The sequence below is a fragment of the Macaca mulatta genome, chromosome 4, assembly GCF_049350105.2.
Source record: "Macaca mulatta isolate MMU2019108-1 chromosome 4, T2T-MMU8v2.0, whole genome shotgun sequence".
Lineage (NCBI taxonomy): Eukaryota > Metazoa > Chordata > Mammalia > Primates > Cercopithecidae > Macaca > Macaca mulatta.
Window position 1 is genome coordinate 172,943,518 of NC_133409.1, and position 72,089 is coordinate 173,015,606.

Consider the following 72,089-nt stretch of genomic DNA (forward strand, 5'->3'; position numbering starts at 1 on the left):
CCAAATTATAGTACGGAAAGAAACACATTCTGTAATCTGGGTTTATTAAATTTCCTATCATCCTCCTTTTATGTTTCTTTCAACAGACATTTTATCATCCCAGGGGATCTGAAACATTTTCCCATGTAAATAGGCATCTAAACCACCAAATTTTCCAGTCTTGTTTCTTCTCATGTAGGTTCTTTATTGATTGTTTTCCCTTTTCACTTTATACAATTGTAAATAAAATAAACTACTAGTTAAACTTTAAATCACGGAATCAATTGTATTCTATTCATTAGCTGATAAACTTCTAATATATTTACAGCATTAGAACTTTCTTTTTGGTCTCATAACACTTTTAACATCAGGCCATATGCTTTGTTAATGATAGAGTTTTTGTTTGGGTTTGTTTCCGATAGAATTTTCCCTAGTAAATCCATGTCTAGTAATTGTCTTTAAAGTGCTGTTTAGTACACTGAATTTCTCTTGTTATTTCTATTGGGTTAACAGGTAGTCAGACATGTTTTCATTTGTTGCCATATTAAAGATCCATTACAAATTAATAATGAAAGTAGCATCAAATTTCCCCCCAATATTTTCTCAATCTTCCACTGATTTAACACTATTCTGCACATAACACCAATTCCATTAAAAAACTCTTCCACTCCAAAGTAAACAATATTCTATTAATAGCAAGGATGTTAGGGCTGTGGCTTGTGGCCTTAGGCTTCCATTATATTATTCAATCTCTCTGTGCCTCATCCTGTATTAGTGAGGGGACATTGGGCAAGATATTGTAACCCTTTCTTTGCTGCCTTTGACAATGAGGAAGAGGGTTGTTCATAGAGATGCAAGATGAAGATGATGTAAGATGAAGAGACGAAGTGATGGAAAAAGTACTAAACCCTTGAACTGAATTACACGATGACACATATTCCAGTTCCGCCAGAGGGGTTGAGTCTGTTTCTCAAGCGCTTCATTCGGATTTAACGATCTTCTCCTCAATCACTTTAACTCATCACTTTTGCCTAGAGATTCCCAACCGCCCGCACGCACGTTAGAATCACCTGTGGTGCTTTGTTAAATCCCTGATACATTAGTCACTTGTAAAGTTCCTCATGTGATTCCACTGTGCAGCCAGGGTTAAGAACCAGTGCCATGCCCAGTCATGTGCAGATTAAAATTCTTGTTCTTAACTCCTTTTCTTCCTTTTGAGGAACATCATGATTTTTGGAGAAATGCTTTGGGTTCAGCAATCAACTTAAAAAGGATGCTTGTGGACATGCCAGTGATTCTTCTATCCCAAGGGCACTCATACCCTGAGATGGTAAAACCTCATCTGGGGAAAAGACAATAGGAAAACTAACTTATATCCAGTGAAAGGATGTAAGTGGCTCTCCTTGTGCAGTCAGCTAACCGGCTGCCTGGATCTTTCTCTCCTTTTTGTAGCCGGGTAGATAACAGCTGGCAGACATGGGGTCTGTGTGTGCCAGTTGCTGTCCCCCCCCTCTAGGCCTGCGGGGTGGCGCCCTGGGCTGCCCTTCAGCAGCAAGTCCAACTGCCTTCAGAGAGGAATTAATGGAGAGTCCTCAGGTCCTGGAACTCAAGTCCATCTGTCTTGTGTTCTGGGATTCCATGGGCCCCTCTGGTTTGTGAAAATACCTGGTCCAGGTCACCCCTGGTGAGAAGCAGGGAAGCTGAGGGAAGGCAGATGGTCTGGTGCCTCTCCTACTTTTTGGAGCAAGATATTCCAGTGTGAGAAGAAGTTTATTAGGGAATCTCTCATACAGCTCAGAAAGTGAAATGCTGTATAGAAGATCAGTTTTGTACTAGCTCCTTGCCCCCCCCCCCTTTTTTTTGTTTTTTTTACAATGCCTTTTTCTTCTTTTTCTCTCTCTTCTTCAAGTTCATTGCTTCTTTCCTGGTGGAAAATACTACTCTTAAAAAAAAAAAAAAAAAAAAGCAAAAGAAAGACAGAAAAGAAAAAAAAATCAATGAAAGACCCAATACTAAAAATCATCACTGTCAATAGTTTTTCTTCCAGTCTTTTAATATGCATATTGTTTGTTTTTTATCATACTGAACATCCAACTTTTTCCTATATTTTCTTGTAATACCACGAAATAAACATTCGCCCATATTATTGATAACTTTTCAGAAACATTTTCTTCAATAAATAATATCCCATGAAATGAATGTAACACACTTACTGTTTCCCTTTTAGAGTTAGCATGTTTCCAAATTTTTATGTTTATAAGTAATACAGTAAATAAAACATTTAAAAATATAGGTAATAAAAAGTGTAAATGGAATAATAGCCTTAATATACAGAGATAGAGATCTTACATAATCAATATGTGAAACACCAATTTTGAGAAAAGGACATGAATGAGCAATTATACAAAAAATAAATATTGAGTGACCACTAGATATATGATACATGTTTATATCTATTAATGAACAAAAAGTGACAAATAAGATGGCAACAAGAGGCTTTTAAAAAACTATTAAATTAGCAAATATTTTCAATAATGATATTGGTAGGGTAGAGGTTGTCAGACACCCTTAACAAGAAAATAAATTGATAAAACATTTTCTGAACAACACTTTGAAAATATATCACCTTTTGGCAGGAACCGCCATCTTCCACTAATTTGCCAAGATGACGAACACAAAGGGAAAGAGGAGGGGCAACCAATGTATGTTCTCTAGGCCTTTTAGAAAACATGGAGTTGTTCCTTTGGCCACGTATATGCGAATCTATAAGAAAGATGACACTGTAGGCATCAAGGGAATGGGTACTATTCAAAAAGGAATGCCCCCAAATGTTACCGTGGCTAAACTGGAAGAGCTACAATGTTCCCCAGCATGCTGTTGACTTTGTTGTAAACAAACAAGGGCAAGATTCTTGCCAAGAGAATTAATGTGCGTATTGAGCACATTAAACTCTCTAAGAGCAGAGCTAGCTTCCTGAAACGCGGGAAGGAAAATGTTCAGAAAAAGAAAGAAGCCAAAGAGAATGGTGCCTGGGTTCAACTGAAGCGCCAGCCTGCTCCACCCAAAGAAGCACACTTTATGAGAGTCTGGGGGAAGGAGCCTGAGCTGCTGGAGCCTCTTCCCTATGAATTCATGGCATCATAGGTGTTAACAAAATAAAAGACCTCTGGGCTGTAAAAAAAAAAAAAAAAAAAAAGGAAAAGAAAAATAGAAAATATGTCAAATATGCTCTTGCACACATGTTTATAGCAGCACAATTCACAACTGCAAAAATATGGAACCAGTCCAAATGCCCATCAGTCAATGAGTGGATAAAGAAAATGTGGTATACGTATACCTTGGAATACTACTCAGCCATAAAAAGGAACAAAAGAATGGCATTTGCAGCAACCTGGATGGAATTAGAGACCATTATTCTAAGTGAAGGAACTCAGGAATGGAAAGCCAAACATAGTATGTGGGAGCTGAGCTATGAGGACGCAAAGGCATAAGACTGCTAAGATAGACTTTGGGGACTCAGTGGGAAGGGTGGGGGTGGTGAGGGATAAAAGACTACACATTGGGTACTGTGTACACTGCTTGGGTAATGGGTGCACCAAAATCTCAGAAATCACCACTAAAGAGCTTATTCATGTAACCAAACACCGCCTGTTCCCCTAAAACCCACTGAAATAAATAAATTTAAAAAAAAAAAAACAAAAAAAGAGATAAAAAAGAATAACAGCAAAGTAATGTCAAAAAATATGTTAAGTATCCTTAAAAATTGTATACTTTTTAAGAAAGGCATTTGTCCTCAAAAACAAAGTTCTGTTTTCAGAAATGAAAAGTTGATACAAAGATTTATGTATAAAGCTGTTTAATGCATTGAATATAGTAATTAAAAGTAGAGGCTAATCAACTCATCTTATACCTCTATAACATCTATATCAAGTGGAACACAAGTAATTGTAGAAGAGGACGGAAAATTCTCAAAATATTTTTTTGAATAAATGTAGCATGAGATGGAATTGTGTAATCGGATTTGACAAATGCTTATCAAAATGACTAAAAGGAACTAACTACTAGTTATCTCTGGTTATTATGAACGAATTTAAATTTTGTTATGTTTACATGTCTTTTTAAAGTTCTCTACAATGAAAATATTATACAATGAGAGAGGGAATATAAGTGAGTAGTTGAGAATTAGCTCCTGATGCCAATTCTGGCCCCATCACTTACTATTTAACCTGAGGCAAGTTATTGAGCCTCTCCGTGCCTTGGTTTCCTCATCTGTAAAATTGGATAACAATAGTACAAACCTCAATAGGGTTTTTATGATAGTAAATGATTCAATCACATAAATCTTTAGGACAGTTTCAGGGACAGTGTAAGTGCTCAAAAGTGTTAACTGTTCTTAATTTTTTAGAAATCACAAAAAAATTTTAAATTATGCAATCTGCCTCTTCCTCAAAGAACACTTTAGTAAACATGCGTGCATAGAACTCCCCCTTCCCAATTTTAAGTTTTTTTCCTTGGGATAAATTCTCAGAAATAAAATTCCTAAATCCTTGATGATTTTTGCTGAAATTCTTTCCAAAGCTGCTATAAGACATTTTCATGCCAAAAATATGTGACATCACCTGTTTTAGAAAACTCTTACTAAGTTATTATTTAAAAAATGAGTATGTGATGAAGGAAAATGGCTAATATTTTAAATTTAAATTTCTTCGATAATTTTTGAGATTAATAATTGTTATGCTTACTATTGCTAAACTTTCTTTTTTGTAAAATCGTTCCTATCCTTAACTTACTTACTTATTGATATATTAGTGTTTTTCTTATTGACATGTATAAACTCCTCATATGGTAGAAATATTAAGCAACTTTCTGACATAGCAGCTCTGAAGATTTTTTTCATTTGTGGAATTATTACTATTTTTTGGTTTGATATAAAGAAATTTAAATATCTTATTGTCAAATCTATCCCAATTTTGCTTGGCAAATGTTCGGATTGATTTTAAATTTAACAACTTCAGCTGAGAAGATTTTTGACATAATTCTATGTTATTATATTAGCCCTTAAAAGCTTTTCAGCGATCGCTATAGGGAATGATATTTTTTAATTTTGGAAGAGAACTTTTGCTCACTAAGGTGACTGGCCAGGAAGCATGAGTGAGTTTGGTTCATTAATCAGTCTGAAAGATTTCTAAAAATTCTGCGTCATCAGGCAGAATCTCCAAGGTGGTAGCTTACACCCTTATCCCCTTCAAAGTACAAAAACGTAGGTTCCTCTCACTAATCACTAGGTAAATGTCCCCAGGGTAGGCAAACTATGACTGAGGCCACATTGACCTCTACCTTGTCAGATTAGGCTAGAAACCACGTGGCATACCTCCCTTATAGTGGTTTGATCAAATGGTCAAGTCCCACAGCACGAAACTGTGGCATGTGATGTTTACATGATCCTAGGAAGAAAATGGACCAGCCGACCGTTTCAGGCGGAAACCTGTTGACAAGAGCTTAAGTAAGTCTCCGTGTACATCAAGTACTTTGGAGACGCCAAAGGTGTAACTTTCAAGGGCAAAGACCTCAGGACAAAGCAACTTGAAGAAGCCAGGGACTAAAGACGGGACATTTGGTTCAAAACTTGAAGTGGCTCCCCGCCCCGCCCCAAGAGTGCATGACAGGTCAGTTTGTGTTTTGATTCCTCAGTTTCTCCATGCTTCTTCCTCTTGTTGCCATGTCCTTCCAGAAATATCCTGAATTCTCAAAGCTAAGTGATAGTGAGTGTATGTTAGAAAGCCGTCCTTGCATAAATAATAGGTTATTTATAACAGCAAAAGGTCACTTAGTTCATCAGTATCTAAAGAAGTGGCCACTCGTCTGGACATTTTATTATAAATGAAGGCACTTCCCTTGAATGTTGACCCTCTGCCTTGCTTTGTAGTGGGCTACCTCATCTATGTTACCTCTTGTCTTTCTTTTCTTTTTTTTTTTTTTTTTGAGACAGAGTCTCGCTCTGTCCCTCAGGCTGGAGTGCAGTGGCGCGATCTCCACCCACTGCAAGCTCCGCCTCCCGGGTTCAGGCCATTCTCCTGCCTCAGCCTCCCGAGTAGCTGGGACTACAGGTGCCCGCTACCACGCTCGGCTCATTTTTTGTATTTTTTAGTAGAGACGGGGTTTCACCTTGTTAGCCAGGATGGTCTCAATCTCCTGACCTCGTGATCCGCCCGCCTTGGCCTCCCAAAGTGCTGGGATTACCGGCGTGAGCCACCGTGCTCAGCTGTCACCTCTTTTCTAACTATTGTTCACTAAACTGTACGAGCAAACTTAATCTCTTCTTAGGCATATTATATGATAATGACAATACATTACACAAAAATGGTCTAAAATATTTTTCTTTTTGTCTTCAAATATTCTCCCCTGATACACTCATGAATCTCTTTGACAGCACTATTGTGGGATAACATTGACACTCAGGCCATCAGAAATGAATGGAAGCTGACAACATGCTTTAACCTAAATTGTAAAGACTGTTGTCTGGCTATTCAAGTCAAAAACAGAGTTTACATAACCACCTAGCATGGTTTCTGGTTATGTAAAATGTGACTGAGTATCTGAATCCTGGATCAAAAGCTTCCTCCACATGAATGGTTCAGTTAGGAGGGGGAAGAAAACCCAAGATTGAACTTTGCCAGTGAAAGCATGGATCATTTCACATTTTGCTTTGTGAAAGAGCAGAAAGTAAAGACAAATGAGGAATATGCACGGGGCACATCAGAACACCAGGTCAGTGGAAAAAATAAGCCTGGAAAATGTGGGGGAGAGAAGCGAATGACTCAAAGGAAAGTCACGAGGACCTGGCAAGCTTTCAAGAGAAGTTGAATAACAGGGGAAGAGAGATGCTTGACTTGGGGATGAACAACTCGAAAAAGCTGTACGTTTAGTTCCTCATGGGTTTCTTGAGCATTTTCTAGGAGCTATGCACCTTGTAGGCCCAAAGTACTGGGCACGGGGGACATACAAAGAAATATGTGTTTTCATCCTTGACTTCGCAGAGCTACTGCAGGTTTGAGCACAAAGCCTTCATGGGGGATAAATAAACATAAGCAGGGCGGGGGTTCTGATTGAAAACTATAAATGCTCAACATGCAGGACAGTGAATACCTACACTATGGGCTATCAGGGATAGGAGAGATAGACATTCACCTGGAATCTGAGATGGGCATTGAAATAATGGGGGCAATTTGCACAGATAAAAGACACAATGTCCCAGGAGGGAGTGAGCCCAGGCATAGGTTTAAAGATGGGGACAAGCTTAGCAAGTGTGGGTGCACGGCCAGGAGACCTGCCTGGCAGGGATGAAGGGTGTGCATTGTGACCAGACTGAAGATCATGTGGGGTGATAGAATGAAGAGTGTGGCCGTGAAACAATGGGTAGCAGAAACCAAAGTCACAGTTGTAGTGACACTAGATGCACCCTAAGGGTACAATGTCAAATGATGAAAATTGAGCTGAAAAGTGGCATAAAAACAGGTCCTTGTAGTTTTAAGAATCAGTGGGCACCAATCATTAAAAAGTCAGGAAACAACAGGTTCTGGAGAGGATGTGGAGAAATAGGAACACTTTTACACTGTTGGTGGGACTGTAAACTGGTTCAACCATTGTGGAAAACAGTATGGCAATTCCTCAAGGATCTAGAACTAGAAATACCATATGACCCAGCCATTCCATTACTGGGTATATACCCAAAGGTTTATAAATCATGCTGCTATAAAGACACATGCACACGTATGTTTATTGCAGCACTATTCACAATAGCAAAGACTTGGAATCAACCCAAATGTCCATTAGTGACAGACTGGATTAAGAAAACATGGCACATATACACCATGGAATACTATGCAGCTATAAAAAGGATGAGTTCGTGTCCTCTGTAGGGACATGGATGCAGCTGGAAACCATCATTCTGAGCAAACTATCGCAAGAACAGAAAACCAAACACCACATATTCTCACTCATAGGTGGGAATTGAACAATCAGATCACTTGGACATGGGAAGGGGAACATCACACACCGGAGCCTATTATGGGGAGGGGGGAGGGGGGAGGGATGGCATTGGGAGTTATACCTCATGTAAATGACGAGTTGATGGGTGCTGACGAGTTGATGGGTGCAGCACACCAACATGGCACATGTATACATATGTAACAAACCTGCACGTTGTGCACATGTACCCTAGAACTTAAAGTATAATAGTAATAATAAAAAAAAGAATCAGTGGGCACTGAATGCATCATGTGATCAACAGCAAATCATTAACTTATTTGGGCCTCAATGTTCTCACCTGTAAAATGGGGCTAGTAACTTCTATCATACGGTTGTTCAATTAATAAAACTGGGTTAATATATAAATGTGCTTATAAAATGTAATGCAAATTTAAATTATTAGGGCAGGGCTGTGGTGAAATGTAAAAGTATGGGCTTTGAAGTCAGATAACCCTAGGTAAAAATTCTTGCTCCTCCACTTACTTTTTGTCCTTGGGCAAATTATTTAACCCCCTGAAACCTCAGATTTATCCATTTAAAATTGAGGGTAATACTATAATATCTATTCACAGAATGGTGGGTGATTAGAGGAAACATTTAGAAAGTGTCTAGCATAAAATGACTCCTTAGCAGAGGTAACTCTTGTTATAATTTAGCCCTTGCTAGAGGGAACCTGCCTACTTATTAAGAAAGATTAGTCCCCTGGCTTTGCATGAATGGAGGGAAATTGAAGAGAGGTTGGATAAATTGTTTCAGACGGTGGAGTTTCAGTGGGGAGTGAGTCAGGTTAGTACGTGTCCCTAAAACAACTGGGTGAAGAGAGCTGAGGCCAGCTGGGGAGGCCAGAGCACAGATGACTCTACGGTCTCTATGTTGAAACAGGGTGGGCTGGCAATTTAATTAGAAAAGGGAGTAAGAATTTGAGGACTTGTCTTGAAGTAGCTTTCATGTAGAAATCATGTTGACTTGACTTGGATGTATATTTATTTGAGGGGCAGCTTGGAAGGCGACAACGATGAAAATTCTAAATTCTCCAAGAGATACCCTCGGTCCTGACACCTTTCCAGAGTGGAAATGGACACATAATACATTTCAGTTATTGGGAATATGCTGTTTACCAGTATCAAAGTACAGTTAACCCTTGAAAAACATGAGTGTGAACTTGCGAGGGTCCACTGATGCATGGGTTTTCTTCTGCCTCTGCCACTCCCGAGACAGCAAGACCAACCCCTCCTCTGCCTCCTCCTCCTCAGCCTACTCAATGTGAAGATGACGAGGAAGGTGATCTACTTCCGCTTCATGAATAGTAAACACATTTTCTCTGATGATTTTTAAATCATTTTTTCCTTGAGTTTACTTTACTGTAAGAATACAGCATATAATACATATAATATATATAATATGGTTTAATCACCTATTTATGTTATTGGTAAGGCTTTTAGTCAGCTGTCATCTATTAGTTGTTAGGTTTTGGGGGAGTTATGTGTGGATTTTCAACTCTGTCGGGGGATTGGTCCTCCTAGTCTCCCCATTGTTCAAGGGTCAACTGTAATATGTGTATATGCTAAAAAATCATGGTATCAGTGGTGACAATGTAAATGGTATCTAAGAGCTTGAGACTCCTAAGATCTCAGTTCAGTAGCCTTCTGCTCCTTTGCTTCCTTTCTTTTTTTTTTTTTTTGGAGACAGGGTCTTGCTCTGTCATCCAGGCTGGAGTGTAGTGGAGGTGCAGTCTTTAACTCCTGGGCTCAAGTGATCCTCCTGCTTCAATTTCTCAAGTATCTGGGACCACAGATGTGCCTCATCATGCTCAGCTAATTTTTAAATTTTTTATAGAGACAGAGTCTCACTACGTTGCCCAGGCTGGTCTCAAACTCCTAGCCTCAAGTGATCCGCCTGCCTTGGCCTTCCAAAGTGTTGTGACTACAGGCGTGAGTCACAGTGCTCAGCCTGCTCTGTTCGTTTATTCCTTCTTCCCTTAAGGTGATCAATTAAAATATTACTGGTTTCTGTTCCTTCCGCTGGTAGTTTTTTCAGACTCCTGCTAGTTAAATGTTAGATCTCCTGAATGACTTTTCTAGTCTCCTATCTTATTTATCTTACCGTGTATATTCTGGGAGAGTTCCTCAACTTTATTTTAGAAACCTGACTGTTCTTTCCAATCTAAGCAATTATACTTTTAATTCCTCAAAATTTATTTCTTGTTCTCTGATTGTTCCTTTTTCATAGCTTCTTATCATTATTTTCCAGATGTAATAGTATCTTTGATCTCTCTTTATAAGAAATGGATTCTTTAAAAGTGTCTCTTCTGCTTTCACAATTTTCTGTTTCCTCTGGGTTAGTTATTTTGCTGAGTTATCTTGATCTTTTGTTGTTGTTGTTGCTGTGTTCTTTTTCTAGAGCTGGTGGTCTTTGGTTGTATGTCTAAGAAGAAAGCTTGGGGTGGTTGGTTTGGGTTTCATCCATCGTGTGGATGTGCAATGACTTCTCATTGGGAAGCTGGCATACTTCTTTTATGGGAAGGTCTTATTCAGGTATTGTATTCGTCTGTTCTCATACTGCTATGAAGAAATACCTGAGACTGGGTAATGTATAAAGAAAAAGAGGTTTAATGGACTCACAGTTCACATGGCTGAGGAGGCCTCACAATGATTGTGGATGGTGAAGAAGGAACAAAGGCCCATCTTACATGGCGGCAGGCAAGAGAGCGTGTACAGGAGAACTGCCCTTTATAAAACCATCAGATCTCGTGAGTCTTATTCAATAGCATGCGAACAGCACAGGAAAAACCTACTCCCATGAATCAGTTACCTCCCACCAGCTCCCTCCCATGACATGTGGGGATTATGGGAGCTACAATTCAAGATGAGATTTGGGTGGGGACACAGCCAAACTGTATCAGGGATGTCAGAGTCACTCCCCCTAGTAAAGCATTAGCTTTCCTCAGATAATTTGTTCACTGGCTTTGCAGAAGTGTTGATGTTTTACTCCAAAGAAAACTTGCTCTCTGCAAACAAGGGAGGGAAGAGGAGGATGAGGATGAGGATTTGGGCTGGTGCATGTGCACAATTTAGAGTTACCCCACTAACCCCCTACCTCTCACTCCCACCTGGGTAAAATCTGCTGACTCTGGACCTAGAGCCCTCTTTAGGGCTTGAGGTTCTGCTGGGCAGACTCTATCCTAATCCTTTTCTCCTCCCTTAAGTGTAGTGGCTTCCTGAACCTCTTTCTTCTGTCTACCTGTCCCTATCCATGTTCCATGTTCCAGAAATTTGTTGAAATTGGTTGACTGTCTGTATTGGTGACTGTCCTATTCTCTTCATTTTTATGACGGATTCCTTTCTGTACCTCTATACTTTTATTCAGGGGTCTCTGGGAGGGACCCGAGGCAGACACATTTGCATGGTCTGCATTTGGAATGAGAGGCACTGCAGGAAATAGTTGATATCCACACTGCAGCCTGGCCAAGCAGGTGCACCATTTTTATTTCACAAATGAAGACACAAAAGAATCAGCATGTTTCTTTATCTAGAGAGCAAGTTTTGATAATATAGTTAACGTTTCTTTGACATGGAACATTCTAGAATTCTCTTGAGTGTTGCTGCAGGTTTTTAGAATTTCCTAATGGTTGGTTTCCAAGAGAAGCAGAGTACTCTCCCTTTCTTCTATGCAAAAGCCAAGATAGAGCAGAGAGAAAGGTATAGCAACGAAGATAAAGCTCCATTCCTTGGCAGTCAAAGGCATTTGTGAGGTAGCTACAGGTGCAAGTTGCTCTATGCCTTAGGCTCCCACCCCTTCTTGGATAGGGGCAGTGCTGGATTTCCCAGGGAGCTAATGAAACCTAAGCGTGAGGGCTTCTCTCTCATATGGGACACTTCCAATATTTTATTTTAAATTCTGTATTCTGAAAGAGGGACCCCAAATGGTATAAACTTCAGGCCGTACAAAGCCAGGATCCTCCCAGTTGGCAGGAGGGTGGTGTGTCGGCGACGGAGAGAGAGTATCAGCTTCCTTTTGGTGTGGGGTCTGAGAAGGCACAGCACAAAAGGAAATGGGAAACTGACAATCATCTGCTGAATGTGATGCCAAGTCAAAAAATTCAGACGCAACATCCAGTTCAGTCCTGATTTATCTCCATGGCCTGATGTTCTATTACTCAGGCTAACTTCACTTCCATTTCTACAGGCCCAGTTTGTGCTGAAGCCAGGAGGCTGTCTACACCAAGGGAGAACTGGGAGGTGCTCCTAAGAAGCTTCTTTCTTCTTTATTTTTGGGAAACATGCTTACAGCTGAGGACCAGGCAGAATAGTTTAAGTTGGAAATGTAAAGTGGCAATTCTCTGCATTTAGTTGATCCTGGCCCTGTGGGAGTAGCTTAGCTGAAATGTGGTAGAATATTTTCTCTTGGTAGATTACAAGTTTCAAAAATACCTTCCATGCATCAGAATTTTCTAAATGCATCCCTGCTTACAGTGAGGCGGAGGGAACAAATTTTACTCAGGAAATTCCAGTCATTTGAAAAAGAAACTCTTAGGGGACTTGCTAGAAAATTGGAAAAGGGGAAAGGTAGATCAAAGTATATATTAGAGTCTGCAAAATTATCAGGTTCCAGGCCCATGATGTAGTGTGATAACAACCAAGGAAAATATGGAAGTAAGGGCAGTAGGCTTGGTATTAAGCCATGCTGAGCAAAAATTGTTCTTCTCAACATTTCCTTAGGTAAACCACCTATGCTAAAGTCAAGTATTAAGATTTTAGCACAATGGTCCAGGGGTATTTTTACGTAGTTCTTGAGGCTTTAATAGTTGTGCAAATCATTCACTACCATGTGAGAGTCTCTGGCACTGCCAATATCTTGGTTAGAAATCTTTTGGTTACAGGTGAGAGAAAAATAAACCCAAATCAGCATATGCATACACGTAATTGGAGAGTGCAGGGCAGCATACTAAGATGGATTTCGCAGCTAAAACAATGTCATTAGGAGGGGATTCTCTTTTCCTCATCTCATGGTTTTTTCCATGTGTGGGTATTGGTAGTGGCTGGATGGCTCCAGCAGCTCTATCTCAAGTTTATTCACTGAGGTACCAAGTTTAGGAGATGCCACTGAAGCAAAAATATTGGAGAGTATATCAGTTAGGATTCTGCTTGATGAAAGTCATAGAAAACCCAAGTCAAACGAGACTTGGCAGAAACAGTGTGTTGGCTCACATAACTGGAAGCCTATGGAAGCTCTGATTTGGGGTAGAGTCTGCTTTAAACCTCTAACAACATCCACGAGATTTCTGTCTTGTCTGTGCTTTCTGTAGGTGCCAGCTGCCTTCACCCAGTGACTCCTTTCATGGGTCAAGAAGGCTGAAGCAACCTACACCCCTCTGCCTCTTGTCCTCCCACTATCAAGTCCAAAAGAAGAGTGGTAACTTTTCTTTGGCTGGGTTCATGTTATCCTTGAAGAAATCATCTCGCCAGGCAGATGGCCGATCTGGACTAAAGTAAGACTATCACGGTCTATTGGTTGGAACTGGGACAACACCATCCAAACTTCTCAACTGAAAACTCGGCTCTGTAACCAGAAGGAACAGATAGTGGATAGTGGATAGTGGGCAGCAAACCACAAATGCCTGCTATTAAACAAATGCCCATGACAAGAGTTGTGTTTTGTTAGTGATCAGAACATTAGCAGAGGAAAAAAGGTAAAGAGAAGGTGTATTTATCATGGTTCTGCAGAGAAACAGAACCAATAGGATATGCTCTATAGATCTATTTATCTATCTGTCTATCTATCTATCTATCCATCCATCTATCACATGAGGTTTACAAGGAATTGGCTCATGCAATTGTGGAGACTGAGAAGTCCCACGATCTGCTGTCTGCAATCTGCGGATGCAGAAAAGCTGGCGGTGTTAATATAATTCCAGTCCAAGTCCAAAGGCTGAGAACCAGGAGTGCTGACGGTGTAAGTCCCAGACCAAGGGCAGGAAAAGACCAATGTCCTAGCTGAAGTAATCTAGCAGAGACAGAGAATTCCTCCTTTGTTTGCCTCTTTGCTCTGTTCAGGCCCTGATGGGTTGAATGAAACTCATCCACCATGGGAAGGACAATCTACTTTACTCAGTCCACCCATTCGAGTGCTAACACTCTCCCAGAAACACCCACACAGACACATCCACAATAATGTTTAACCAGACTCTGAGCATCCCGTGGTCCAGTCACGCTAACACCTGAAATTAACCATCCCAGAATGTGTCCTGGGATTAGTTTCAATAGTGATGGCACCAGGTTGAAGAGGCCAAAGAAGAGACCCAGACCCAACAAATGAGACATGGAGTTTGATTAGCAGGAAACTTACAGACAAGGTGGTCCAGTGGCAGCTGTCTACACAGGAGAACCACCTTACCTACAGTCCAGTGGTAGTGGGCTAGACAGAACCGCCTTACCTACAGTCCCGTGGCAGTGATTGTACAGGAAAATGGCCTTACCTACACTCCAGTGACAGTGACTGTAGAGGAGATCTGCCTTACCTACAGTCCAGTGGTGGCGACTGTACAGAAAAACCACCTTGCCTACAGTCCAGTGGTGGTGACTAGACAAAAGAACCACCTTGCCTACAGTCCAGTGGTGGTGACTGTACAGAAAAACCACCTTGCCTACAGTCCAGTGGTGGTGACTGGACAAAAGAACCACCTTATCTACAGTCCAGTGGTGGCAGACTGTACAGGAGAACCATCCTACCTACAGTCCAGTGGTGGTGACTGTACAGGAGAACCACCTTATCTACAGTACAGTTGTGGTGATTGTACAGGAGAACTACCTTACCTACAGTATAGTGGTGGTGACTGTACAGGAAGACCACTTCACCTACAGTCCATTGGTGGCAACTGTAAGGAGAACCACCTTACCTACAGTCCAGTGATGGTGACTGTACAGGAGAACCACCTTATCTACAGTACAGTTGTGGTGACTGTACAGGACAACTGCCTTATTTACAGTACAGTTGTGGTGACTATACAGGATAACCACCTTACCTATAGTACACTGGTGGTGACTGTACAGGACAACTGCCTTACCTACAATACAGTTGTGACCGTATGGGAGAACTGCCTTACCTACAGTCCAGTTGTGGTGACTGCACGGGAGAACTGCCTTACCTACAATCCAGTGGAGGTGACTGTACAGGAGAACCACCTTACCTACAGTCCAGTAGCAGCAGCCTAGGCAGCATCACAACTGGTTGCAAAGAGCATGTGGTTTACACAGCATTTTTCACTCAGCACCCTCCCTCTAACAACCACCTGGCAACCTTCATTTAACCCAAAACAGAGGGCTTCCATCCCCTGTATACCCATGTTTTATGGGATGGGATGGCCCCGGGGCTTAGATGTTCCTCATAGATAAGGAATGAAACTCTGCATTGGCCACTCCCGAATTCCTTAGCTTGGAACTCCGAACACGCATTCAACTGCAGGGCCATGCAGGGTCATTATTAGGGTATGCTTAAGTTAACTTATCGCTGTCAGGTGTGTCTACCATACAGAAGGGTAAGAGAAAAAGAAAGAAAATGCTCATTTAGGAAGTGCCTACTGTATCAACTAAGAATGTCAGGCATTCTTAGATCCTTCCAACAACTTCAGTTACAGATGGAATAAAGTCCTGTCCAAAAACACATAGTCAGGGGGATGGAGGCAGCTTTCAAATGCAGGATTGCCCCCTTCAAAGCCCATCAGGGAAGCTCTGCTGAAGTAAGAACACAAAAGCCTGGATTTGAATTACACAATGAGAGCTGTGTCATATGTATAGCTATATCACCACCCCAGTGGTTCTCAAACGTGTGCCTTTCAGAGCGTAGGCAAGGTCCTTCTTTTTTCAGTCGTATCTGTATAAAGCCAAGTTTTCTTCAGCTATTTCAGCCAAAACAACACATCGCAACACATTAAATGCAGAGGCAGATAGGGAAATCCAGCTGTCTTCTATTAAGCAAGGTATTTCGTAAAGATATCATATAAGATTTGCAAACAATGTAAAATAATGACACTGCAAATTTTCTTTGGTTTTGGAAAATAGTTATTTTTTAAAATAAAATGTATGTCATTTGTGTTAATATGTATTCACTATAGTTATTTTGGGTTATTTAATGGATGAAAAAATTTGAAAACTTCTCTTTTAATTTCTAATATGATAAATATCAATAGGTATAATTTCCATAAACAAAAGCTCTTTGGGGGTCCTCTATACATGTTAAAGAGATGCTGAGGTCAAAAGATTTGAGGACTGCTGCATATAAAGGAGGCAAGTCTCAAAATATAACCCTCAGGTGGAAGTTTTCAGGTATCTGACCTTAACATTGCATTCTCTTGCATGGACTTTGCTTTTCAAACAGTTGGACTTTTGTCTTTTAAAAATGACTGAGTCTATTTTGTAAGGTAAAAATAGCCTGGAAAACTAGAACATGAATTTTTTTTAATGAAATTTTTTTACATGAATATTTTTTCATGAATTTTCGCCAGGCGCAGTGGCTCAAGCCTGTAATCCCAGCACTTAGGGAGGTCGAGGCGGGAGGATAAGAGGTCAGGAGATCAAGACCATCCTGGCTAACACGGTGAAACCCCGTCTCTACTAAAAATACAAAAAATTAGCCGGGCATGGTGGCGGACGCCTAGTCCCAGCTACTCGGGAGGCTGACGCAGGAGAATGGTGTGATCCCAGGAGGCGGAGCTTGCAGTGAGCGGAGATCGCGCCACTGCACTCCAGCCTGGGCGACAGAGCAAGACTCCATCTCAAAAAAAAAAAAAAAAAAGGATTAGTTTTAAGTTCAGGGGTGCGTGTGCAGGTTTGTTATATGGTAAACTTGTATCACGGGGGTTTGTTGCACAGATTATTTCACCATCTGGTTATTAAGCTGAGTATCCACTAGTTATTTTTTCTGATCCTCTCCCTCCTGCTACCCTCCACTCTCCCCCCTCTGATAGGCTCCAGTGTGGTGTTCTCCTCTGTGTCCATGTGTTCTCATCATTCAGCTCCCACTTATAAGAGAACATGTGGTATTTGGTTTTCTGTGCATTTGTTTGCTAAGAATAACGGTCTCCAGCTCCATCCATGTTCCTGCAAAGGACATGATCTCCTCCTTTTTTATGGCTGCATAGTATTCTATGGTGTATATGTACCACATTTTCTTTATCCAGTCTACCACTGAAGGGCATTTAAGTTAAAATCAAATTAGATGCCCGAGCATGAATTCTTGATAGCTCTTTATCATCCGCTGTGTTGAAAGCACTTTCCCACCCAAGCTTACTTTAAAAGTAAAAGGCAGAATGCGGCCGGGCGCGGTGGCTCAAGCCTGTAATCCCAGCACTTTGGGAGGCCGAGGCGGGCGGATCACAAGGTCAGGAGATCGAGACCACAGTGAAACCCCGTCTCTACTAAAAATACAAAAAATTAGCCGGGCGCGGTGGCGGGCACCTGTAGGCCCAGCTACTCAGGAGGCTGAGGCAGGAGAATGGCGGGAACCCGGGAGGCGGAGCTTGCAGTGAGCCGAGATCGCGCCACTGCACTCCAGCCTGGGCAACAGCGTGAGGCTCCGTCTCAAAAAAAAAAAAAAAAAAAAAAAAAAAAGGCAGAATGCTTGATGAACACTTTGGGAATAGAGTCACTGAGACATGGAGTCAGCAGAGTGAGTCAATAACATCATGTGCCCCAGTGGAACAGCATGATCTTAGCAGAAAGTGTTACGTGGAATGCACTTTTTCAGTGAAAAAGGGCCAAGGAAGAGTTAGTGTCCAAAATGAAACTAATGACTGTGATGCAGCATGTTTTCAATTTTTATTTAATTTTTCATCTCACTTTGTTTTACTCAACCTTTGCCAGAAGGGGTCAAAAGGGAGAAAGCAAGCATGAAGAAAGAATATGAAACTGAAGACCAGGAAATCCACAAGTTAGATAATAGTTTCTTTTCTTTCTTTCTTTCTTTCTTTCTTTCTTTCTTTCTTTCTTTCTTTCTTTCTTTCTTTCTTTCTTTCTTTCTTTCTTTCTCTTTCTTTCTCTCTCTCTCTCTCTCTTTCTTTCTTTCTTTCTTTCTTTCTTTCTTTCTTTCTTTCTTTTTCTTTCTCTCTTTCTTTCTCTCTTTCTTTCTTTCTTTCTTTCTTTCTTTCTTTCTTTCTTTCTTTCTTTCTTTCTTTCTTTCTTTCTTTCTTTCTTTCTTTAAGACGGAGTCTTGCACTGTTGCCCAGGTTGGAGTGCAATGGCACGATCTCAGCTCATTGCAACCTCTGCCTTCCGGGTTCAAGCAATTCTCCTGCCTCAGCCTCCTGAGTAGTTGGGATTACAGGTGCCCACCACCACACTTGGCTAATTTTTGTATTTTTAGTAGAGACGGGATTTTGCCACGTTGGTCAGGCTGGTCTTGAGCTCTTGACTTCAGGTGATCCACCTACCTTGGCCTCTCAAAGTGCTGGGATTACAAGTATAAGCCACCACGCCTGGCCCTTTTCTTTTTTTTTTTCTTTTTTTTTTTGAGATGGAGTCTTGCTCTGTTGCCCAGGCTGGAGTGCAGTGGTATGATCTTTGTTCACTGGAACCTCCGCTTCCTAGTTTCAAGTGATTCTCCTGGCTCAGCCTCCCGAGTAGCTGGGATTATTGGCATGCGCCACCACGTCCAGCTAATTTTTGTATTTTTAGTAGAGATGGGGTTTCTCCATGTTGGCCAGGCTGGTCTTGAACTCCTGACCTCGGGTGATCTGCCCGCCTCGGCCTCCCAAAGTGCTGGGATTACAGACGTGAGCCACCGCGTCTGGCCTAGTTTCTTGAATAATCAAGAATTGTGGGTATTTCTAGATCTGGAAGACTGGAGGACACTTTACTGTTTTATGAAAGCTCTAATGGTAGAAGCTCTTTTAAGATTTTTTAACAATTGGGAGTATTATTTTCCAGCGTAGTAAGTTAAAATTATTAAGTTAAGTTTAGCCTTCAAAGCAAATTCCAGATTGTTTGATTTGTCATGCAAAAGTGCTGGATGTTTTATCATATAAAAAACAGAACTGTTTATTGGGTTTTGGACTAACTTAAGCCCATTTCACATTTTTGTGAAAAGGCAAAAGTTCATTTTATTGTTGCAAATCACATGTACAAGTTTTTCTGAACAAAAAGTCTGAATTTAAGAACTTAGAAAGCAGAGGCTCACTGGATTTTGCTGCTTAGGAAGCTTAAATAGATGTGGTTGTGAGCTGATCTCTAAGCCCTGGACATCTTGACGGCCAGGTTGTTCCAACTGAAATTGAGGCATAGTGGTTGGGGCTTTTAGATAGAGTAGGATAGAGTAACCTGAGGGATTTGGGAAAGAACTGACTGAATCCTGGAGGAAGTAGAGGGACTTGAAACCTGCAAAAGAACACACAGTGTAATAGGAATGGGGTATATTTTAGGGACAATCTGGGCTCAGTGGAAAGAAGTCAAGGCAATAACTAACTATATTGCATGTCCAAAACTGTTCTTACAATTTAGTAACTATTTGGAATTTAATTTAATTTTACTTTTTACTGAATATCACTGTTTTTAAGGTCTCTATGAGGTATACTGTGGGAAACAAAATATAAATGCTATGGTCCTGGTCTTTAAGAAATCTACAATCCAGAAAAATACTAAGAAACATCTCCAAATGTTTACTATCTAGGATAGTGTGATAATACTAAATTAAAGACACTGTGTGCTTTGGGATTGCATAAAAAGGAGAGGTTTATAACCATTAGGAGATTTGGGGAAGTTTTGATAGTGTAGGTAATGTTTAAATTGGATTTTATTAAGGATGAGGTTTCAAATGGAGAAAATGGATGGAAGGGCATTTCAGATGAGTGATTGATTAAACAGTGTCAGTGGGTATAGTGTTTGGGGCACAGTTTGGACAATTGTAGAGTGTCTGACCTAATCCTGGCCTCAGTTAAGGATGACCAGCCCACTCACAATAATGGACGGACCAAGGCAGACATATGGCCCCTACTGGCCAGGCTGTTTGGACCAGAGAGGGGCAGCTGATCCAAAAGCAGCCAACCCATGGCTGGCCTGGGTCCTGACCTGTTTTGCACAAATAGGGAAGAACTGCGTTGGTTGGAGTCTCATTCCTGAAAAATTGCATCCTGAAATGAAGAAAATCAGCAGTTAGGTTTGGAAAGTGAAGCTGAGAGGATGTGTGCACCAGGAGAAATGAGGTAGAGAAGGACATTATGAGGAAGAGATGTCATGAAGATGAAGTTATTCAATGGTTGGGAGGATAGTTCAGTAGGAGGGAGACATAGTTGTTTCATCTTATGGTTGTGAGAACCCAACTCTGGCCTGTTCTAATGGAAAGCATCTGGCTTATTGAGATGTTTACAGCTCTGAGCTCAAATAACTAAAGGAAAACTCAGTAGACCGAGAAGGCAAAACAGCAAAATTGGCCTTACTGAGACAGTATGAGCTGTTACCTATGTAATGTTTTTAGAAGCTGTATGGATGCTGGAAAAACTTGCTGCCTGTAACTATCAGTTTCGTTAATTTACCATAGGTGCCTAAATTCCCCTTATTGGGGATCTCTTCCTTTGTGGTTAAGCCTTGTTCTCTTCTGGGAGTGGTGGTGATATTGGGGGCGGGGGGGTAGGAGGGATGTTTATTACGAAGAGGTTAAATTAGTGTAGTACTCTATTTGTCAAGACTCTTGGTTGCAAGTGACAGAAAACCCAGCTCAAAGAGGCTTAATCAGAAACCTGGATCATTGGAACCAGGTACTGGAGCCATGTCAGGAGGACACATCTCCCCATCTGTTGAATCTGTTTTTTGCTCTGCTCACTTCATTTAGGCAGTCTTGTCCCCAAATAGTGGCAAGATGGTTCTCTCAGCAGCACCAGTAGAAGGAGAGCAGTGTTTTCCTTGTGGCCTTTGGAGATGTTCCGGAGGGAACTGCTTACTTGGTTGACTTTGTTTACATGCCCTTTCCTAAACTGTCACTGTGGCCAACGGATGGAGCACACCGCTTGGGTGCTCAGTCATGGGTCCACCCTGGATTCTGAAGGTGGAGTCAGTTCCACCTCAACCACAGGCAGAGAGTGAGGATGGGATAGTTCCCCAGAGAAAGCAGGCTGCTACCAGAAAAAAGGAGGTTTATAGAGCAGGCAAAGAACAGATTCTACCGCAGCTGTTAACGTTTATGGGCAAATGTGCCTATTGGATTGCCCGTCTAGGACAGTAAAAACTAAAGGTCCAGAAAGCGGTGTGAGGGGCAGAGGGGAGCTGGAGTCCCAGGAAGGAGAGGTTGGAGCTGCCAAAGACACTAGACACAATTTTGCCTCTGGCAGGTCAAAGCCTAGGTGGGTCCCTGAGAGTTACTATTACCATCATGGGAAAAGAACACCTTTAAGAGTCCACAGGTAGAATTGAAAATGACTAAGCGAATGGAGAACTCTTACAGAATGTATCAGCTGCTCAATGAGCCATGACAATGTTCTGAATTGAAATGTTTTTCTTGATTTTCTTGGGTTTTGGTATCTGTTATATGTATGACTTGCGTTTTTCTTGCTGCAGGTGTGATTTTATATTTAAAAGGATAATAATTTTTATCCTTGAAGTTTATTTATTGTTTGTTTTATTGTTTGTTGTTACTTTGTGAAAATCAAGGGAATTTTTTTTTCCTTAAGGCATTGTTTCCTTATTTCAACATCTTTTTTTGTTTGTTTGTTTTTGGTTTGCCTGCAGTTTTGGTGAACAGAATGTAACATGGCAGGATTTGGTGTGCTTTAATGTTGTTTATGCTTGCCTATGATGAATGCCAGTCATACCAATTCCCTCATAAAGGCAAGTCACCAGAGAACCCTCCCCCATCCCAAGCCCATGCCTGTGGTTGGAGTCCCCCAGGAGCTTACAGTGGCTGAGCTGGGAGCGGGGTAAGCCTGCACACACCTTGTAGCGAGTCACATCCAGAAATCTTGCTATTCTTTTCTTAGCTGAAGAAAAATGTTTCATTAAGCTTTGGCTGCCAATTTCGTCCACAAACTTTGGAAACTGACTGTTGGGTTTTAAAGACTAATTATTTTCCCCTAAGCAGTGTGTCATCAGTTTCCCTGGCTGCCTGCAGATGAACCTTGGCCTCTGGCCAGGCTTCTTCCTAGGGTAACTGCCTTCTACCTAAAGATCAGGCTCTTGGCTCTAGCTCCACAATTCTCAGTTTCAGAGTTGCTCTGACTTCTGAAGCCAATAACCATTTATTGAGGTCAGCACTGTCTAAGACAGCAGCCACAATCCACTTGTGGCTATTGAACATTTGAAATGTGCTTAGTCCAAGCTGAGGTGTGCTCGAAGTGTAAAATACACATCAGATTTTAAAGACTTGGTATGTTATAAATTGAATTGTGTCCCCCCACCTCACAAAATCCTTGTGTTGAAGCCTTAACCCCTAATGGGAGGTTTGAAGGAAGAAAGTAATTAAGCCTAAATGAGTTTATAAGGGTGGGATCCTCATACGAATAGTGCCTTTATAAGAAAAGACACAGAGAGCTCTCTCTCTGTTATGTGAGCACACTGCAAGAAGGTGGCTGTCTGCAAGTCAGGAAGAGAGCCCTCACAAGAACCGAACCCTAGTAATACCTAAATCTGGGACTTCCAGCCTCCAGAGTTTGAGAGAATAAATTTCTGTTGTTTGTGCTACTCAATCTATGCCATTTTTATTTTGGCAGGTGTAGCAAACTAATATATAGTATGAACAAATAATGTAAAATATCTAGTTAATATTTTTGTATTGACATATTAAAATAATAAAATACATTATTACAATTAATTTTACCTTTTTTATTTCACTTTTTAAAAAGTGGCTATGAGAAAATTTTATATTATACATGTGTCTTCCATTACAGGACACTGGTGACCTAGACCCATGGGTTATTATTAAATTGTCTTTAATTGTCCTATCAGATTATTGTTCAATCTTTGTTTTTGAGGGATCTCTAAACTTCTCTTTGGTTTATGTAATTTTCTATTTCTTTTTTCTTTAAGAGCCAGAAGATTAAAATAAAACAAAATAAAAAAGAACAAACACATAGAAACCAAAAGAACACAAGTGACATAAACCCTGCTATATTTCGTGGTATTAATATTTTTTGATTAAAAGGATTTATCTCCTTTTGATCTCTTTTCTGTCTTATTTCTTGCATATCGAAGCCAACATTGGAACAAATTTTAACATTCATAGTATAAAATGACAAATCCTATGAGAAAAACAAATCTGAAGGGAGTTGGGGGAGTTTCTGCATTCTCAGCACTGAGTCTTTCGTGGGGGGTGGGATGGTTATGGTTAGGAAACAAGGCAGAGAATCTCCTGTTTTCTTTTCAATAAGCCACGGCTGAACTTAGCTTTGGGGAGGGTTAACTGTCAAAGCTTCTCTGGCTAGAAGTAGGGAAGGTTCTGCCAAGCTCTGTTGAATGCATCCTTAGCCACACCAAATGGGCCTCTGAATAGGCCCAGAAAATTGCTCATGTCATCTGTAATGGGGGGAACATCTTGCCAACAGCAGAGCAAAGTGCAAAGTATCCTGGGTTAATGTATATGCTTTGGGCAGGTCTACCTTTAGTAAGAAAGCTTCTGGTACCAAGTTTTGCTACTGGAATTTATGGTCTTCACAAGTAAAGACATTTCTGTTTATTCTGAAGTCCAATTTGTTTAGTGTATTTCCTGCTTTTCTTGAATTTTATCATTGGCAACAAATATTGCCAGTTGTTTACCTTGACCTGACAGATTTATTTGGTTGACTTTTTGAAAAATGTCTGCCAAGTAACCAAATCAGAATAACCATGATCTGCTGTCAGTTATTCTTCCAAGTACCAATGATGTTCCATGAATAGTGAGTAATGTGACTTGCAACTCAAATGATCCCAGAAGTCAAGCATTATTCTTTGTCATGCAGCTGACATACTTTAGGTCTGACTCACATTTCTTCAAATATAATACAGTATTTTTAAAATATATATGCAAGTGTTCAGATTTAGTCAGTTCATTTTTACTGCTGCATCAGGGCCATTAGTAAGTAAAACATCCCCTCACACCTTGCCCCAACCCACCTGTGGCTGGTAGTGAAGAATACAATAACTGCTAGTTTAATTTAGTACCATTCCTTGATTTGTGCTGAGTGGCCAGTAGTTTTACCCATTGCTTTTGTACCATGAGTGCAAATGTCAACACAGTAAAAAATGAAAATAGTATCTTTATTTTATTATGAAAATAGTTTTGAACTCCAAGACCCCCGAAGGGTCCTCAGGGACTCCTTGGGGGCTGAAATTAACTCATTGAAAAGTATTTTTCCAAAGTGTATTACAAATGGAGGGTAATTCTTCTTCTAAAAATTAAAAATCATATTAAGATAATTCATTGTTGGAAATGCTGAAGCAGACTCCAGAACACCTGGGTGGGAATGTCGTCTAGGGAATGCCCACATCTCTCAGAAGACGGAACTCAACAATCGTTACAGTGTCCTTCAGTTTGACGATTTTTGTGCTGTGTGGTGACAACTATTTCCCAAGGCTGTTTCAGCGTAATGGGTCAGTTTCCTTCCTAGTTATGATGGAAAGGTGGAGATTACTCTTTAGAATCCCTGAATGACTGTAAGTTCTTCTCTATTCATGAGAAATCTAATAGGTCCTGCAGCCTCAAAATCTGAATTAGCGTGGATGATTTAGATCAGCTGTAGTTACTTTGAGGCTGCTAATAGACTCCTTGGCTATTTATAGTTACAGGTGAAGTAGGGGATTCAAGTTGGCACAATTGCTTCATTGGGATTGGAGCATGGGCTTTGTAAAGACTGAGAAGAGATGCGAAGGCTGTGTTTTCCATTCTTCCACACAAGACGGCATTTGTTTTGTCACACATTTGTTTGAATTAAAAATATTAATTGATGACATTGCTCTGAGAAATTGTTTGATATCTCAGTAGAAATCCTAACACATTTTGTAAAGTACTCACCTACATCATATTTTAGAGTAAAGAAGTAAATAGGCAAAATGGAAATTGTTTCCATATCGGTATGATACTGTACATTGAATTTGTACATTGCCCTGCATGTACAAGGAAATGAAGAGTCTAGAATTTAGTCTCAACAGACATATCTATTTATCTTTTGACTTAGGATTGTCTTGGCAATGCGGGCTCTTTTTTGGTTCCATATGAACTTTAAAGCAGTTTTTTCCAATTCTGTGAAGAAAGTCATCGGTAGCTTAATGGGGATGGCATTGAATCTATAAATTACCTTGGGCAGTATGGCCATTTTCACGATATTGATTCTTCCTATCCATGAGCATGGTATGTCCTTCCATTTGTTTGTGTCCTCTTTTATTTCTTTGAGCAGTGATTTGTAGTTCTCCTTGAAGAGGTCCTTTACATCCCTTGTAAGTTGGATTCCTAGGTTTTTTATTCTCTTTGAAGCAATTGTGAATGGAAGTTCATTCATGATTTGGCTCGCTGTTTGTCTGTTACTGGTGTATAAGAAAGCTTGTGATTTTTGCACATTAATTTTGTATTCTGAGACTTTGCTGAAGTTGCTTATCAGCTTAAGGAGATTTTGGGCTGAGATGATGGGGTTTTCTAAATATACAGTCATGTCATCTGCAAAGAGGGACAATTTGACTTCTTCTTTTCCTAACTGAATACCCTTTATTTCTTTCTCTTGCCTGATTGCCCTAGCCAGAACTTCCAACACTATGTTGAATAGGAGTGGTGAGAGAGAGCATCCCTGTCTTATGCCAGTTTTCAAAGGGAATGCTTCCAGTTTTTGCCCATTCAGTATGATATTGGCTGTGGGTTTGTCATAAATAGCTCTTATTATTTTGAGATACGTTCCATCAATACCGAATTTATTGAGAGTTTTTAGCATGAAGGGCTGTTGAATTTTGTCAAAGGCCTTTTCTGCATCTATTGAGATAATCATGTGGTTTTTGTCTTTGGTTCTGTTTATAGGCTGGATTACATTTATTGATTTGCGATGTTGAACCAGCCTTGCATCCCAGGGATGAAGCCCACTTGATCATGGTGGATAAGGTTTTTGATGTGCTGCTGGATTTGCTTTGCCAGTATTTTATTGAGGATTTTTGCATCGATGCTCCTCAGGGATATTGGTCTAAAATTCTCTTTTTTTGTTGTGTCTCTGCCAGGCTTTGGTATCAGGATGAAGTTGGCCTCATAAAATGAGTTAGGGAGGATTCCCTCTTTCTCTATTGGTTGGAATAGTTTCAGAAGGAATGGTACCAGCTCCTCCTTATACCTCTGGTAGAATTCGGCTGTGAATCCATCTGGTCTTGGACTTTTTTTGGTTGGTAGGATATTAATTATTGTCTCAATTTCAGAGTCTGCTATTGGTCTATTCAGGGATTCCACTTCTTCCTGGTTTAGTCTTGGGAGGGTGTAAGTGTCCAGGAAATTATCCATTTCTTCTAGGTTTTCTAGTTTATTTGCGTAGAGGTGTTTATAGTATTCTCTGATTGTAGTTTGCATTTCTGTGGGGTCGGTGGTGATATCCCTTTTATCTTTTGTTATTGCGTCTATTTGATTCTTCTCTCTTTCTTCTTTATTAGACTTGCTAGCAGTCTATCAATTTTGTTGATCTTTTCAAAAAACCAGCTCCTGGATTCATTGATTTTTTGAAGGGTTTTTTATGTCTCTATCTCCTTCAGTTCTGTTCTGATCTTAGTTATTTCTTGCCTTCTGCTAGCTTTCGAATGTGTTTGCTCTTGCTTCTCTAGTTCTTTTAATTGCGATGTTAGGGTGTCAATTTTAGATCTTTCCTGCTTTCTCTTGTGGGCATTTAGTGCTATAAATTTCTCTCTATACACACTTTAATGTGTCCCAGAGATTCTTGTATGTTGTATCTTTGTTCTCATTGGTTTCAAAGAACATCTTCATTTCTGCCTTCATTTCGTTATGTACCCAGTAGTCATTCAGGAGCAGGTTGTTCAGTTTCCATGTAGTTGAGCGGTTTTGATTGATTTTCTTAGTCCTGAGTTCTAGTTTGATTGCACTGTGGTCTGAGAGACATTTTGTTATAATTTCTGTTGTTTTACATTTGCTGAGGAGTGCTTTACTTCCAACTATGTGGTCAATTTTGGAATAAGTGTGATGTGGTGCTGAGAAGAATGTATATTCTGTTGATTTGGGGTGGAGAGTTCAGTAGATGTCTATTAGGTCTGCTTGGTGCAGAGTTGAGTTCAATTCCTGGATATCCTTGTTAACTTTTTGTCTCATTGATCTGTCTAATGTTGACAGTGGGTTGTTGAAGTCTCCCATTATTATTGTATGGGAGTCTAAGTCTCTTTGTAAGTCTCCAAGGACCTGCTTTATGAATCTGGGTGCTCCTGTATTGGGTGCATATATATTTAGGATAGTTAGCTCTTCCTGTTGAATTGATCCCTTTACCATTATGTGATGGCCTTCTTTGTCTCTTTTGATCTTTGATGGTTTAAAGTCTGTTTTATCAGAGACTAGGATTGCAACCCCTGCTTTTTTGTGTTCTCCATTTGCTTGGTAGATCTTCCTCCATCCCTTTATTTTGAGCCTATGTGTGTCTCTGCATGTGAGATGGGTCTCCTGAATACAGCACACTGATGGGTCTTGACTCTTTATCCAATTTGCCAGTCTGTGTCTTTTAATTGGACCATTTAGTCCATTTACATTTAAGGTTAATATTGTTATGTGTGAACTTGACCCTGTCATTGTGATATTAGCAGGTTATTTTGCTCGTTAGTTGATGCAGTGTTTTCCTAGCATCGATGGTCTTTACATTTTGGCATGTTTTTGCAATGGCTGATACTGGTTGTTCCTTTCTATGTTTAGTGCTTCCTTCAGGAGCTCTTGTAGGGCAGGCCTGGTGGTGACTAAATCTCCAAGCATTTGCTTATCTGTAAAGGATTTTATTTCTCCTTCACTTATGAAACTTAGTTTGGCTGGATATGAAATTCTGGGTTTAAAATTCTTTTCTTTAAGAATGTTGAATATTGGCCCCCACTCTCTTCTGGCTTGTAGAGTTTCTGCTGAGAGATCTGCTGTTAGTCTGATGGGCTTCCCTTTGTGGATAACCCAACCTTTTTCTCTGAGTGCCCTTAACATTTTTTCCTTCATTTCAACTTTGGTGAATCTGACAATTATGTGTCTTGGAGTTGCTCTTCTCAAGGAGTATCTTTGTGGCGTTCTCCGTATTTGCTGAATTTGAATGTTGGCCTGCCTTACTAGGTTGGGGAAGTTCTCCTGGATGATATCCTGAAGAGTGTTTTCCAACTTGGTTCCATTTCCCCCCTCACTTTCAGGTACACCAATCAGATGTAGATTTGGTCTTTTCCCATAGTCCCATATTTCTTGGAGGCTTTGTTCATTTCTTTTTCCTCTTTTTTCTCTAGACTTCTCTTCTCACTTCGTTTCATTCATTTGATCTTCAATCATTGATACTCTTTCTTCCAGTTGATTGAGTAGGTTACTGAAGCTCTTACATTTGTCACGTATTTCTCGTGTCATGGTTTTGATCTCTGTCAGTTCGTTTATGGCTTTCTCTGCATTGATTATTCTAGTTATCCATTCTTCCATTCTTTATTCAAGATCTTTAGTTTCTTTGCACTGGTTACGTAGTTCCTCCTTTAGCTCTGAGAAGTTTGATCGACTGAAGCCTTCTTCTCTCAACTCGTCAAAGTCATTCTCCGTCCAGCTTTGATCCATTGCTGGCGATGAGCTGTGTTCCTTTGGAGGGTGAGATGCACTCTGATTTTTTGTATTTCCAGCTTTTCTGTCCTGCTTTTTTCCCATCTTTGTGGTTTTATCTGCCTTTGGTCTTTGATGACGGTGACGAACTGATGGGGTTTTGGTGTGGGTGTCCTTTCTGTTTGTTAGTTTTCCTTCTAACAGTCAGGACCCTCAGCTGTAGGTCTGTTGGAATTTGCTTGAGGTCCACTCCAGACCCTGTTTGCCTGGGTATCAGCAGCAGAGGCTGCAGAAGATAGAATATTGCTGAACTCGAGTGTTGTTGTCTTATTCTTGCTCTGGAAGCTTCGTCTCAGGGGTGTACCCCGCCGTGTGAGGTGTGAGGTGTCAGTCTGCACCTAGTGGGGGATGTCTTCCAGTTAGGCTACTCAGGGGTCAGGGACCCACTTGAACAGGCAGTCTGTCTGTTCTCAGATCTCAACCTCCATGCTGGGAGATCCACTGTTCTCTTCAAAGCTATCAGACAGGGGCATTTACCTCTGCCGAAGTTTCTGCTGCTTTTTGTTTACCTATGCCCTGTCCCCAGAGATGGAGTCTACAGAGACAGGCAGGCCCCCTTGAGCTGCGGTGGGCTCCACCCAGTTCGAGCTTCCAGGTAGCTTTGTTTACCTACTTAAGCCCCAGCAATGGCGGGCACCCCTCCCACAGCCTCGCTGCTGCCTTGCAGTTAGATCTCAGACTGCTGTGCTAGCAATGAGGGAGGCTCCATGGGCGTGAGACCCTCCCATCCAGGTGTGGGATATAATCTCCTGGTGTGCCGTTTGCTAAGACCCTTGGTAAAGTGCAGTATTAGGGTGGGAGTTACCCAATTTTCAGGTGTCGTGTGTCTCAGTTTCCCTTGGCTAGGAAAAGGGATTCCCTTCCCCCTTGTGCTTCCCAGGTGAGGCAATGCCTTGCCCTGCTTCAGTTCTTGCTGGTCAGGCTGCTCCAGCTGTCCAGCACCGATTGTCTGGCACTCCCCAGTGAGATAAACCTGGTACCTCAGTTGAAAATGCAGAAATCACTCGTCCTCTGTGTCACTCGCACTGGGAGCTGGAGGCTGGAGCTGCTCCTATTCGGCCATCTTACTCCTGGAATCCTGACTTTTTAAATATGTTTTTATAACATATATTTCTCCTGGCATAAGAATAATTTCACACTTTTCCTTTAGGTGTTCTTAGATCAGAATTCATGCCACTAGGGATGCAGATATGTGTCAGTGTCTTAAGATAAGTCCTTTAGGTGTCCTTAAAATGATCTTTATTCTGGTATGTCCTTGGAGAGATTGCCTTTAAGATTTGATTTAAAATAAGAACATAGGGATAATGGGTACAGATACACACTATTAGTAGGAAGATTACATATGTCCAGAAATTGGACCAGCCTAAAAATCTCACCTTTTAGAATAATTTTTTAATCCTTTCTATTTATTTTCATTGTCATAAAAAGAAGCACATAATCCTTAACCTTTGTTTTGCATTATATCAGATGACAAACCTTCTGAATTTCACACAACACATAATTTTATTTCCTTCACACACTAATTTCCCATGTAGATATTCCTAGGTGTAATTAGACAATATTATTATTATTTATTTTTTTTTTTTTTTTGAGACGGAGTCTCGCTCTGCCGCCCAGGCTGGAGTGCAGTGGCCGGATCTCAGCTCACTGCAAGCTCCGCCTCCCGGGTTCACGCCATTCTCCTGCCTCAGCCTCCCGAGTAGCTGGGACTACAGGCGCCCGCCACCTTGCCCGGCTAGTTTTTTGTATTTTTTAGTAGAGACGGGGATTCACTGTGTTAGCCAGGATGGTCTCGATCTCCTGACCTCGTGATCCGCCCGTCTCGGCCTCCCAAAGTGCTGGGATTACAGGCTTGAGCCACCGCGCCCGGCCCAGACAATATTGTTTTTATTTACCAGATTAGGTCCCCCCCAATATAGATGGGTAGTAAGGAGGAAGGTTTTAATAAGCTTTCCATGTCTCTGTTTGTTTTCATACACTCCCAAACCTAGATTTGCTATGTTCAAATTAAGTAATATCTGCACAAATGGAAAATATACATGCCTTGCTGGTCCTAGATCCTCTACATGGTACCACACTGACACCAAAACAACACTCTTTAGAAGCTTGGCCCTTTGTATCCAACTTAGCCAATGGAGCTTAGCACCATCCAATTTCCTACCTGAGTTGTTCCATGTGCACAGGATTTTGATTCATGCTTGCAGAGTTCACCTTTAAATGGCCAGGACTTTATCTCTCAGTCTTCCCTCTGGTCTAATTACTGGACTGTTTAACTGGAAGTCTTTTGAGGGCAGCATTAATTGATGAGTCTTAGCTCAATGCAATGTCTTAAATCCAATAAGAATCCATAAAAGAAACTTCTTTTAAAGTTAAATTACTTGTACAGACAACTGAATGGGAAGCTAATTATACCAGTTTTGCAAAAGAGTAACTTTATGATTTTAGGTAAGATACTGACCTGTGGTAATAGTTTTATTATCTATACACCGAGAGGTTTAATATTTAAGACAAATCCTCAATCTCATATGTTCATAGACAGTATTGAGCAAAACTGTATCTATTTTCATTATCACCATTACGTTGCCTTTGGCATTAAGTGGTACAGTTGCCATCCATATAATGATAAAATAATCAGCAAATTTAGATCAGCAAATTCTGGGGTTTAAATCAGTTATTTGGTGGACTTACATGATTATTTGACTGAGCTGTTTCAACAGTCTAGCCAATAATATGAGTTAAGTACTTTCAGAGAAAATAGCCACAGTATTTCTCAGTGGGTTAATTCAACGCCCTCAACCCCTTTTGGGGAGATGTTGATGTTTTATGTGATATTTCTTGTACGTTGAAGCTTTTAGTTCAGAGGGTGAGGGTGATGAATGGACCTTCCGAGTGGAGGACTAGGGAAGAGGACACCATGGATTCTGTCTTCCTCTCTTATTGTTGGAAAGGATGGCAAATTAAAGAGGGAAGGAAGCATCTGTAATTGATTAGAAATGAATCTGGTATGCAGGGTGACAGGTCCCTGAATGGCCTTGGCTGAACCAGCTCTTCCATCTCCTGTTTGTAGTTGTCAGGATAATTGCAGAATGTGCTGAGAATGTAGTATCCTGAGATAAGGAGGAAATTTCTGCAACAGCCCAAGCTTTGTTCTGTTCCTTCCTAGGACAGGATGTCTTGCAACACTTTAGCTCAGCAATCTGTTTCCTTGGGGTTCTGCAACACTTCAGCTCAGTAATCTGAGTTCCCCTGGGGTATAAAATCCAGTGAGATTCCATCTTCCCTAGGCAGTTTTCCTGAGCCCTGGGGAGTCAGCTCACCGTGGATTTGAGACTTCTGTTGATTCATGCTGCCTGTCTGTGAGCGATAAAGTTGCTCTGCATGACTTCTTGTGTAAGTGTTCTGTCTCACTAGACTCACACTTTGGAGGTTGGGTTTATGTAAAGCCTCTGGTAGCTGGGTTTGTGCAAAACCTCTTGCCAGATCTAAAAACCTTAGCAGAAATTGGCAAGGTATTTAGAGTTCTCTGGAATTGATGCTGGTGGATGGTATTGGTGAGGTGTTTAGAGTCCTTCCCTGGGATTCATAACGGATGCACGGTTCCAAGGGTTACTTCAAAGACAATAAGAAGGTCCACATCTTCTGACTGGGGATACCTGGATTAGATCTTTCCATTTCTAAGAAAGGAGGTTTTGACTCTTTCCAAAGCACTTAATTTGTTCTTCATCTAATGCTCTATAAGAGTAGCAGAACTGAAAGTGTATGTGGAATAATGATGTACATGATATTGAGAGAAGGGACATATTTTCATTCTCTGGGAAACCTGTTAGCCTATGGAATTCATAATGGAAAAATCATTAATTTGTCTGTTTCTTGTGGTGACACTTGTATATAAAACTACTGAGTAGCTGGATGGGGAGATTGAATCCACTGACTTAAATGAGGGCATGGATGGAAGGCTAAATTTACTCAACCTTTTTCGTTTCCAAAAAGATAACAGATTATTGTCTAGAGACAGTAATTTCCTTTATGTGAAAATTTATAGTTTGAATTGGAAGGAGGGATTGAAGGCAAAAAGAGTACTTGGAGGTTTATTATGATTTCAAACTTCAAGTACACAATTTGAGACTCTGGAAATAAAAAAAATTAAATCATAAAGTAGTGTATATTAATTTGTGAGTACATTGGGTAAATGCAATACAATGTTCTTGAGTGAGTGTTGCTACTAAAATGATTGGAACAAAACTATTTATTCTCGTCAAGCTCCAATAACACCATTCTGCTGACTTATTTCATTCATCAGATCTGTTTTTTCTCTCTGTGTGTCAGGCACTGTATTGGAAGCACAGAGTTTAGTTGGAGAGATGCATATGTGAACAAATAACTGCATTACAGCATATAATTATTACAATAAATCATATTTATATGTTATATAATGTAGTATATGGAGAAGATGATGAAGTGAAAATATAGAGCAGAGCACAGGCTTCTTGGGGACCTGTAGAGACCTTCCCCACAGGTGGAGAAGGTGTCATGTGAGATGAGTCTAGGAAAGTAGATTGGGCCAGAGTTATCTTCTGTGTAACCATGAGCAGCTATGGAAAAAGGTAAATGACCTACTTAGGTATGGGTTGTTCCTGTTTTTCACTTGGAGAAGGGGTTGCAGGGAGGGGAAGTTAGAGGCAAGGAGACCAGGTGGAAGGCTCTTAATAGTAATTCAGGCAGGAGAAAATGCAGTGTGGGGTTCAGAGTCTGCTGACTGGATGAACTTACGGCCTGTGTGACCTTGAGTAAAGCTGTATGCCCGATTATTTCTAGATTAAAGGGGGCGGGGCTAATGATATCTATGCCTGATTATTTCTAGGTTAAAGGGGGGGCAGTAATGATATCTATCCTTGCTTCAAGCACCCTTCAGAGTCAAGATGGATTCCCTACCCAAAATTTGGTTTGGATGTGACACACTCACAGGGGGTCTGAGAAGACATATTACTTACATAATGAAGTTTTCTGGAGAGAGCCGGGCATGCTTTCCAAGCAGTTCTGAAAGCCTTGAGTAAACAGAGAAAAGAGGCTGTCTTGGGGTTTTTATAGTGGTTAGAGAGTGGGGCTGGGTGGAGGCTTGTGTGGTTTGAATCACCCATGGGTGCCACAGAAGGAAACACTCAGGCTTTCTTATCAATTTGTCCAAGTATGGGCACAAGGGGAGGATGAGGGATCACCATTTAAACTTCAAAAAAATCCAGTCAGATTCTCTATTACAACCCCAGTTTTTGAAGACTGAGTTAAATACTTTAGGTAAAGTGCTTAGCATAACATAGCCTGTCTAGAATAAACGCTCAGTAAGTGTCAGTCGGGGTCATGCTGATTATAACAATAAAAAGGTCATAACAAACACAGTGGCTATATGGATAATACAGATAAGGGTTGGGATTTAAAAAAGTTATTATTTCTTTGCTTGGTGCCTCAAATTTAATGCTAATTGTGCTTTGGGACAGCTCTCTCTATCCTCTAGTTGTCTAATTCTTTTAACATACCTATATTAAAGGTAAACTAACCAATAAAGATGAATTGAATACCTGCTATATTTAAGGTGCTAACCACAGAAGATGAGTTGGGTGCAGCCTTGTCCCATAAGCATCTTACAACTACCGAGATTTGGCTGCAGTTAGAGAATGAAGAACATTGTATAGCAGACAAAGAGCTTCTTTGGTGGGAAGAATAGATTTCCTTTAGTTTCTTAAGAATTGTCAATTCTATTTGTCTTTTGGTAGCAGTAATTGCGTTTTTCACACAACCATTGTTGTATCCACAAAATGGGCTTAACATTGGGATACTTTATAATACCCTACTTTATTTTTTTTTCCAGTTACTGTACATTTATTTATTTTATTTATTTGACTTTAAGTTCTGGGATACATGTGCAGAACGTGCAAGTTTGTTACATAGGTATACATGTGCCATGATTGCTTGCTGCACCTATCAACCTGTCATCTAGTTTTTTTTTTTTTTTAATTTTATTATCCTTTAAGTCCTGGGATACATGTGCAGAATGTGCAGGTTTGTTACATAGATATACACGTGCCATGGTGGTTTGCTGCACTGTCATCTTGGTTTTAAGCCCCGCATGCATTAGGTATTTGTCCTAATGCTCTCCCTCCCCTTGTCCCCCACGACAGGCCCCGGTGTGTGATGTTCCCCTTCTGGTGACCATTTGTTCTCATTGTACAACTCCTCCTTATGAGTTGAGGACATGCGGTGTTTGGCTTTCTGTTCCTGTGTTAGTTTGGTGAGAATGATGGTTTCCAGCTTCATCTGTGTCCCTGCAAAGGACTTGAACTCATTCTTTTTTATGACTGTATAGTGTTCCATGGTGTATATGTGTCACATTTATAAACAAAGTGCTTTGTAGGATTTGGGATTAGTTACTTCTTGCTTAGACTTCATAATTGAGTCGAATTTTAGGTGACAGTTAATAAGCAGAGCCTGGAGGCTAGAAGCATTAGTAGGAAGTGTAGTAGGAAAGCACAGCGATGAGATTCTGAGATACAGTGGTTGGAATTAGAATGAGTAACTGGAGTAGGAGGTAAGAATGAAAATGCGGTAGAAGCTGAATTGTAGAGGACTTTGGATGAGGGGGACCTTGGAAAGAATTTGGACTGTGGACAAAGAGGTTATTGCAAATTTTTGAGCAAGAAAATGATGTGACCAAGCTGCCTTTGGGGACAATTACTCTAGCAGCAGTTTGTTGGGTGACATGGAGGAGCAAGAGCAGAAGCTGAGGGAACAGAGCAGAGGGTCCTGAAAATGGTGAGACAGGCAGTGACGAGGGCTGGATTCAGGCTGTGGTCCCCATAAAAGAGGAGGGTGATGTCACTGGAGATGTGGTCAAGGTGGAATGAACAGGGCTTAGCCATGGTTCAGTGGCAGATGGGAAGGAGGGATCAATGACCACCTTGGGTTTTAATCTGGGTGACTGATAGGATTACAATACTGTGAATGGCAAAGGATGGGGAGATGGGCAGGAGTAGGTTTGGGGTGGTGAATGGAAGGGTAAGAGGAACAATAATTTCAGCTTGGGGAACAGGTATGAGATGTTGGTGGAACATTCAGCAGAGTGTTGGAACATGCAGGGAGACTGGGCCAAGAAATATAGATCCGGGGTGGAGTTGTAGTGGAAACTGACTAAAGGGAACTGGCCAGACACCGAAGATGCACCACATGCCAGGCATTGTGTGGGGCTCATTGTTGAGTCAAAGAGGCTAATAACTAAGCCAATGGTTAGAACTCAGTGCTGTAAGCACTATACTTCAACATACGCGGGGAATGACTATGGTAATACAAGACAGGAGATGGCTGGGGAGAGTCAAGCCTGTCTTTAGGTGTGTGTTAAAGGCTGAGCGGATGTCTATCAGCTTCCCAGGGAAAGAAAATCATTGTAGACAGAGGAAAAAGCACATCCAAATGCACAGATCGAAATTGTGCCCTGGGCTTGGGGAGCAGCAGTGGTTTGGTTTGCTGGGAGATAGTGTTGGGATGGGAGAAAGATAAGGAATGGATCCTGCAGAATACCCTGCTTTAGTGTCAGGAAGAGAAAGAGAACACTGTGGTGGGGACAGAGAGGAGGAGGCAAAAGGAAAGCCAACCAGTCGTGTGGTGGCTCAAAAGGCAGACTCAACTGATCAGATACAGGGGCTTGTTCAAGAACCTGGAGTTCTCTCTTCATTTCTCTGTGCCTCATTTCCTTCATCTGTAAAAGGAGGGTTTTGAACCAGATTATTTCGAAAGCCCCTTCCTGTTCTGAGGTTCTGTCTGCTTCACCAACTTTGGGAAGCTTTATTTTCTTTTCGGGTCATGTTGAACAATTTAGTCTTCTAGTAATTAGAGTCTAATTGGAAGCCCCGTGACCTGCAGGGGTACCACACATCCTAACAGGGGCTGACTTACTTGCAGGGCAGAGTTCCCGCACTGGGAGCATTTCCTCATTAGACCTCCCCAGGGGGCTGCACCCAACAGTCATTGACTCCTTGGAGTGGGAGAGACATACAAATATTTATAAAGGTCGTGTTGGAAAATATTTGAAAACAATTGAACTGCAAAACATGTGTTTAACATTTATAGTGTTTGGACTGGAAAGGATACTTTTAATCATCCTTGTTCTTCCTGGAGTTTTACCAGCTCCTTCTATCCCTGAGAGAGCTTCTTCCCATCAGCAACAAATAGCAAGAGATTTCTAGCAAGAGGGGCTTCTGCACCGTTCCTTGTGATTTAGGTGAAGGCTCGATTGGAGTGCATGTTTTCAGATCCTAGTAATCTTAAATAAATAATCCAAGTCCATGACATTAATAAAAGCAGTAATTCTGTCAAGTGTCCTTGCTAACTTCCTAAACTTCTGAGGGGCCAGACTGGTGATTTATGAACGCTGCCAGAATCTGAGCTGGGGCGTTTTCTAGGGGATTCATTGGGAGGTATACTTTTAAGGGTAATTACCATGTGTCAGAAAGATGCCTTAGCTCTCTTGACACCGTGTGCTCCATTTTATTTCAGAGGTCAAATGGCAGGAGAATTAGATGTGAAAGGGTATCTTTTCCACGTTTACAAGTAGAAAGTAAATGTCGTAATATGCTAGGCTTAATTCCAACTTTACGTAGGAGTCAATTAACTCCATGTGTACCTTGCTGCCACAGGTTGGCTGAGATTAGCAGCCATTGATCGCAGTCTTCCCACACTCCTATGGAAGAGAGATGCACACATGTGCTGTCTGTACAGAATGATATCCTACTGGAGTGTTATCCTAGGTTTCTATGGAACTATGAAGGAAATGCACCTGGCCCAGTGTGGGAGAGGTAAAGAGACACATGGCGGGTAGGAATATCTTTATGAATGAGGTTTTGTGTGAGCTGGGTCATAAATAAGCAGTTGTGGTTACCTAGGTGATACGCAAAAAGAGCGACAGAAAGAGAAAAAGCAAGAGGCATGCGATAATGAAGGGGGCGCTAACAACAGGCCTCTCATTGGGAGCGTGAAGGATGAGGGGGAGTTGCAGGAGTTGAGGCTGTGAAGGTAAGGGACGGTGGTCAGCCTGGCAGTAGAATGGAAATTCCTTCTCTGCTAATAATCTGGTTTTAAAATCTGTTGCTGCTCCATCTGATGAATGTAGATGTGAATATGGGCCCTTAATAACTGTATCAGTCTCTTATCTTCTGAAGTTAAACTAGGCATGGCCAGGCTGTCTTACTGACTCCAAGCTCCCAATCCAGTTCTGGAATTGGCTTTTGGATCTGCACCCCTTGGTTTGTTTCTCTATGGACTGGTCCCAGATCCTAATATCCATCTCATCAGCTGAGATGGGTCTCCCTGGTCCATGACCCAGACACTCAAGTAAAGTTAAGAAAATCTGGCCAGGAGCAGTGGCTCATGCCTGTAATCCCAGCACTTTGGGAGGCCGAGGCGGGTGGATCACGAGGTCAGGAGATCAAGACCATCCTGGCTAACACGGTGAAACCCTATCTCTACTAAAAAATACAAAAAATTAGCCGAGCGTGGTGGCGGGTGCCTGTAGTCCCAGCTACTTGGGAGGCTGAGGCAGGAGAATGGTGTGAACCTGGGAGGCAGAGCTTGCAGTGAGCCAAGATCAGGCCACTGCACTCCAGCCTGGGCAACAGAGAAAGACTCTGTCTCAAAAAAAAAAAAAAAAAAAAAAAGTTAAGAAAATCTCATTGTAGGCCTCCCTGCCCCCAAATAATCAGATAGATCCCTTATAGACTGAGCCACTCTAGTTCATGCTAAATTTGCTAAATCTCTTGAATTTGGTGTTTTGGACCACAGCTTCTTTTCTCCCCCTTTTATCCTGATTCCTTTTCCTTGTTCTTCTCTGCAGTCAGCCTCAGGAGGCCCTCTTCTTTCAGCTCTGAACCTCTTGCTGCTAGCCAGCTGAGGTTGAGTTGGTTAATTTGTCGCATATCTTAGTGTATTCAGATGGCTATAACAGAATACCATAGATTGGGTGGCTTGTAAACAACAGAAATTTATTACTCACAGTTCTGGAGGCTGGGAGGCCCAAGATCAAGGTGACAGCAGATTTGGTGTCTGGTGAGATCCCATTTCCTGGTTCATGATGGCTCCTTTTCACTGTGCCCTCACATGGTGGAAGGAGTGAGCGAGCTCTCTGGGGTCCCTTTTATATAGGCACTAATCCATTCATGAGGGCTCCCTCATGAGTTAATCACCTCCTCCAATCCTCATCTTCAAATACTGTCACATTGAGGGTTAGGATTTCAACACAATAAATTTTGGGTGGACATAAACATTCAGCGTAAAGCACCAGATTAGGGCAAAGTTCTCCAGAACTGGCAAAAGCCAGTTTTCGGCAGTTCCAATATCTACTGGTTCCTTTGCCCTGCCTCTGCTTTCCAAAGTCTGTGTCCCGTTAAGTGTATGGCAGGTTTATAATGAAGCATTTCCTAATGTGTGTTTGGAGGAATGGTAAATACGGTAGATTACACGATCATTCTTAGGGATTCACAAAGATTATTAGCATATTAAAAGGTCCTGGAAAGTCCTATGGTCTAGAAATGTGTCTAATTTGAGTTGAGCATTTCCAAAACAAAACAAAAGCATTTCTTGTACCACATAATCCTTTTTTTCAATAACATCAAATCCCACTTGGAGCTAATGTTCAGTGGAACACACTTAGGGAATATGGTTTGAAAGCATTAAAATTCCTTTCTAGTACTATTGACTGAGGGTGCCAACCTTCCGCATGCTGGCCTTCCCGAGGGACTGGGAAGAGTATCTCAAACAGAGTTGTAGCAAGCTCATTGCAAGATTCTCTGGGACTGTGTCTGCAGAAACAGGAAAGGTATGGCAAACCTTGTTATTTTTCTTGCCCAGTATTAATTTTCCCCTGTTTTGTGAACAGTGTCCTAATTTTCTTAGAAAATTTAATTTCTAAGGCTGATTGCCCCCCCACCAAAAAAAATTTATATGTTAAAGTCTTTATTTCCAGTACCTTGGAACGTGACTGTATTTGGAGGTAGGGCCTTGAAAGAGGTAATTAAGTTAAAACGAGGTATTTAGGGTGGGCCCTAATCTGACTGGTGTCCTTATAAGAAGAGATGAGGACTCAGACACACACAGAGGGAAGACCACGTGAGGACACAGGGAGAAGACGGTCATCCGCAAGCCAAAGATAGAGGCCTCAGGAGAAAGTACCTCAGGAGAAAAAACCTCGCTGACAACTTATCTTGGAGTTTCCGATGCCAGAACCATGAGAGAAGAAGTTTCTGTTGTTTAAACCCCTCCACTCTGTGGTACTTGGTTATGGCAGTCCTCACAAACACATACATAAGGTTAAAGTGAGGCTGACCCCATTGCTTGGGTCCACAGGTAGAACAAGATATGACAGTGGCCACAGTGATTGGCTTTGGGTTGGTCACATAACTGAAAATAGGCCAATGAGATCAGCCCCAATTTTCTTGCACTGCTGGAAGGAGGTATCCTCTTCCTACTGCTGTTGCTAGGTAGATAGGAGACTAGCTGGAAGCCATCTTGACCACCACGTATGGAGAGAGCCTGACTGAGAATAGAGCCGGAAAAGAAATGGTGGAGCTGAGAGTAATGTAGAGTCACATTCCCCATAATAGCATTTGAGTGCCTTAATCTAGTCATGCCTGAAGTTTTCTACCCCCAGGACTTTTCAGTTATGTAAGCCAAAACATTCTTTCCCCATCCACCTTTTTTTTTTTTTTTTTGCCCAAGCCCATTTGAGTTGTTAAAGAATCTCAAATGATACATAAAAATAACAAACTAGCCTTCGCGAAAATGTCCATTAGTGTTACATTGTTACATTCTTTTTCTTTTTCTTTTTTTCAGATGGAGTCTCACTGTTGCTCAGGCTGGAGTACAGTGGCCAATCTCGACTCACTGCAACCTCCGCCTCCAGGGTTCAAGATTCTCCTGTCTCAGCCTCCTGAGTAGCTGGGATTATAGGTGCGTGCCACCACACCCAGCCAATTTTTATATTTTTAGTAGAGACGAGGTTTCACCATATTGGGCAGGCTGGTCTTGAACTCCTGACCTCAGGCGATCCACACTCCTTGGCCTCCCAAAGTGCTGGGATTGCAGGTGTGAGCCACTGCGCCCAGCCCGCACTTTTCCTTTTCAAACGTCTTGGAAATAGTCTCAGAAACAATGATCTTTGCTCCATGAAATGTATGAGACTTTTATCAGATGAAACTCCCAGTGGATTCTGTTTTGATGTATGTTTATGGTCAATGCTACTGTGTCTGTATTGGTCTGGGTTAGTCTGAAGTGACACTGCCAATCTTAATTTGCAGTCAGGCAGGTCACTTCATTCATTGCCTCACGTTTATTGCATATGTCTTAAAAATATTATGATGTCATGATTAATATACTGAGTCATCATTAATAAAAGTTCTTTATAAACAATTTTGTAATTACCTATAGACGCTTGGATAAATAGTCTTTCAGGACTATATTCTAGGTTTCATGATGCCTTAAGGGATATTTGAATTTCAGCCAAGGCATCCAAAGATACACAGCTCTAGGACATAAGAGAGGGTCGTCTAGAATGTAAATTCCTGGATGGTGGCAGTAAGGAAAGCGTCTGTGAGCCCACAGCCCTGGTGCTGAAATCCCACCACGGCTCAAGCCCGGCTGCCTGCATTCACCTCATCCTGCCAGGGCACGTGGTTGGCTCCTGTCAGCAGGTGTGGTGCACCAACTTCAGAGGATGCATTTGCAAAATTTCCATTCTCTAAGAGAATGGAAATTCATGCAAAAAGTTTTTTTTTTTCCTCTGAAAACATCATCCTTTAGTGAACATGGGCCAAAAACCTTGTCACAACAAGCTTCCTTTTGAAATAGATAGTGTTTACTCTCCTCTTATCAGTCTGGCAACCTGGCAAGCACCTTTCATTCATGTGGTGTCCTGACACTTCCCCATGGCACCCGGCCGGCGCTCCGAAGTGGTGAGGTGCACACCTGCGGCCTTGCACAGACCACGGAGAGATGCTGTACCTCCGGTGCTCGCCTTCCCTGTCACCGCATCCGTATCACAGGTGAAAAGCCAGAGTGGTTGCGGATGAGCGAGACAAACATACATATTTTTTTCTAGTGGTTGTACTTCTTTCTTAAAGACCTTCCCCATAGATTTTCATATTCTCAATTCATTTCTGCCCTTGGTGACAATTTAGCAGTAGAAAATGCATTAGCTAGATTTCCTCCCTTCTCTCAATTAAGAAAGAGTATGCCAGAATTTATGGGAATGGTTAATAAGATTCCAGATATTCTGAACTATGATTTAATAAATACAGATTTGAGTGTAATATGAAGTATATGACATAGAGAAAAAAATTTCAAAGCTCATAATTTGCTTCTTTCTTTGTAGTCTTTTTCTTTCCTTCTCTCTCGCCATCTCTTCTCTTCTCTTCTCTTCTCTTCTCTTCTCTTCTCTTCTTTCTCTTTTTCCTTTCCTTTTTCTTTTCTTTTCTTGTCAGGGTCTCACTCTGTTGCCCAGGCTGAAGTGCAGTGGCATGATCATGGCTCACTGCAGCCTTAATCTCCTGGGCTCAAGTGATCCTCCCATCTCAGCCTCCCAAGGAGCTGGGACTATAGGCATGTGCCACCATGCTCAGCTATTTTTTATTTTTTATTTTTTGAGATGGGGTTTCACTATGTTGCCCAGGCTAGTCTTGAAGTCCTGGGTTCAAGCAAGCCTCCCACCTTAGCCTCCCAAAATGCTGGCAATTTTTTAAGGCTTGAGCCACCATGCCTACCCTTTGTTATATTATTTTTAAAAATATGAATCAAGTGATAATGTGTCTCAAAATTCTCTCCATAATACTGGGTTGCTCTCTAGAAAACAAAAAAGAAATAAGCTCTGTGTGGTTTTATTTATTTATTTATTTATTTATTTATTTATTTATTTATTTTTTTAGCTCCATTTGTTATGTTTCCTGTGCTACCTCCAGAGTAAGACCGTGACGGTCAGGTGTATAAACATGGAGGGTCTAGATGGGGTTGCTTGAGCCCAAATCCCCAGCTCCACCAGTTTTTAGCTGCAAGACTCAGGACAATAGATTTAACCTTTTCTGCCTCAGTTTCCCCATCTGTAATGTGAGGCTTAAAAATAAAAGAATATTCAGTTTATAGGATTATGGTGAGAATTAAATCAGAGAGTCAACCTAAAGAATGTACCACAAAACTTGGCATAATGCACTCATGGTAAAAACCTGCTTTTTTTTTTTTTTTTTTTTTTTTTTTTTTTTTTTACCATTCCTATTATTATTCACAGTTCCTGGCACCTCGTAGGTACACAATAAATAATGTTTGTTGAGTTAATCAGTTTTACGTAGCATTCATGATATCTATGTGTTTGCAGTCTCACAAACTAAACAGAAGTGTGAAAAATATCATTTTCATTCTATTTAAAGTCAAATGTATCCTTTTTCTGTGAACCGCAGGCAGCATAATGCTAAAAAATCCCATGGCACATTCAAAAATGCATATGGAAGTGAGGAAGGTAGAAGAAAATGGCCAGTTTGGGAAATAATTCATATACATGGAAAAATAAAAGCTCTGAATAAAAAAGAAAGTTCAATCCTTTATAAAGAAATGCCCAGGCCATGCATAGACAGAAAAACTTACTTTATAAATTAGTTTAGTATTCTTGCAAAGTGCTAAAGCAATTTAGTGTCAGGATACACTGATTCTAATAAAAATAAATTAATAAATTTAAAACGTTCAGGCACCTATATTCGAAGGCCGCTAGGCATTTTAATAGGAGATAAGTAAGAACCATTAATCATGGTTTCCACACACTTTCACACGTTACCCTAGGCGACTGTGGCCGGGGCGAGGAACGGTGCTGTGAGGGTTCTGCTGGTGCTGGATAAAATAATGATTTTATCTGTGGGTTCTACACTCCATGTTGTCTACACTTTCACTCTCTTACAAGTTAAGTACAAAATTGTACCTGTTGACAACTTAATTTTTTCACCTTTTGGCCCTACCCTTAGGAAAAGGTAATAAAATCAGTGAAATGCGTATTTCTTTTCTACTTGCTTGGCATAAATTACTGTTTGCCTTGAGAGAGAAACTGGGAGAAGCCCAATTGTGCACTGGCCTCCTTTACGCATTGACCATGTTTCTATCCACGAAGTGAGTTCAGACTCACAAAGTTTATTAATAGAATCATTAACTTTTCTAGGATCAGAGACTTCCTTGAGCAGCTGATGAAAATGATGGGCCCTCTCTCCTCAAAGTGGACATTGGGAGTACGGTACATTCAGAGACTCCCTAAAGATCTACAATGCCATTTTGAGATCTTCTGTGCAAGGTACCTTTCAGATGTCATGCCTACATTCCAACGCAGTGATGACTACATGGAGAAAAATTCCAAGAAATGTCAACTGGGGAACAAATTGGTAACCTCTCTTTAGCCTCAACTCTTCTAACTCATGTTTCCCATGAAACCTCTGATGTATTCATACACAGAGGTTACAAATTAGCTAGATTTGATTCCTAGATTCAAAGACTATTTAGTCATAGATGCAGCAGAATTATGTGTTTTTCATTCTAAGCAGGGCTTTAAAACAGGGCATGTTGCATTTTCAGAAAAAATATTACAATTTCTTCCTTAAATGTTTTAACTGTAGAGTCGATCCCTGAACCACAGTTACGGGTACAGTTATGACATGGTGTCTATATGTTTGTCTTTCAAAAACTAAACAGAAGATGGATAGCTCTGCCCATCTTCATTCTTCCATGGTTCCAACCAGCTGCACCAGCCCCTCTACCTCAATAACAGACTGAGTTCTATTTTCTTTTTCTAAAATTCTCTCTTTCCAAGAGTGCCAGAGAGCCCATTTTCAGTCATGATTTGAGGACTCCTATATAGTAAACCTCCTCTATGAGTGAAATAATTGAACCTAACACATTTGCTAGCTTTATAATCTTAACTAAATCACTGAACCTTTTTGGGATTTAGTTGTCTACTGTGTCAAAGAATAGAACTGGACTTTAATATCTAAGCTTGAATTAAGTTTAAGAGTCTATAATTTTTCAAACACGTGTGTATATGTGTATATATGTGTGCTTGTATATATTGCTCAGACCTAGTATTTTCTAAGCTGCTGATACCCTCTGAAAGAATTTCAAATAATCAAACATATCTTTTTCTTTTTAGCACATATTAAACATGCAGAACCATTTGAATTATCATCCAAGTAAGCTTGTCACCCAACTAAAGCATCTAAAGGTCACTTGCCAATTATTTCCTTGCAGTAGCAAGTCTGGAATGTCAAGTTTTGAAACATTAAAAAAGTTGTGATTTCTTCATATACATTAGTTTCAGCCACGTAAGTGTAAAATTCAATGCATAAATAACTACCCTGAGATATCATTTAAGAGAGAATTTGTGAGGTTCTACAGCATCAGATTTACCAGACAGGGGGCCTCACTGGTACACTGCCAGCACCCCACCCTTCATATGGTAGCACATAGTAAGTGCTCAGTAAATACCGAGCAAAGGAAAGGATCTAATAACGGATGCAGGATGGGCATAAAATCCAACAATTATTTCTGGGGAGAAGGAATTAGAAATTGAAAATCAGGTGTTAGCGGGTAGCAATCAGGGTGAGAAGATAAAAGACAAGCTGAAAAAGGAATGATAGCTGGGGGTGGGGAGAGGTCATGAAACTGATGAGGTGGACATGAGGGAAGGAGCAGAAAATGAATGTATTTTGCATACATTTTATTTAACAATGTGTAATTTTATTTATGGCAAAATATAGAATGCTTTGTGTTCTCCACTGTTTAGATTAGTACCCATTTTACTGAATGAAACAGTCTTTTGAGTAAATGGAGGCTTGTGTGTTTTCAAACACCCAACAGAATCTCAGGAAATTTGCCTGAAGCCACAGGGTAAATTTCACAAGCTGAACAAGTCTATGCATGTATGTGTGTAAGCCCATCCACTTTAGCATCTCTCCTCATCTTCAAATCTGATTTTCTGTTAAATTTATCAATATTAATCTGCAGGTAAATGTTTTCAGCAAAAATTATGATATCAGTTAGGAATGTATTTGGTTGCAGGTATTGAAAAGGCCTGATGTAAAGAATATAAACAGATGTCTAGAAGTAAATGGCTGCTGGCATTGATTCAATGGCATTCTGCAATGATGCCACTAGGTGCCCAGGCTTCTTGCCTCCTTCCACTCTGTCATCCTGTGTTTGTTTGATTCCATTTTCATGGCTGCAAGATGGTTGCTGTAGCTCCAGTCATCACATCTACATTCAAGATGGGAAGAAAAGTAAGTGTGTGTGTGTGTGTGTGTGTGTGTGTGTGTGTGTGTGTATTAGATGGTGGTGGTAGAGAGATATGCTAACTACTCCTATCTCCTTTTCATTAGCAAGTGTTAAAGGTTTTCCAGAATACAAGTGAGCTTTCATGTATATGTTGTTAGCCAGATGATTGTACAAATCTATCGTTAGAGGTATGAGAGAGTAAGAGAGTGAACATCTCATCTGGGGCTGGGCACATTGCTGTTCCAACATCATTTGGGTTCAAGTGACAAGGATGAATCACAGAATGGAAATACATTGAGAAATCAGTAGCACTTGCCCCAGCGATACTGCTGGAAAGACAGTAGAAATCAGAAGAATGAAAGCAAAAACGATAAATTTCTCTCCTATTTGGTGTTTAAATCCAGTCTTATTTCCTACAATTGCCTTGAATAGGTATTACCGCTTGCATGCTTACCTCAGGAGAACATTTAGTGAATAATGATATAAGTTATGTTTAAGAGTTTAAATAACAATGAGTCAGATGTGTACTGTGTTGCAATTTGTTTGCATACATGAATTTTAAATTTTCCTTAAAATCATTAAATATATTAAACTTGTACATAAACTCACTGATTTGCACATAAACAGTTTTGGAATTAAATTCCTGCTTTTTGGTTAGTAGATAGAATTGAGAATGCGGCAATATTTTACATGTAGAAGTGCTCAGGGAGAAATAAAAATTTTGTCTACTGTACATAAGTCAGAGAAATGGAGGAGAAAAGGCAGGAAGGGGAATAGAAATTGTTTAGATACTACAGGATGAGAAGGAGAATGGACTGTCAATAACGATTGTAGCAGGAGAAGAAAGGACAGAAATTAAAAATGTATTGAAGTTCTGTTTATTTTTTAAATTTAACTTTTACCATGGAAAATTCCAAGCATATACAAAAGAAGAGAGAATATATTGCAATAAACCTGCTTGTGCCTATCACTTGGCTTCAACAACTATCAACATGTGGTCAGTTTTGTTTCAATGTACACACTCCCCCACCCCCACATTATATTGAAGCATACCTCAGACATCATATCATTTCATTAGTAAGTATCTATGTAGCTCTTTTAAAATAAAACAATGGTGGGTTTTTGTTTTGTTTTGTTTTTGAGACTGAGTCTCTCGCTCTGTCGCCCAGGCTGGAGTACAGTGGCACAGTCTTGGCTCACTGCAACCTCTGCCTCCCGGGTTCAAGCAATTCTCCTGCCTCAGCTTCCTGAGGAGTTGGGACTACAGGTATACGCCACCACGCCAGGCTAATTTTTGTATTTTTAGTGGAGACGGGGTTTCGCCATGTTGGTCAGGCTGGTCTTGAACTCCTGACCTTGTGATCTGCTTGCCTTGGCCTCCCAAAGTGCTGGATTATAAATACAACACTCTTTAAGCATGTAATTATCTTTGGAATCAGATAGAGCTGAGTTCAAATTCTACTCCAGGTACCAACAATTGGTGGGGCTTGGGCAAATTCATTTATTCACTCCATATATATTTATTGAGCATAATCTGGGAACAAGGAAGCAAACAAATAGACAAAATAATTCCAGGTAAAGATAGACGTATTGAAGGAAATCAAACAGGACAGTGGAACCAAGAATGACTGGAGGTTTACTTTACACCGTGTGGTTGAAGAGGGATAAACCCTTATCCACTATACTGAGGTTTACTCATCTACAAAAATGGGATACTATGACCTGCCTCCTTCAGTTCTTGAGAATAAATTAGTATTTGAGAAAGTGCTTGGCAAAGGCCTGACACATGGCCAGCTCTCCATGACCATGGAAATCTCCCTGATTCCTGTGCATCAGAGCATGGTGCAGCAGTGATGGTCTGGTCTTCATTTGGATTCAAGGTGCATTTAGGTATGCTGGGCTGAATGTCATGCTCTAGGCTGGAGCCCTGTAACAACTCTATCATCTCTAATTTTATTCCTCCCCAAGGCACCTTATTCTAGAACTCCAGGAATCCTCAGAATTGCCTCCGGAAAATAAGGTTGCATTGGATCTGTCTTCTGTTCCTCCTTCCCCCACAACTTTGTGGGGAGTAGCTGGCTTATAAATTCACAGAATTTTTATGTAGAAAATACTCATTTGTTTACTAGGGTGAATATTTGAGGAGAGCTGCTTAGAGTCTTCCATTAAGTTTACCAAAAAAAAAAAAAAAAAATCTTTTGAGATTGAGTTCTACAGTTTCCAATTTGGCAGACACTAAATTCTAATCTAAACAAAGAGCTGCTGGCAGTCTATCAGAAAAACAGAAAATTTTAGGTTCTAGAAATGGCTACTTTCTTGGGATTTAATGATGTTTTTCATAATATTTTAGCAGATCAACTTTTATTTATATTAAATGTAGGCTTTGATCCAACCTTCATGTAATGAAGCAACAAACAAGAAAAAAAATTCAATATAGTCATTCACTTTCTTTAGATTTGAGTAAATGCAAGACCAATAAGCTGCTGTTTACACAAATACTGCTTGTGTATGGCAGAGTAAATTGGAAGAACACAGGCTCTCATTTTGAAGTAAGGATTAAATGGTTGTAGCCATTCCTGCTTGCTGAATCCTAAACTGGAACAATGAAAAGACTGAGGATGAAGGAGCTTTGGGACTAGCTTATCATTTTCTCCCTGCAATCGTGATTACATGTAGCTTTTACCAATTCCATCAATGGATGAGGCTCACCCCAGCAATTGGCTCCGGGGCCAATGAGTGCTGTTTGTTCAGCTTAGCACAGATTCCTTCTGCTAGGGCTTGCTGCTGACTGGCCACCTTTAAATTAATTTCTCTTTAGCCTTCCAGACTACCAGTACCCACGAGGGGGCTGTTTTAAGCCTTTAGAAAATGTCCTCCCTATTTCCCAGGGAAAGTCTCTTCCTCCCTTCCCCACCACCCCAGCAGCCTTCCATTTTATTTTCGGAAGGCAGCTTCTTTCTGGTGCATCCCTCTAAGGTTGAGGAGAGCTGACATGCACCACCTGGATCTTCTCTGACTTCCCTATCATCCAGATTTGCACCTCTGGCTTTCTCTAATCTGGATCCTTCCAACTTTGTCTCTTTCACTTCTCTTCTATTAATCTTTGATCCTATTGAATCTCTCATACGTGGTGTATTTCTACTGAGTCTTCCTCGTTTGTGAAATTAATTCTCCTTGTCCTCTCTGCATTTCCAAACCCTTTCTGATGGCGTTAGTTGTCTCTTGTTGCCATAACAAAGGATCACAAATGTAGAGGCCTAAACCAAGACAAACTAATCATCTGAGTTCTGTAGGTCAGAAACCCCACATGGATCTCACTGGACTAAAATCGAGGTGTCGGCTGACTCCATTCTTCTCCTATAGGCTCCAGAGGACAATCTGTTTGCTCTTTCCTGGGGTTGTTCGCAGAACTCAATTCCTTGTGGTTGTAAAACTGAGGTCTCCATTTCCTTGCTGGCTATTGAGGGTTGTTACCAGCTTTTAGAGACCACTGCATTCCTTGGCTTGTGGCTTCCTTCTCCCGCCTTCAAAGCCAGTGAAGGCAGGTGATATAGTCAGGCTTTGTGTCCCCATCCAAATCTTATTTGAATTGTAATTTCTATAAACCCCATGATCCCCACCTTTCAAGGGAGAGACCAGGTAGAGGTAATTGAATCATGGGGGAAGTTTCCCCATGCTGTTCTCATGATAGTGAGTGAGTTCTCACGAGATCTGATGGTTTTTTGAGGGGCTCTTCCCTTTTCACTTGACGCTTCTCCTTCCTGCTGCCTTGTGAAGATGGTGCCTTGCTTCCCCTTTGCCTTCCACCATGACTGTAAGTTTCCCGAGGCCTCCCCAGCCATGCTGAACTGTGAGTCAGTTAAACCTCTTTCCTATATAAATTGCCCAGTCTCAGGCAATTATTTATAGCAGTGTGAAAACAGACTAATAGAACAGGTGAGTCTTTCTCCTGTCCTTCTCTAACCCTCTGCTTCTCCTTTTAAGAACTCATGTGATTATGTTGCACCTATCCAGAATAATCTTATTTTAAAGTCAGCTGATTAACAACCACAGCCCTATCCACATTCTTAATTTTGCTTTGCTGTGTAACACATCACACCACAGTCACAGGTTCCTCGGATCAGGACGTGGACATCTTTAGAGAACCATTATTCTGCTCACCACCACAACAACATTTTAAAAAAAAATATATATATATATACACACACACACATACACACACATATATATACACACACTGTTTCTTAAGAAGACAATTATAATACATATTTGTTATAAATACACATTAGTAGAATTAATAATTAGTTAAGAGACATAATGACTAACATCTATATACACATACACATTTATTTTCTTAATTATAAAAATGGCTTCATTATATATATTCTCATTTGTATATATACACAATTGTATATATTTGTACATATTTGTAGTATATATTTGTATACACTCATTTGTATATATACTCATTATATATATACATATATATGTACTCATTTGTAGACCTTTTTTCCACTTAACATTGTATTGAAAAGATTTTCCCATGATGTACAAAATCTCTTTACATTATTTTTACAGTTGTGTAGTATTCTATTGTATGAAGTACTATAATTTGATTAATCTCCTTTTGTGGTTTCTGTTAATTTCAGTTACTATAAAATTGCCGCAATAAACATGATAATCTTTTAAATACCTGTATAAATTCTATTTCCTCTGTCACTTTCCTGTACCTTTAATTTTCAGGGAAAGCTTTATTATTATTATTATTTATTTATTTATTTTTAGAGTTGGGGTCTTGCTTTGTTGCCCAGGCTGGAGTTCTGTGCTGCAATCATAGCTCACGGCAGCCTTGAACTCCTGGGCTTAAGTGGTTCTCCCACCTTAGCTTCCTGTGTAGATGTGACTATGGGCATGGCCCAACATGCTGGGCTGAGTTTATTTCATTTATTTAATTAATGAATTTATTTATTTTAGAGATGGCATCTCACTGTGTTGCCCAGGCTGGTCTCAAATCCTGGCCTCATGCCATTGTCCTGCCTCAGCTTATCAATTTGCTGGGATTATAGGCTCGAGCCACTGCACCCAGGTGAAAACTTTATTATTTAAATTTTAAGGAGCTAAAAATTTGAAATTGACTCAAAGAGTTATTTATTTTCCTATTTGATTTTTAAATATTTGCATTTTGGATCTCTCATGTATTGATTCATTGATCCATTCATTCATTCTTTGAATATTGTTCAAATCATTCTACTGAGTCTTAACCCACAGGGCTAACATTTCTTGCATCTTCTCTCTAGCCCTTTGCCTAGAATCTTACAGTGACACATCTAATATCTACTAATAACTAAACAGGTGCTGAGTAGCAAGTGACAGTACTGGCTTCTTCGCCTTAGTTTACATTGGCTTTGGTTATACATCTTTTGCCCTGGCTCCCGAAGGAAGAAGTGTCCCCATTCCTCTCCTTTACCGGTGCCTGGTGAAGAAATTAATAGTCTTTCAGCTGTATTTATAAGCAAGCACAGAATTATGTGAACCAGAGCAGTTCACATGATTTATGCAGGGTCATGGGCTCAGTTCACAGGCAGGAGATTTTAGACTCCACCCTAGTATTTATATGATCTGCAGCAGAAAACTGGAAATGCTTTTTCTTCATGAATTTCAAAGTCTTACTCGAGAACCCAAGAGTTGTCAAAATCAGTCTGATATTTGTTACCATCTGATAATAAATTTAACAAAGTATATCTGTGCCAAACAAAATAGTAGAAGTTATATTGAATGCAGATATAGAGGACATAAGATCTCAACCACAGTCCGGGCACGGTGGCTCACTCCTGTAATCCCAGTACTTTGGGAGGTTGAGGTGGGTGGATCACTTGAGCTCAGGAGTTCCAGACCAGCCTGGATAACATGGTGAAACCCCATCTCTACTAAATAAATAAATAAATAAATAAATAAATAAATCAAACAAACAAAAATAAAATAAAATAAAAATAAATAAATGAATAAATAAATAAATAAATAAATAAATAAATAAAAATTAGCCAAGGGTGGTGGCCTGCATCTGTAGTCCCAGCTACTCAGGAGGCTCACGTGGGAAGATCTTTTGAGCCCAGGAAGTCAACACTGAGTGAACTGTGATCATACTACTGCACTTCAGCCTGAGTGTCAGAGGGAGAAGCTGTCTTAAAAATAAATAAATACATAAATAAATAAAGAACAAACATTAACAGGTGAGGAGAAAGTGCTATAATTATATCTTCTAGCTTTTAGAGGCATAATTAAAAAAATACTTTCTGTTCTCCAAGTGTCAGTGAAAAAGTTACCTAAATTGTTAAGAACCATAATGAACATTCCGTTTGCCAACATGAGACCTCAAATTTCTCCCTATCTCATGATGTGTTTTCATTTTTTTTTCTATCTCACACTTTTTCTTTGGAATTACCAACAAACAAACAAACAAACAAAAAAACTGAAGTATGACTATTGATAGTAATGGTATATAAACTAATAACAGCATTTAGGAGGATCATTTTCCAATGTAACTGATTAATGTATTAACATCTGTTCTCTTCCTCTGCCGTTTTCTTTCTTCTCTTTCCCCTCTTCTCATTGTTATTCTTTCTGTGGTGTGGTGGCAGTAATTCATGGTGAGATGACCTTTTATATTTATTTTTGTTTTTCTAAGGTTCTCTCTTTTCAATAGACTGCTTAATGAGCATAGTTAATCAATGATCACTTGTTAGCAATAACTTGCAAATTGAAAAAGGAAATCTCAGTTATTGGTAGCAGTGCAGGGATTGGTGGGAAACCGATAGTTATTGAAAACTCTGGGACTAAAGCTAAGGGACTAAAAATGGTAGACTGAGTTGTTCATGCTATTTATTGCCATGGTGGCTTTTTTTGGTTTGTTTTTGGTGATGATAACCTAAATGTAACCCCTTACTTAATTATACTTGTAATATTTGAAATGGCCTGAGGTATGGAGTCCATGGGTAGAGAGAAATTCACAGTATCCATAGGCTCTGTTAGAGGTGCTTGGAAAAATTAGGGAACATGAATAAACAAAACAAACTGAAACAGTCTATCCTCCTGTGGTTGGGAAGAGACAAACTATAAATGAAAACTTAATAAAAAAGCACATGATCTAGTGTAATAGAGTATAGAGTCAGGAGGTGATAAGTAGGTAGTAGAAAGAAATAGGGAATCTATAATGGAGGACTGAAGGGTGGTTTGCAATGTTAAATAGCACGGTCAAGGGAGGCCTCATCAAAATATAAACATTTTAGCAAAGACTTGAAGAAGGTGAGAGTATTTTATATACCTAAAAGGGAGAAGAGGGTTCTAGGAAGAGAAGCCAGCCAATGTAAAAGCCCAGGAGTCAACTGCCCATTCAGATGCTCCCTCCCAAGGGCATTAGCGAGTCTGCTGTTGAGATCTCCGTGTCATACTCCCCACTGCCCATTTGGTGTTAGCCTTTATTTCAGGGTTCAAACTCATCATTCAGTAAATACATTATGGTTTTTCCCTTGATGACTATGAGAGCAGGAAGGGTGATCATCTGCATCCTTTTGAGTGAAAATCTATAAGACAGTTCTTTCTCTTGTTAATATCAAACAGCTCTTATAACTTTGGTTATTATGCTAACAACGCCTTACCAAAGACTGATAAGAATGTGGCCTTTTAAATCCTAATTGGCATGTTCCCTGGCTTTAGGAAGAACATGGGCAAAACCACAAAGAAGGGGAAGGAAAGGAATTCTAGAAATAAATATTTATAGTGAATCCTGCTTTAGGATTTTTGTATTTTTCAATAGGTGTTAAATTAAATTTGGCCTAAAACTACCTCCTTATGCATTTTAAATTCAGCCTAAGTGTGCATAGTGAACTGTAACCTTACTGGATGTGTAAACAGACTGTAACCTACTCTCATGCCAATCACTGAGTTTCGGCCATTCAAAGGTGGCCAACTATTCAAACCGTGTTCAAATGAGGCAAACACCCAGCTGCAACCTCACTTCCTTTTTCCGTAGTCACTTGCCTTTTCCTGTCCATAATTCTTCTTTGACCAGGAGGCAGTGCTGGAGTCTCTCTGAACATATTCTGGTTCAGGGGCTACCTGATTCACAAATCATTCTTTGCTCAATTAAACTGTGGTAAATTTAATTTGTCTAAGGTTTTTCTTTTAACATAGAAATGGCTTCCACTATAAACTGTGCTTTTCATAATCTTGGCTCTGTGATTTTTATGAATTTGTGATCATTTTCGGTTTGGAAAAGTCTGGCGCTCTCTCACCCTTTCACTAACGGTGTGATTATAGCTGAGGTGAGGAGATGGGTTCTGAGGCTGGAAAGATCAGAGACCAAGGCGGTCTTGGTGTGGGAAGTAATAAATACATCCGGCTGAGGGTATCTGGGTGAGAAGGAGCGCAGACCCTGTCCCTAGGCCAGGGGAGTCCAAGACTGAAACTAGTACTGAGAAAGAATAAACCCAAATTTATATGAAAAGACAGAAGCAGCTCCTTTATTATAGCCCCTACAGTTATGACAAATGAAGACACATCCAAGAACAGATAATGAAAAATTTTGAAATATTGCCATTGTTTCTCATATTCCTCAGACTCTTGAATTAATATAGCAAACCAAGTCTGAAGATAAAAAGCCAGAAGCTTTATCAAATACATTATGTCTGGCAGAAAGTCTACACTGAACTAACTCAATGTCCAAGTAGTGGCTTGGGTTTTGTGTAAGAAGTGGCATGGATTTTCCTGGGAGGTCTTAATTTGCTTATCTCTTCATCTGAAGCCAAAGTGTATAGCTACAGATGACTTCTGTACTTTTTCTATTGGGTTGTTATATTTCATTCTTCTTTATTTCTGGTTTGGTTTTCTTACTTTCTGGAGGAAACAGGAAGTTCTTTTCTCTAGATCTCAAGAACATTTATCCATGATGGAAAGGGAGAAGGAATAAATTTAATGATAAATCTTGAGTAGTAGTGTCTCTAGAAAGTAGCTTTTAAATATTGATCTTTGCAGAAAGCTCAACTTGTGCAAGGGTTAGGCATTATATAGATGATAAAATATATGCAGTAGAATAAATGCTTTAACTTTACATTGAAATTGTTTTAAAGACCAGCTTTAATTCCAGATTTATTCTGTTGTTTTCATTGCTATACAAATAAGAATATAATATTTTCTTTCTCATTTGATTCCCATTGTATATAAATCTGCACAATAATACAAATTGTTATTTTCATAACCAATTTTTAATTTTTAATATTTTTCAAAATATAGAATTATACATTTGCTAAAAAGTTAGGATTTATACCTTACAGACAAGGAACTGTTTCCCAATTTTGAACAAATTTCTTCTTCTGGATGTTTTTATATATTGAAGTATGGAAAATATAACTTACTATTTTTGTGTTTCTAAGTGTCTTCATATTCATGGTTGTATTTTTATATAAAACAGTAAAATATAATTTGTTTACAATTATCTAATTTCTGATTGTCATGATCCATTTCTTACAGGAAAGCTATTTATCAACAAAAGCAAAAACACAGTATATCAAAAGCATGTAATCACTTTATGTTTGAAGATAAGGTTATGGCAGAGTTTTCTAAGATTCTGCTGAGTGGAGTAGAGAAAAATAAAAAGGTGCAATAACCCTATTTTAATAAAATCTTTTTCCTTGCTGTTAGTATTGTGGTTATACAATAGGTTAATTCAACATACATGGAGGCTTATGGTTCTTAAATATAGAAATTGTTCCATTACTAATTTCCCCAAAGAGATTTCTGCAGTAAACGCTGTGAAATGTATATTAAAAGCAATACATAAACCGGTCTAGCCCTTAATAATTCCTCTCAAACCTGAAGATCTTTAAGTTCTGTTGTTATACTGTTGAGCTTGCATAACAAACAAACAAGCAAAAAACAATCACCACCTAAAAATCTTATTAAAATGAAATAATAATCTGAAAATGACAATCTATTTTTTCCCCTTTTTCTTTCCTTCCTTAAACTTAACCTAAACTGCTTTTTTTTTTTTTTTTTCCTTTCCTGGTAGTTTTAAATACAAAAGGACAACTAAGTACCTTCATTTTAATATTCATTATTTCTCTTATAGTCTCAAGAGGAAATAATCATAGATTCATTTTGTTAAAGCCTGAACTATGATGTGATAAAGTTAAAAAGTCACTGTTATTTTCCAGGTTTAAATGTGATCTTTAAAATAATTTAGATGTGCATCTGTGTGTTTTGTTGGTATGCAACATATTTTCCATGAACAACACAACAGCTAAATCAACTCTGCGTGATTTTACCTCCTTTCGGCACTCATGCATTTATAAATAAATTATATCAGCTGTGTACCTACTTTGTCACTTTCCACCATGAGCTCACACAACTCATCATACAGCAGACATTTGCAAAAGCGGGTGTGAAATTTAGACCAAGTTCCAGGAAAAGCAGTTGACTTTCTTACCTCAAGGCGTAAAATCATAGGCCCTTTGCCAGGTTTGTGGACATTTCATTCTTTAATAAGCTAACTTCTCTCTCCACTCAGCTCTGTGCTTTTCTCCCTCTCCCTGTCTCCCGGGGCCACTCTGGAAGAAGAAAGAACCGCCCAGGTGAGCTGGTCATTCACTTGTAGGCATTAGAATGGCAGAGCTCTCACCTGTGGGCTGTTTAGGCTGCAAACATTACTAAGCTACTTTACAGAAAGTTATGTAAAGAGCTGTTAATGTTCCCTGAAGACTCCTGCCATGCTGGCTGTACAGGCGTTTGGAAAGAGGCAGGTCGGGACGTGTGTGGACGCTATCCCTCGCTATTTATGAGCTGAGCAGCTTGCGGTGAAAAGCTGTCATTTTCCCCCTGGGTGTGTAGAACCAGTTTCTCCGGCATGCCAGGCCACGAAGCTGAGGCTTATCCAAAAGGAGGGGCGGGGAGGTGGGCTGCAAGGAAAGCCAGAGATGTATCATTTATTTAAACTCTGAGTGGGGAGAGAAAGTGAGGATAAAAAGAAGAAAGGAAAAACTATCTTAGAAAGTTCTCTCAATTATCTGTGGCTTCCTATGGTGGAAACATCTTCTCTTTTCATTCAGTGGAAGTGGAGGGAAATGTGGGAATTAAGTTATATGGAGAAGCAGCAAGACTTACCGTCCACTGGCTGGACCAAGTCATTGGCAGAGATAATTCCCGATCGACTTTCATCCCTTACAGATTAAATTTATCTAGAAAAACTCAAAGTTATCCAAACTGACTAAAAATGCCCTTTTCTATTCTGGAAAAGATTTGAATCATCCAAAAGGAATAAAAGTGCCCTTTCCTATTTTGGAAAAGATCTGAACCAACATCTAAACTAACCCCATTTGAATTTTTAAATGGTATGTATAGTACGTTGGTATCTAACCAGGGACCCCAAACCTGTGCTGTCACCATAGAATAGAAAAAATGTAAACGTAACAGGTTACAACAAAAATCCTTCTTTTTCACTTGCCTGCAAAAGTCTAGGCAGTTGGAATTCTTTAGTAGGCCTGCTTGTACTTTTCATAATGCCGTATATAGGCAAATAGGCTAGGCATTGATCACAAAATGGACTTGTAAATGACTGTGCCTGCTGGTGTAAATCAGTGCCACCCAACAAAACAGAGGAGCCAGACCATAGTGTAGTTGTTGCTTTTCTTGAATTTTCTTAATATATCTGTTTTTTTTTTTTTAAATGATTCTAACTGTCAACTGGGATTATTAGACTGCATAATGATATTTTTTATGTCCAAACACATGAATAAAATTACTTTTCCCCCATGTATATTATGGTTACATATGCTTTCTGAAAGTAAATTAACATAGAAATAAATCTGTGATGTCAAGAATATGCATTAACCTGTTTGGGCCTTATAAATATGTAAAAATAGCACCTAGTGCTTTGCCTCTCTCTGGTAGTGTAATATCTTATCCTGAATCTAGAACTGGACATTTTGTATATTAGAATATACAAATTCTAATTCATTCATATGTTGAAGTCCTGATCCCTCACTGTGAGGGTGCTATATTTACTCAATGCAATTTAATAGTAATTTAAGAAAATATGATGTGTTTGGTTTTGTACCTGATGGTCAAGGGAATACAATGAAGACTGTCACGTGGTCTTACCTTTTTGAGGCTTATCATCTTGCCTTAGATGTGACTAATGCATTGTTGCCTGGGCTGTTGCATCAGATTCTACTTTGCCTTTATTCTTCTTCCAAATTGTTCTTCACACGTCTTCTAAAGAAATTCATCTTAGCTTTCTTCCCTCTTCCCCTCTTATTGGTAGAGAAGATCCTCATTGTCACTCCCCTTTGTGGCCCAGCGCTCTGGCCACACGAGCTGTCACAGTGGCTTTCAGACTCGTGGCTCACTCATCTCCGAAAGTTTGTGTGTGCTGTTCCCCCTGCCTGCTTTTTTTCTAACTCCATCCACCTGGGAAAAGTCGTCCTTATTCCATAAGGAATCTGCTCATGCAGCACTTGTGTTTTGCACAAGGCCTTTCCTGCTGCCTGCCCTCCCCGGCAGGGCTCGATCTTCAGAGTCCTCCTCCTCCTCCTTAACTACGCTTCTCAGAGCTCTTCATGTGTTCTTTGAGTGTCTTTGGTGTGCTTGTCAGTATCCTTGACTGGCCTGAGTGCTCTTGGTGGCCAGGGTTTTTGTCTTATTCAATCTTTGTGCCACCACCACATAACACATCTGGGTAGACACTCAACAAACGTCTGCTGAATGCACAGTCCCTTCATCACCTAAAAAATGATTTTCAAACAACACTAAGTCTACATATAGTTTTCTAGGACCACGAAGGCTAGAAGAAAACTGATTTACTCAAAATATCTGAATTGGTTCTGGCTTTGTCTTTGTCTCTTCCTGCCTTCTTTACCTTCATCTACTGACTGCTTCTCATAACAGTGAACAAATCCCATGAACCAAACCACCTCTTTCCCCAGCTTAAGCTCTATAACAGCTCCCATCATCCTTAGAATAAAATGAAGGCCTTACCTTGGCTAACAAGGCCCCCTGCAATCTTGTACTCCCAGTCCCCCCAACCTCATGCTGTTCTCTTCCCATCATAGACTGCGTTCCAGACACAGAAGCTTCTTTTGGTCCCTAGAACATGCCAGCCTCTCTTCTGCCTGGAGGTCTTCACACCTGCTGTTCCATCTGCTGAAACCCTCTTCCATTTTCCACAGGGCAGGCTTCTTATCTTTCAGGTATCAGCTTCAACGTTGCCTTTTCAAAGAGGCCTTTCCTAATCACCTCTTCCCCGTCCTTTTCTCTAGGACTACATCTGTATTTGTCCTTCAAAGCCAAATCACAAGTGATTGATTTATTTGTATTTACTTTTTTCTTTGTTTGTTTATTCATTGTCTCTCCTTTTCTCCCATTAAACTGTGAGCTCCTTGAGGACAGGGACCGTGTCTGTTTTTTCCTGCTGAATTCCCCAAGGCCTACGACTGCACCAGGCACAGAGTAAATGATAAGAAATATTTCTTGAATGTCAAGTGAATAATCAATCCAAAGCAAACTTGTACAGGGCTTCCTGATATACATAGATTCTCACAAAAACCAAATGAAATGCATGTGTAAAGTGCTAAAATTACTCTAGTGTTATTTTGGGCTAAATATTTGTGTCCCTTCCACCAAATTCATGTGTTGAAGCCCTGATCCCTCAGTGTGATGGTATTAAAAGTCCTTTGGGAGGTAGTTAGGGTTAGATGAGGTCACAAGAGTGGTGCCTTCATGATGGAATTAGTGCCCTCATAAGAAGAGGACGTCAGAGAGAGATGGATCTCTCTCTCTCCACAATAAGGCACCGTGGAAAGGCTACATCAGTACACAGCAAGAAGGTGGCTGTCTGCAAGCCTGGAAGAGGGCCATCACCAAAACCCAACCATGCTGGCACCTTGATCTCAAAAAATAAATATCTGTTGTATAAGCCACCCAGCCTGTGGTATTTTGCTATAGCAGCCCCAGCTGACTAAGACATGTGTTTACATGTACAGACCTCAAGCATTTTGGCCAGTCTTTGTTTCTATGATGATTTTGATGGTTAACTTGATGGAAAATGTCTTTGGTATCTTCCTTTCCTCTTTCAAACTTGCAGGCATTCTCCAGCCTCTGTTGCTATGTTCTGTGTGCTCGTATTCACTTCCCTCTCTTCACACAAACTGATATAACTCACCTAGCACACACAACCATCATGGATAGGCCTGAGCTCCCACTCAACCTAACACTATTGTTATGTCAAATGAGATCTTTTAGTGATATTTTAAAAGGAGAGTTTTACAAGTATCTTGGGCTGTGAAAAAGGGGCCTTTAGATCAATTTGTTGGAATAATCTTCCAATCTTTTAAATAAATATGATTAGCAAAGGGAGTATCACACATTGACCTGGATGTAGTAGCAGGAAGAATATCCTCAGGTTCTTCAGCTCTCTTTACACAAATAGGCATTATCCCAAAATGAGTAATGCTAGGAAATATGTAAATAAGTTCCAATTTACAGTTGGTTAAATTGGTTGTTCTTCCAATTTTTTTGTATTTATCAATAACTCAGGTATTTTATTTTTAAGAACATAGTCAAATACCTCTAACCTTTCTCAGGCCATTCAAGATTAAGCAAGGTTTGGGGTTCAAATGGTCTGGGTGACCACTTAACTCATGTGACCTTTTTGCTATTAATGTTTTCCAGAAAAACAACAACAGAATCATTATGACTACTAATAATACATTTTAAAAAATTAACATGACATCTTGGATCTTATAAGAGTCAAGCTCTTCAGGAAATAAACCATGAGGTAAGTGATTGCCCAGTGATTCCATGTTCAGCTCTCTGAGATCTGCTGAGAATTAAAGGTGATTCTTAGGGCAAGCATACAGCATTATCAAAGGCTGTAGCAGCTAGAGCAGGTGAAGGAAACAAACAAAAACAAAAAGCAAAAAACCAAAACCAACCTAGACCATGCGGCATGCACCATAAACTGTGCTTTAGCTTTGCTTCCAAATGCCAGAGAACACCTGTCCACACTGGGGACCCGGCACACATTTTCTTCCTGGCGCAGCACACCAGATGCCCAGCTCTCATTAAGGAGAAGTTTGTCTGACAGTCTTTGCCTTGCTGTAATTCTCATCCCACTCTGAATTCCTCTAGCAAATACTGATTGAAAGCTCTCCATATGCCAGGCACCACACAACTCTGCAAACCTCCCTTGGATCCCACCTTTGGAGTAGGAGAGGCAAGGTACAGAGAGGGTGAGAAGGCAGAGTATTTGTTGTTTAACCAATTTTTGATTGGAAAGACTTTCAATCAGGCATTAAATTTATCAGGCTTCTGCTGTGGGTCTGACAGGCACTGGAGATGTGAAGTGAGTTCATGTGGCCCTTGCTCTTGAAAGGTCACAGTCTGGGTATAGACTTATCTGTAGGATGTATTATTCAAGGAAAGAAGCAAAGTATAGAACAGCATGGATGCTCCCATCTGAGCAATAAAATGGTATGTGATACATGCATGAGCACGCACACGTGCACACGCATGCACGCATACACATTACACACTCACACATGTGCACACGCACACACACGCATTGCACACACACACGCACACACGCATTGTGCACGCACACACACGCATGTGCACACGCACACACACACATGCATTGCATACGCACGCATGTGTGGCTAAATGCCTAGACTACTTGGAAACACTGGTTGCTTTGGAGAGAACTAGTTTGTTTTCTTAGAGTACTTATCACTCTCTGAAATTGTCTTATATATTTATCAGCTTATTTATTATCTGTTTCTACACTGTCATGTGAGCACTTGCTTACAACTATAGCTCCAGTGACTACAATAGAGCTTGGTATGTTTTAGGTGCTTGTAGTTAAGATTTTTTTTTTTTTTTTTTAAACGAATGACCTGGAAATGAGATGATGTAGGGGTAAGAATTCAGAGATGGGACAGTCTTGCTTTTGACTCTATGCCATTCTGTAATGCTTGAATATTTCAGTTTTTATTATGAAAAAAATACAATTAAGTATTTTGAAGTATATTAAGCAAAAGTAGAGATGACAGGGTAATAAACTTCCATGCACTCACTACCCCAAAACAATGATCAACTCACAGCAGATTATGTTTCATCCATATCTCTCTCACTGCCCTTCCCCTGCCTCAAGATTGTTTTGCAACAAACGCCAGCCATCATTGTGTCTTTAAGTAGTTCAATATGTAAACCATAACTGCAATACATTCTACACCTAAACAAACAAGCAATATTTTATGAAAAGCATCAATTATTCACTATTCAAATTTCCCTAATGAGTCTCATACTCTTCTTATAGGTTGTTTGAATTGTATTTAACAAAGTACATGTATTACTTTTCTTAGAATGTTTATTTGGGATGTTTACAATCTAGTAATCTAGTAGGGAATATGGCTCCATCCAATCATCCATCCATCTACCCATCCATCCATCCATTAAATAAATGTTAAGTGCCTAGTATGTGCCAGCCATTGTTCCAGGTGCTTGTTATATATAACTGAACCAAAAGACAGAAATCCCTACCCTTGTGGAGCTCTAGCCCTCTAGCTGACAGAGACCACTAACAAATAACAAGGTATGTAAAGCCTTGATTATGATTCAGTAATATGTAACATGTATGATAATGGAAAGGGCACAAACTCCTTTGATAAAAACAGTGTCATCATAAGAGATTCAAAGTATTGAGGCCCTTATTTTAGCATTTAAAACCTGCGATGTGTCTGGGCGCGGTGGCTCACGCCTGTAATCCCAGCACTTTGGGAGGCCGAGACAGGCAGATCACTTGAAGTCAGGGGTTCAATACCAGCCTGGCTAACATGGTGAAACCACATCTCTACTAAAAATACAAAAATTAGCTGGGCATGGTGGCACGTGCCTGTAATCTCAGCTGCTTGGGAGGTTGAGGCAGGAGAATCACTTGAATCCAGGATCCAGGAGGTGGAAGTTGGAGTGAGCTGAGATTGCACCACCACACTCCAGCCTGGGCAACAGAGCGAGACTGCATCTCAAAAATAAATAAATAAATAAATAAATAAATAAATTAAATTTGCAATGTTTTCGCAACACTATTCACAATAGCAAAGATATAGCATCAACCTAAATGCCCATCAATGATAGACTAGATAAAGAAAATGTGGTACATGTACACCATGGAATACTATGCAGCCATAAAAAGGAATGATATCATGTCCTATGCAGGGACCCAGATGGTGTTGGAAACCATTATCTTCAGCAAACTAATGCAGGAACAGAAAACCAAGCACCACATGTTCCCACTTATAAGTGGGAGCTGAATGATGAGAACTCATGGACACATTGCTGGGAACCACACACACTGGGGCCTGTTGGAGCGGGCAGATAGGGGGAGGGAGAGCATCAGGAAGAATAGTTAATGGATGCTGGGCTGAATACCTAGGTGGTGGGATGAGCTGGGCAGTAAACCACCATGGCACACGTTTACTTATGTAACAAATCTGCACATTCTGCACATACACCCCTGAACTTAAAAGTCAGAAAAAAAAATTGCAATGTTTAATGTTTTGATAAAACCTTGTAAACAGAATATATTGAGTTATTTAAATAACAATTAAGACCATCAAAACTTTTTTTTCCTTTAACTTTCTTACAAACACATTGACTGGGCTCTGCCATTATAAAGAAAGTCATGATAGCCAGGGGTCAGGTTCTATTTGTCAGGGTTTGAGAGGTCAGACTTGGATGTTTATGAAACAGAGCCAGTCTGATACCACATTCTGGTGTAGACTCTAAATATGATGAGCATTTACACAGACCAAGCCAGTGAAGTGCACTAATGCTTCTGGAGTAGGTCTCCTTAGAGAGAGCCTTTTGTGGTTGGAATTCGAATACCATTCATCCCCAAGTCATGAAGCATCTTTGGCCTGTTATCTGGATGGTCTAGGGAAAGTAAAGCTATTGGCAGGCTCTACTAAACCTAAGAGTATTTTTGACTCATGCTTGAAACCCACATTGAAAGGTGGTATTTTAACTCCTGAAAGGAAATGTCAGCAGTCTTAAAAATAGATTAAAACTGAAAAGGGGCCGGGCGCAGTGGCTCAAGCCTGTAATCCTAGCACTTTGGGAGGCCGAGACGGGCGGATCACGAGGTCAGGAGATCGAGACCATCCTGGCTAACCGGGTGAAACCCCGTCTCTACTAAAAAATAGAAAAAACTAGCCGGGCGAGGTGGCGGGTGCCTGTAGTCCCAGCTACTTGGGAGGCTGAGGCAGGAGAATGGCGTGAATCCAGGAGGCGGAGCTTGCAGTGAGCCGAGATCTGGCCACTGCACTCCAGCCTGGGCGACAGAGCAAGACTCCGTCTCAAAACAAAAACAAAAACAAAAAAACAACTGAAAAGGGCCAGTATAATGTTTTAACACTTTTATGCTGTCATTAAGACACCAGACACTAGTACACCTTAACAATTTTGGTTAAATTGAACTTAACAACAACGACAAAAAAAAAAAAAAAGGGGCGGGGAGAATAGGACTATCTCTTGCCAAGACATTTCAAAGACTATAGTGTAGCCTGAGTAATTTTTATACAAGTTCCCCAAAACTTACGCATCCAAATGATATTGTTTCCTATGCAGTGGTTGCTTTGGAAGATGTACTCTATATTCCTTCAGTGGTGCAATTGTGCAAACCTTTTCTTTTCTTTTCTTTTCCTTTCTTTTTTTTTTTTTTTTTTTTTTTTTTTTTTTTTGGGACAGAGTCTTGTTCTATCGCCGAGGCTGGAGTGCAATGGTGTGATCTTAGCTCACAGCAACCTCCGCCTCCCAGGTTCAAGTGATTCTCCTGCCCCAGCCTCCCAAGTAGCTAGGATTACTGGTGCCCGCCACCACACCTGGCTAATTTTTGTAGTTTCAGTAGAGACGGGGTTTCGCCATGTTGACCAGACTGGTCTTGAAGTTCTTACCTGAGGTGATCCGTCCACCTCGGCCTCCCAAAGAGCTGGGATTACTGGCTTGAGCCACCATGCCTGGCCAGACATGCTGATTTTTAAAAATCCTACCTCATCTTCCTCCAATGTCTGTTTTCTCTCTAAATCCTGACAGTGCTCAGATTTCACTTTCCTCAAGATTCTGAATGCCTTCAAAAGAGGCCAGAGGATAATTCTGCAACCAACAAAAGATGTTAGATCTCTCTACTGAAAAGATGGTTCAAAAGTATAGGAAAAAAGTGATGATTTTCAGAAGCCTCATGGGTTCACCAAGTATGAATCATGTCAGAACAAGCTCATTCCCTTCTGCAGGATTGTATGACCTCCAGATACAGGGGGACAAGGTATGGTAGAAAGCATCTTGGACTAGGAATTAGGAGATTGTCTTCAAATCCTTCTTCTTGCTACTTTCTAACCACATATTTGGGGCAAGTCACTTGCCTTCTGTTAACCTTCTGTTGCCCCATGTATAAAACAGGGATAATATTAACTTCTAGAACAAAGTAATAAATAAATTAGTAATACCCCCCTTGTAAGGATTGGTATGAGAGTTAAAAGAGGTAATATATTTTAAACAGATTAGAATACTTTCAGTCAAATAATTCAATACATGTGAGTAATCCACACACAAAGAAAAAGACTAAAAACAGACAAATGGCCATGCCTGGTGGCTCATGCCAGTAATCCCAGCACTTTGGGAGGCTTAGGCAGGTGGATCACTTGAGGTCAGGAGTTCGAGACCAGCCTGGCCAACATGATGAACCACCGTCTCTACTAAAAATACAAAAAGTAGCTGGGTGTGGTGCTGCACACCTGTAGTCCCAGCTACTCGGGAGGCTGAGGCAGGAGAAATTGCTTGAACCTGGGAGATGGAGGCTGCAATGAGCCAAGATCACACCACTGCACTCCAGCCTGGGTGACAGAGCAAGACTCTGTCTCCAAAAAAGAAAGAAAGAAAGAAAAAAAAGCAATTTTTGGCTGAAATAATGAAGAAGTATTACCACGTCTTAAAATAAATGGCTAAAGGTACCAGGAATGTTTAGACTGAAGAAGGGAAAATCTCAGGGGTTGGCAAACAATAGCCCAGGTGCTGAATCTGGTCCACTTCCTCTTTCTGTATGGCCTGTGAGCTAAAAATGATTTTTCCCTTTTTAAATAGTTGGAAGCAAATCATACATAAAATTCAAATTTCAATGTCTATATAAGCAAAGTTTAATTGCGAACCCAGTCATCTCATTCATTTACCTATTGTCAGTGACTGGCTTTTTTGTAACAACAGCAGATTTGAGTGGTTGCAATAGACACCATATGGCTGAAAACTCCAAAATATTTACTCTGACCATTCACAGAAGAAGTTTGCTGACACCTGAAATAGTCAAAAGCTGTCATGTAAAAGAGGAAATAGACTTGTTCTGTAGGCACCAGAACTTAGAACTAATGGGTAAACTAATGGGTAGATGGGTAACTAATAGGTAAAAACTATAGGATAGGTAAGTTTCACTCAATATGAAAAAGAACCTTCTAATAATCAGAGTTACCAAAAGGCGGAAAGGGCTGTTTTGTAAGGAGGTGAGATCCCTGTCAACAGAAACATTTAAACTAAGCTACATGATTGCTTGAGGGGGGTATAGAAATAATTTAAGGACAAGATGATGGTTGGGCCAGAAAACTTTTCAGAACCCTTCTGAAACTCTGATTTTGTAATTCCAAGCTTTTCCCAATCTATCTCTGAAATCTCAAATAAGTACTTACAGGCAATAATTTACAACTTAGACTATTCAAATTGCTGTGAGGGATAATGACCTGTGTAGGAGTTACTTGATGGATCTAATAGACGTTCACAAAAGACAAAAGTTAAACACTTGAACATTCGAATTTTCCCCATAATTTTACGCAACTTTTGGAACACAACTGAAGTCCAGTCATAGACCCAAAGTAAAGAGCCCCAGTTTACATAAACTCTGAGGCCCTGAAACATAAAATTTCTGAGTTAGTTGATGTTTCATTAGTGCATCCATTTTTGGATGAATCATGCCCTTTGTCCTTCAGTTTCTTTCACCGTTTACGATAGGACTAACCTACTTCATGTGGAAGACTGAAACAGCCCTTCCATGGAGTATGTGCCATCCTAGAAGAAAGCTTCAGAACTTCTTAGTTGTTCTAATACTTACAGTTCACAGGCAGATCATTCAATACATCATTTTCATTATATAAGGGTCCAGTTGTGGCCTAGAAGATCTTCCTTATATTATTGCAATAACTAGCATGAATGGTTGATTTAAACAGTTTATCTTTATTCACATTTTTCCTTCCTTATATGCTTTAATTTTTTAATGTTAAGATTAAGATTTACTTTTAACAAGGTCAAGAGTTCAATTGACCGCCAGATATTGGGTTAATTTATGTAGCATTTTATAGATAAAATCATTTGTACAAGTAATTTATATGCTGGAAGAAACAGATTTGATGTGAAGCTAACTGTAAGTGACTTAATCATAAATGATTAAGCCATATAATTCTGTTCTTAGTGGTTTTTTTAGAGAGTAGTTTTAAATAAATATATTAGTCTATGTGTAAAGCAAATGATTTTAAGACATATTTTCCTTTATAGAAGCCAGCAAACTATGGTCTGTGGATCAAATATGACCTGTTGCCTGTTTTTCAAGTAAAGTTTGATTGGAACATGGCCATGTGCAGTCATTTACATATTGTCTATGACTACTGTCACACTACAATGGCAGAGTTGAGTAGCTGCTGTAGTAACTGCATGGTTTGCAAATCCAATCTTAAAATATTTACTCTCTGACCCTTTAGAGACTTTGTTCATCCCTGCTTTAAGCTATGGATAGCAACCTGCACAGATAAAAAGTGTGAAAAGAATAAAGAACTTAAAAAAAAATAACCTGCAGATTATGGAGCAATATATTTTTGTTGACTACAGATCCGCAAAGATTTTCAGCTGATCTGGAAAGCCTATTGAGCTTGAAATGGCTATCCTTACAGCAGAGTAGATTTTTTTGTGATGGTTAGTAGCATGTATTCTGAATAGTGAAGAATGACATGTAGAATTCAACTTGTGATTCGTTGAAAGAATTTCTTATGTATTCATTAAAATAAAAACAAAACCCAACCTCTGAAAAAACGTATTTTCATATGTAAATCATTCAATTGTATTCACTTTTTTGGGCAGGCAGTCAAAATAATTTTGCCTCTGTGTTTTCATTTTTGATGTTCATGGATTTATCATGCAGACATTTACATTCGACTTTGTCCTTTACAAATACATTTTGAATAAAATGCTTATGTGAAAAGGATTGAAAATGGAATCTACCAAGAATATTTCCTTACTTTAGCTTTCTACCCATATTCCCCCACATTTTTTGTTCAATTGCAGTAAGTACCATTTGCTCTTGAAAATTAATTTGCTAATCTTAGATGCCAGCAAGTCAATTTCTCAAATGTTTCACGTTTAATTTCTCCTAAAGCTACCCATTCCTGATAAAATCTGAGCTTTAAAAGATTGAGTGGGTATAAGGTCTGAAATAGTGAGCAAATTAATACAGCATTTGCTTCTGGGGTCTTTTATGGAAAATGATGCTTAGTAGGCTGCTAGACCAAATGGAATGATGTATTAATCAGTTTCTTCCAAGTCTACTTCTTTGCTATCCATATTAGGACTGAAGTACCATTTAAACTTTGGGAGGAGTTTCAACCAGTTCCCTGCATATATGGTAACCATATTTTCTGAACCAAAGATTGGGATGTTTGTATACCCTGAAGATGTTTTGGCACATAGTCTGACACTGGGTCAGAATATTTAAAACCATGTATGCAATGGGAAATGCCCTACATACTTTTCTTAAACCACATTTTTCTTAAGTTGACCTAACGACCGAAATATTCTGGGAATGCATTTGCTTCTCTATAATAAATTAGCTGAGATGCTCCTTTTCATTCATTTGTTGGATGAACAGAGTGACTTTTATTTCATTTAAATAAGCATCATTCTATTGCCTAGCATGATTAATGTAAAATGCAGAAACTATTGAGTGGTATAATTAATATAATTAAAGTAATGCTGGTAGATCCTTTTCTTTTGGATCGTTTTCTTTTGGATCGTTACTGTTCTAAAAAGTGCAACTATAATGCAGAGAGTTCACCATCGTGGTATGATGGAGCCTGTGGGCAGAAGGCCAGCTAGTCTTCCACAAGAGAGATAATTAAGAGACAATGGTACAGAAATGCATGTTGTAGCGTGCACGAATGCTCCTGTGTGTTGACCTTACAGCTCCAAGCAACTCAGAGAATGGCTTGGTTTTCAAAATGATAATTCCTCCCAGATTCTAGAGGGAGGGGTGGATACGATTATTCAGGTTTGCGCAATTTCAAAAAGGTAAAACACCTAGTTTGGGGAACAGTGCCTTCTCCTTGGAGACCTGCTGGGAGACTAAAATTTCAGGTGCGTCAAAAATGCAGGACACAGAGAGGAATTTGAAACACTTCCAGAAGGAAGCAATTTCTATTTTTTTGCAACACTTTTCAATAACAGAAAGGCAAAGAGTGAGTGGAGAGAAAGGAAATGGGAGATCCCCTAACTGGAAGCTGTACAGTTCACCTAGAAGATAGGCTGGGCTTATTCTTCCAGTGGGAAGGAACCTCTTTGCAGTAAGCATCTCAGTCAGTAAAGACCTTTTATCCAAAGGTAAGGAAGAATTGAGGAGCATGAGGTGAGGTTGGCAACATTTGAAATATTTGAAGTATCCTGCTGTTGAAAGTCGAGAAGCGGGGACTTATTCAAGAAATTTACAGCAATGTGACAACTGTAAGAATCTCCTTGGTCATAAAAACTTGGATGAGGTACGGTTAGGAAGTTTTGAAAGACACCCCAAACTCAGTGAACCAAATAATAATGCCTTGTTAAAAATAACTGTGAGAACCCACACTTTTCCCCCAAGAGTATTGTCAACCATCTGGAGCATTGAGTTGAGTGCAGTCTGTGTGTACACATGTGTGTGTCTAAGCAATAACTAAACCCGTCTTTTTTCTGTGCAGATTTTTCTGGGATCAGTTAAATGGAAATAAATAACATTTCATGTGTAGAACCTCCCCGTGTGTGCTTCTTTCTCAAAATATTGATTTTCTTTTATTCCATTCGAAAGGGAGACCCATGAGGACTAGGAAGAGGAGGGCACCGTTTCTTTAGGAATACTAATAAGGAAATCAAGAGAGACAGTGGCACTTTAAGTTTCATCTCTCCATTTCCTAGAGGCGCAAACCCTGCCAGTTGTCACCTTGGTGTATTCAGTGCCTTTTGAAGCACTAGACTCCTCCAGAGAGAATGTCAGCCCCAGCCCTGGGCAGTTTTGACAAACAGAGTATATATTGATACATGATAAAGTATGCTAGAAATCACCCCAGCGCTAAAGGCTACTATAGTTTTAATATCATCATTTGAATTAACAAGCATTCTGTGGAGAAATAATGAGCTTTCATTATTCAGAACATCATCCTTACCCGGGGAACTCAGAAACCATTAGCTCTTGAGAACTTAATGAAAAGATGATAAAGAATGTTTTAGATAAAAGTTTGAATGGGCACACTTGATAACTGAGGTAAAATATTAATGTTTGCCTGGATGATGGATCAGGGTTGTTGAGCTTGGCTCGTCAAAGCGACGGTTACCAAGTGTGTGGTCAGCTCATGCGTGTGCAGGAGCCAGCCTGGCCCAGTGGACGGTGGGAGCTGCCAGTCTCTGGCGACTGTGTTTCTGAGAAGGCTGCCGAGCTCTTAGCACGGCCAGGGCCCTTTTAGACTTACAGACAAGAAGGAGTGGAGGTAGACAGGAAAAAGAGGGAATGCAGAAAGATCAAGTGTGATCAACAGGTATTGATGTACATGTTCAGAACTGGCACCTCAAATCACTTTCATAGTCTCTCATGTAAAACATAAAAACAAAATACTTGAATTTATCTGGAAAATTGTGTTTTTCTTGTCTTAGCCTGGTCAGTGGACTCAGAAATTTTCAGTTAGCATTCTGGTTTTTAATTTTATATGATAAAATTGCATCGTGGCGGAAAAGGAAACAAAAGGGAAATAGAAGTAAAAAGATGACATCTTTAAGGCTTGGGTGCCAACATCAACCACTTGTAAACTAATAGATGAAACTTGAGCACATGCAGACGTAGAATAAAAGTCATGCTCTTCGTAAACATTTGAAAAATACAAACAGTAGAAGACAGCAAAATATCACTCTCAGTCCCACTATACAAAGAGAACCTCTGCTAGCCCTTTGGTATATTTACTTCCAGCCCTTTTGCAGTGTGTATGTTACTTTTGTGGCAATGATCACATGGCATATGCAGAATGATATATGTTGTCAATTTTTAGAGCATTTTCATGATTATAAAACTAATACACGATGATTGCCTAAAATTGGAAGATACCGGAGATAAACTCGGATGTCCATGAGAGTCGCCCTGGAGAGCTTATTAAAAAGCAGTCTCCTGGACCCCACCTCAGACCGACTGCATTAAATCCAGCAGAGGGGCAGTCTCTGGGGTCAGACTGTCTGGGTTAGAATCTTGATTCCATCACTTAACAGTATGTGGCCTTGAGCAAATTAATTCACCTCTTTATGCTGCAGTTCTCTCTGGTGTAAATTAAGGATAAAAAGAGTACACACCTCAGGGCTGTTATAAGGATTAAATGGCATAATGCTCATACAGCACATAGAATATTGGTTGACACATAGTGTGAAATCAAATGTTAGTGATGATGATGATTAATATTATTATTGTAACTCTTATCCTCAGTTACAACAAGCTCCGCAGATGCTTCTAATGGACCACGAGGATTATGGCGTGTCCTTTGTCTCTTTTCCTATACATTTAAGAATATGATTAGGTTGGTAGTGGTGTGAAGATGATGGACTGGTGTTCCATGTCTTTCCCAACATTTGTCTCGTATGCATTCCTGTACATTTCCCAGAATTCCTTTTGT